This window comes from Grampus griseus (assembly GCF_964374135.1).
Source record: "Grampus griseus genome assembly, chromosome: 1".
NCBI lineage: Eukaryota > Metazoa > Chordata > Mammalia > Artiodactyla > Delphinidae > Grampus > Grampus griseus.
In genome coordinates this window covers 133,711,455-133,783,543 of record NC_139017.1, presented here as the reverse complement: position 1 = coordinate 133,783,543, position 72,089 = coordinate 133,711,455, and the positions used below count along the sequence as shown (strand labels likewise).

General features: G+C 45.3%; 1 protein-coding gene across 1 annotated transcript; it reads right to left on the bottom strand.

The window, feature by feature from the left end:
• Window positions 1–39,337: 39,337 nt before the first annotated feature.
• JUN (Jun proto-oncogene, AP-1 transcription factor subunit) lies at window positions 39,338–41,177 on the bottom strand. Its single transcript, XM_082647188.1, has one exon. It carries the CDS (start codon window positions 41,146–41,148, stop codon window positions 40,108–40,110), a length of 1,041 nt encoding a protein of 346 aa, XP_082503314.1. The 5' UTR covers window positions 41,149–41,177; the 3' UTR covers window positions 39,338–40,107.
• Between the last annotated feature and the right edge of the window lie 30,912 nt (window positions 41,178–72,089).

The following is a 72,089-nucleotide window of genomic DNA, read 5'->3' as shown; positions in this document are numbered from 1 at the left end:
TTCATGGTTTTTTAAAATTAAACTCATTGTAAACTAACGTGCACATTGTAGAAAAGTTGAAAAATACAGAAAATCATATATTACATATTACATATGTAAAATTATTTCTTGGCTGCTAAAAGTGTGAGTTTATGCCCCAGGGCAGAATTGATGTCATTCCAAACTAGCCCAGCTTCTTGGTTACCTTTTGGTCTGTTTTTATTTCACTGGGAATGTGGGCCAGTGCTTATTTTCACAGCCAAATTACTTAATGAGAAAACCCTCAGACTTTCCATTTATCACTTCCAAACGCCCACTTTTGTTGAGTCACTTGCCATTTGAACAATATAGGATAATTTTCAAATTAATTAAAACAAGACAACAATACACCCCATTTCTTACTCAAGTATCTCCAAGGGATTCTATTCTGACTTCATTAATCTTTGGACTTCCACTCTCAAACAGAGAAACGACATTAATCATGTCTCCCAGTGGGGTTGGGACAGAACCCAGAGAGCGGACGGTTTGTCAGTTATGCAGAAGTGCTGGGGTAATTGGGACTATATCCTGCTTGGAGTCTTTCTAATTTTTTTATTTTCCTTGCCAGACAATCAATCAGCCATATTTATATATTGAGTGGATACCTATTATGTGCTAGTTGTTTTACAAATACTTAGGGGAATGTGAAATACAAACTACTCTGGGACCTCGCCCCCATCCCCTTGGTGTCCAAGTAGCAAGGACTGACAGATATGTAAGGAAATAAGCACAGAGATCATATTGTGATGTTCATTAAGTGTAAAGCAGCTGCTGTTTTGTTCTCTGAACACAGTATAAAATCAAGTTTCTCACTGCTTGTACCTTTTCTCTGCTTCTGCAAATATATTTAGTATCTGCTCTGCACAAGGCATGTTCACATGTATCTTCCCTCTTAATGCTCATGACAGCTCAGCAAAGGAGGCATGCTCATTTTCATCCTATAGATGAGGGTGGGAGATCACCCAGCCTGTGAGCCCTCTCCTTTCTCTCTCTCCACGCTTTTCCCGGCTCTCCTTGTGTACAGCTGTGGCCTAGTCACCATGGTGTTCACGTGGCCCCTCTCTCTCTCTGAGCCCAGGTTTCTCCCTCTCCTGAACTTGAGAGTCATACCCGAGTCACCTTGGGCATCTCCACCTAGATGTCCCACAGGCATGTGAAACACAGTATGCCTTAGACCAAAGCCATCTCGTTTCCCTCCCCAAACCTATTCTGCCTCTTTCGCTTCTAATCCAAGTAAACATGCCATCCACGGACACTAGACTGAGAATCAGCCTGGATGCCTCCCTCTCCTGCACAGACCTCTCCCATTCCATCAGCCATCGTTTCTACTTCCTACATTTGTTTCAAAAGTATCCCCTTCTCTCCGTCTCCATGACTTCAATCCTGGTCCAACTCTCACCCCTTATCTGCTGCTTACTGTACCAGCCTGCCCCTTCTTCTCCAATATCCACTCTTCTCCAATCCATCTTCCATGCTGCGGCCAATGGGATTTTTTTGTAAATGCAAATATGATCATGGTCTTCACCTGGCTTCAATTATTCAATGGCTCCCTAATGCTCTGGGTACAAAAGCCAAACTTCTATCCATAATATAAAGGTCCCTCGGGATCTGGTTTCAGTCTACCTCCCACCTTCCTGCTTTTGCTCTGACTATTTTCTGACTGGAGAGTTTTTTCACTCTAGTCATCACCTACTGAACTCCTGCTCATCTGTCAAGATCCGGCTCAAATGCTATCTCCGCTACGGGAAGCCTTCCCTGAGCCCTAAGATGGAAAAATTCCTGGGATGGAGGAGAATGATATTAGGTATTTATTTCCCTGACACCTTCCCTGTTTGGTCAACCTGGTCTGGCTTTGACCCTTAACTGTCGGTCACTATTCCTTTCAAGGTTATCTTCTCTACACAATTCTTCCCTTCCAGGTCTCTGTAGCCAATTCCCTCCTCTATTCTTTTGGACCCGGGGTGGTACCAGCAACCAGGGTGGTAACAGCTGCTAGCCCTGGGTCCCTGCACAGCCCCTGTGAGTCTCCTACATTCCACCCACTCATTGTAAATAAAGGATCCCTTTGTAAATAAACTTCCTCGAATTATACTGTTCCGTTTCCTAGAGGGACCCTATCTCATCCACCAATATTTTACAAACAGAATCACATTTCCCTCTGTTACCATTTCAAAACTATATTATCTTTGTTTCTGTTTGATCATTCATTGGTCTTGGTTTGTAACACTTTTGCTTGAAGCTGGGGGGCAAAACAGCTTTTCTACTGTATTTGCCAAGAGAGAAAAAAACTGTAAAAATCCACTATTTTAATTTCCAGCATATAGATCTTATCACAAGAATCTTAACAAACCACTTATGTGCCTCTCTGTCTTCATTAGACTGTGAACCCCTTGAGGGCAGCAACTGGATTTTCTCCACCATTCTTCCCCGAAACACAGCACTGTGCCTGGGATATAGTAGAAACTCAGTAAATATTCAGTTAACGAATATAGCACTAGAAAGCACTTCATAAATATTCATAGAATAAATGAATGGGGAAAGAATTGGTACCCCACATTTCAAAGCCTTAGAGACTATAGTTGTTAACAGGTGAGTCTCTTTTTTTCCTTTTGTCCCCATGTCAGGATATTGGAGCATTATTTTGCCAGGCTTTGGAATTTCCTGAAAGGAGTTAAAAATATCTTTCCTACCCAAAGCACCTTTGGAACACATAAGTCAGAGAAAGCACCCTAACCAAGCTCTCACCCCCAAACTCCCCCTCCCCCTATCACACCCCTTCAGATGTGACAACTCTGTGGGAAACCAATTTGCTGTTAATCACAAGGGAGTTTTATTTACTCTGTTGAAAGAATTGAAAAGCAGTCATTTTTATTAGTGCCACAGCTGCTTCTTCCATCATGGAAGAAATACAATTATGCGTCTTCCTTTGGCTGAATGCAGACAGCTACAACCTCATTATTCATCCCGGTAGGAAGCAGGGCTTTATAATGAGCAGGGGAAAAAATACACTGACCCCTCATTTGTAAAGGGAACAAATCTTAGTTTCTGGAATGACATGGCCACTGCCAGCATAGCAAAAAAGGCTTTTTATTTTTTTTCGGTTACATAATAGGTTGTGATAGCTTTAAAGGCCTAGCTGAGGCAGTCCTTATGGTGTAGGGGAAAGAGTGTGGGCTTTGCTTCAGGCCAGCCTGGGTTCAAACCCTGGCTCTGCTTCTTATCAGTACTGGACAGAGGGCATTTTCTTATCTGAAATTGGAAATAGGAGTAGAACAGCTTCCCAGTGCGGTAGTAAGGATTAGAGATTAAATTCTTGTACGTGGTGTACAGCACCCATTGTGACATGGTCCGGCCCCCTGCCTACCTCTCCAGCAGCTACTCCCACCCTTCCTCCCCCCAAAGCTGGCATCTCTGCCGCAGCCATACTGAACTCTTCAAAACTCCCTAGAACTTGCCATACTTCCCCCTGCTTCCCTGACTGTGCACACGTGCCCCCTCTGCCTGAGTCACACGCCCTCACTTCCCTTGTTCATCCGGCAAACGTGTTTTCTTAATAGTGGCGGCTCCTCCGTGAAGCCTGCCTCTCCCTCCCTCCCCTGGACAGACAGAGCATCACCCTTCTTACCATCACCCTTTGCACACAGCTCACTATAGGATGTTGCCACACACTGAAATGGACGTGTCTGCTTATGCGTCCGTCCTAAGCATCAGTCTGTAAGCTCCTTAAAGAGCAAGAATTAAGAGCTCTGTCTTCTGTAGAGACAGCGCTGGGCAGAACTGATGGTCAATCAATGATTTACTGAATGAATGAATGAAGACTTAGGCAAAACACCTAGCTCCCTGCATGGTTGTGGCAGACACTGTGGATTGGTTAAAGTTATACCATTTTCAACCTTCCCCACTCACATGCTCCCACCATAGAGACCCCAGCTGTTAGGGAGTTTAGGAAAGCCCTGTCACCCAGTCTTGGCCAATGAGAAATTGAAGGAAGTCTCTTGGGGGTACGTGTGTTTCTTTTACGTGTCCTCAGGCATCCTAATTGGATCTTGACACAGGGTATTCAACTCTAAAGGCTGATTCCCCTTGACCCAGCCTCATGGGTTGACATAATGAGCAAAGTGTGGTCTTGGAAGTCAGACAAAAGAGGTTTTGAATTTAATCTCCATTACTGTGTGTCCCACAATCAACATGGTGCAGACTACTGACCTGGAAGGTGGATGGACTGGGTTCAAGTGCTTTTTAAAGTTGTTTGACCTTGGACAAAAAAACCCTCATCTTCCAGTGTCTTAGTTTCTTCGTCTGTAAAATCAGAATAGTAATAGTACCTACCTCATAGGGTTAAGGTTAATGAATATTCATAGGTTAATGAATATAAGGTACTTAGAAGAGAGTGTGACACACACCTAGGACTGTGTGACGTCAACACTGTTTTTATTAAGAATACTAGTTGTGTAACTTTAGGCAATTTTATGTGCTCTCTGAGATTTGATGTGCACATCTATACAATGGGAGTTAGAAGTGTCTGCTTGGCAGGTTGTGGCTAGGATGGTAATTCATGCACTTAGAGCACCAGAGGCGGCACATGGCATGAGGCCACAGCTGGGCAAAGAAAGAAGAAAGACTGTGCCGAACTCTGGACCTGGTGTGTCTGGGGATGTCTGGACCGATAGTGCCTCACCTTTACTCCCTGGTACCCTCCTCCCTTCCTACCGCCACGAAAGAGAGGTCCCTCCTGGGTGAGGCCAGTGGCTGCCCCTGAGCTCTGAACCCCTTCCCTCTTCTCAGGGACCTTGTGCTATTGATTCAGCCCCTGTCCCTTCAGCCTTTTCCTCTCCACTTACTCCTCTCCAAGAACATTTTAAATGGGCTCCTGTCTCTTTCACCTTAGAACAAACACCACTTCATTAAAAAAAAAAAAAAATCAGCTTTAATCCAACTCTCCCCCTAGTGCCATTCTTTTTCTTTCCATCTTTTCACAGTCAAACTCCTTACCGTATTTGTCTACACAACAAATCTGTCTCCTTCCTCACCTCCCACTCACTCCTCCTGATGGTGCAGCCTTTAAAAAGTAGGTTGAATATTTGGAGTCTAGAAGAAGCAAGGTGTAAAAGACACAAGGGCAGGCAGGTGTGGTTTCCAACCTGAAAAGGGGGCCTAGAGAGAAGGTCTAGAAAGAAGAGGAGGTGATAGAGACTCTGGTGACCTTGGCCACTGCTGACCTTCAGTGCCTGATATGCAATCCAGGCTCATGTGTTGGGCAAAACCCACAGTCCTCTAGGCTCATTACCCACACGCACGCAGCTCCCTCCCACATTACGAGCCCTTTCCTGGTAGCACCTAAGTTCTAATCAAGCCTAGTCCAGACAGCCCCAAGACTTCTGTGCCTTTCCAATTCATGTCCATTACTGTGTGTCCCACAATCAACGCGTTGCGGATTACTGACCTGGAAGTTGGATGGACTGGGTTCAAGTGCTTTTTAAAGTTGGTTGATCTTGGGCAAAAAAACCTCATCTTCCAGTGCAACTGCTGGGGCTTCACTGAATTCTAAGCAATGCCAAAAAGAGAATAGTAAGAAGGTAAAATTTATATGTGGATGTAAGTTTTAAGATCTTTCCCGTGTCTTTCCTTTCTCCTGTTTCAACATCATCCATAATCAACAGAGGCCAGGGGCATGTGCTGTCGACCTGACTCTGTTGTTGCCCACCTGGGAAATCACATAGGAGCATCTGAACTGCCTTGCCTGACAGACCCAGAAGATTGGAGCTAGCGTTTGTGAAGCAAACACATCAAAGCTCTGTCACATCCAAGAGCTCATTGGATTTTCTTAACGGATATATAAGTGAGGGGCCCTTGCCAGCCCCAATTTCAAAGAGACCAAGGTTCAGAGAGTATCAGGGTCAGTGGCATCTACCATTTGTAGGACTTGCCGTGGGCCAGGCCCTGACCTGGCTAAGCACTTTGAAGACATTATCTCACTTGGTCCTTGTGGCTGCAGCCTTATACATAGGCCTTATTGTCCCTTTTACACATAAAAAAGTTAGGATTTGGTAGACACAATGCTGACTCTGCTACTTCCTGATTAGATGGGTGACATTGGGTGACCTTCTTAAGCTCTGTGGGCTACAGTTTACCATCTAGAAAATATCAGGGCTAGATTGAATGGGCTGAAATCCATTCCAAATTGAACTCTCTTGGGCGTAATACTTGCCAGTCATCTCCTCCTAACTCCCAACTGTTAGTGTCAGCTCTGGATATTGGAGCAACATTAAAGAAGTTATTTCAGTTTTAGGAATGGAACTAAAGTGGGTGGAGGAAGAACTGTATGGTCTGTAACTGCCATTCTGTTCATTTTTCACTAGGTTGTTCTTGTGGGTTTCTTAGAACACTTTCCAGATTCTTCTAGATTTTAAAACCTAGGATGTTGGAATCAGACAGATGACCCAGATTCAGTATTGGTTCACAGCATTTGCTAGTTGTATGATCTTGAGAAGTTCACTGACATTTCTGAGCCTCTGTTCTCTCATCTGTAAGAGGAGGTGCTCCCAGGATTGTTGAGAAGATTAGCAGGAAGGAGGGCATGAAGCTGCTTGACACGTAGTAGGTGCTCAGTAAATGGTTGTGATGATTATTTACTTTATTATTTTGAATTTTATTTTATTTATTTTTTTATACAGCAGGTTCTTATTAGTCATCCATTTTATACACATCAGTGTATACATGTCAATCCCAATCTCCCAATTCATCCCCCAACCCCCCCACCCCCCACTGCTTTCCCCCCTTGGTGTCCATACGTTTGTTCTCTACATCTGTGTCTCAATTTCTGCCATGCAAATCAGTTCATCTGTACCATTTTTCTGGGTTCCACATATATGAGTTAATATACGGTATTTGTTTTTCTCTTTCTGACTTACTTCACTCTGTATGACAGTCTCTAGATCCATCCACGTCTCTACAAATGACCCAATTTTGTTCCTTTTTATGGCTGAGTAATATTCCATTGTATATATGTACCACAACTTCTTTATCCTTTCGTCTGTCAATGGGCATTTAGGTTGCTTCTATGTCCTGGCTCTTGTAAATAGTGCTGCAATGAACACTGAGGTGCATGTGCCCTTTTGAATTATGGTTTTCTCTGGGTATATGCCCAGTAATGGGATTGCTGGATCATATGGTAATTCTATTTTTAGTTTTTTAAGGAACCTCCATACTGTTCTCCATAGTGGCTGTATCAATTTACATTCCCGACAGCAGTGCAAGAGGGTTCCTTTTTCTCCACACCCTCTCCAGCATTTGTTGTTTGTACATTTTCTGATGATGCCCATTCTAACTGGTGTGAGGTGATACCTCATTGTACTTTTGATTTGCATTTCTCTAATAATTAGTGATGTTGAGCAGCTTTTCATGTGCTTCTTGGCCATCTGCATGTCTTCTTTGGAGAAATGTCTATTTAGGTCTTCTGCCCATTTGTGGACTGGGTTGTTTGTTTTTTTAATATTGAGCTGCATGAGCTGTTTATATATTTTGGAGATTAAACCTTTGTCCGTTGCTTTGTTTGCAAATATTTTCTCCCATTCTGAGGGTTGTCTATTTGTCTTGTTTGTAGTTTCCTTTGCTGTGCAAAAGCTTTTAAGTTTCATTAGGTCCCATTTGTTTATTTTTGTTTTTATTTCCATTACTCTAGGAGATGGATCAAAAAAGATCTCGCTGTGATTTATGCCAGAGCGTGTTCTTCCTACGTTTGCTTCTATAAGTTTTACAGTGTCCATTCTTACATTTAGGTCTCTAAACCATTTTGAGTTTATTTTTGTGTATGGTGTTAGGGAGTGTTGTAATTTCATTCTTTTACATGTAGCTGTTCAGTTTTCCCAGCACCACTTATTGAAGAGACTGTCTTTTCTCCATTGTATATCCTTGCCTACTTTGTCATTGATTAGCTGACCATAGGTGCATGGGTTTATCTCTGGGCTTTCTATCTTGTTCCATTGATCTATATTTCTATTTTTTGTGCCAGTACCATATTGTCTTGATTATGTAGCTTTGTAGTATAGTCTGAAGTCAGGGAGTCTGATTCCTCCAGCTCCATTTTTTTTTCCCTCAAGACCACTTTGGCTATTCAGGGTCTTTTGTGTCTCCATACAAATTTTAACATTTTTTGTTCTAGCTCTGTAAAAAATGCCATTGGTAATTTGATAGGGATTGCACTGAATCTGTAGATTGCTTTGGGTAGTATAGTCATTTTCACAATATTGATTCTTCCAATCCAAGAACATGGTATATCTCTCCATCTGTTGGTATCATCTTTAATTTCTTTCATCAGTGTCTTATAGTTTTCTGCATACAGGTCTTTTGTCTCCCTAGGTAGGTTTATTCCTAGGTATTTTATTCTTTTTGTTGCAATGATAAATGGGAGTGTTTCCTTAATTTCTGTTTCAGATTTTTCATCATCAATGTATAGGCATGCAAGAGATTTCTGTGCATTAATTTTGTATCCTGCAACTTTACCAAATTCATTGATTAGCTTTAGTAGTTTTCTGGTGACATCTTTAGGATTCTCTGTGTATAGTATCATGTCATCTGCAAAGAGTGAAAGTTTTACTTTTTCTTTTCCAATTTGTATTCCTTTTATTTCTTTTTCTTCTCTGATTGCCGTGGCTAGGACTTCGAAACTATTTTGAATAACAGTGGTGGGAGTGGACATCTTTGTCTTGTTCCTGATCTTAGAGGAAATGGTTTCAGTTTTTCACTATTGAGAATGATGTTTGCTGTGGGTTCGTTGTATATGGCCTATATTATGTTGAGGTAGGTTCCCTCTATGCCCACTTTCTGGAGAGTTTTTACCATAAATCGGTGTTGAATTTTGTCAAAAGCTTTTTCTGCATCTATTGAGATGATCATATAGTTTTTATTGTTCAATTTGTTAATATGGTACATCACATTGATTGATTTGCGTATATTGAAGAATCATTGCATCCCTGGGATAAATCCCATTTGATCATGGTGTATGATCCTTTTAATGTGTTGTTGGAGTCTGTTTGCTAGTGTTTGGTTGAGGATTTTTTTTTTTTTTTTTTTTTTTTGCGTTACATGGGCCTCTCACTGTTGTGGCCTCTCCCGTTGCGGAGCACAGGCTCTGGACGCGCAGGCTCAGCGGCCATGGCTCACCGGCCCAGCCGCTCTGCGGCATGTGGGATCTTCCCAGACCAGGGCATGAACCTGTGTCCCCTGCATCAGTAGGCGGACTCTCAACCACTGCACCACCAGGGAAGCCCTGGTTGAGGTTTTTTGCATCTATATTCATCAGTGATATTGGTCTGTAATTTTTTTGTGTGTGACACCTTTGTCTGGTTTTGGTATCAGGGTGATGGTGGCCTCAAAGAATGAGTTTGGGTGTATTCCTTCCTCAGCAATTTTTTGGAAGAGTTTTAGAAGGATGGGTGTTATCTCTTGTCTAACTGATAGAATTCACCTGAGACGTCATCTGATCTTGCATTTTTGTTTGTTGGAAGACTTTTAATCACAGTTTCAATTTCATTACTTGTGATTGATCTGTTCATATTTTCTATTTCATCCTGGTTCAGTCTTGGAAGGTTATACCTTTCTAAGCATTTGTCCATTTCTTCCAGGTTGTCCATTTTATCGGCATAGAGTTGCTTGTAGTAGTAGTCTTAGGATGCTTTGTATTTCTCTGGTGTCTGTTGTAACTTCTCCTTTTTCATTTCTAATTATATTGATCTGAGTCCTCTTCCTCTTTTTCTTGATGAGTCTGGCTAATGGTTTATCAATTTTGTTTATCTCCTCAAAGAACCAGCTTTTAGCTTTATTGATCTTTGCTATTGTTTTCTTTGTTTCTATTTCATTTATTTCTGCTCTGATCTTTATGATTTCTTTCCTTCTACTAACTTTGGGTTTTATTTGTTCTTCTTTCTCTAGTTCCTTTAGGTGTAAGGTTAGATTGTTTATTTGAGATGTTTGTTGTTTCCTGAGGTAGGATTGTATTGCTATAAACTTCCCTCTTAGAACTGCTTTTGCTTCATCCCATAGGTTTTGGATCATCATGTTTTCATTGTCATTTGTCTCTAGGTATTTTTTGATTTCCTCTTTGATTTCTTCAGTGATCTCTTGGTTATTTAGTAACATATTGTTTAGCCTCCATGTGTCTGTGGTTTTTACGTTTTTTTCCCTGTAATTGATTTCTAATCTCATAGCATTGTGGTTAGAATAGATGCTTGATATGATTTCAATTTTCTTAAACTTACTGAGGCTTGTTTTGTGAACCAGATGTGATCTATCCTGGAGAACGCTCTGTGCCCATTTGAGAAGAAACTGTGATATCTGCTGTTTTTGGATGGAATGTCCTATAAGTATCAATTAAATCTGTCTGGTCTACTGTGTCATTTAAAGCTTGTGTTTCCTTATTAATTTTCTGTTTGGATGATCTGTCCACTGGTGTAAGTGAGTTGTTAAAATCCCCCACTATTATTGTGTCACTGTCGATTTCCTCTTTTATAGCTGTTAGCTGTTGCCTTATGTATTGAGGTGCTCCAATGTTGGGTGCATATATATTTATAACTGTTATATCTTCTTCTTGGATTGATCCCTTGATATTATGTAGTGTCCTTCCTTGTCTCTTGTAACATTCTTTATTTTAAAGTCTATTTTATCTGATATGAGTATTGCTACTCCAGCTTTCTTTTGATTTCCATTTGCATGGAATATCTTTTTCCATCTCCTCACTTTCAGTCTGTATGTGTCCCTAGGTCTGAAGTGGGTCTCCTGTAGACAGCATATATATGGGTCTTGTTTTTGTATCCATTCAGCGATCCTGTGTCTTTTGGTTGGAGCATTTAATCCATTCACATTTAAGGTAATTATCGATATGTATGTTCCTATGACCATTTTCTTAATTGTTTTGGGTTTGTTTTTGTAGGTCCTTTTCTTCTATTGTGTTTCTCACTTAGAGAAGTTCCTTTAGCATTTGCTGTAGAGCTGGTTTGGTGGTGTTGAATTCTCTTAGCTTTTGCTTGTCTGTATAGCTTTTGATTTCTCCATCGAATCTGAATGAGATCCTTGCTGGGTAGAGTAATCTTGGTTGTAGGTTCTTCCCTTTCATCACTTTAAATATGTCATGCCACTCGCTTCTGGCTTGTAGAGTTTCTGCTGAGAAATCAGCTCTTAACCTTTTGGGAGTTCCCTTGTATGTTATTTGTCATTTTTCCCTTGATGCTTTCAATACATTTTCTTTGTCTTTAATTTTTGCCAATTTGATTACTGTGTGTCTTTGTGTGCTTCTCCTTTGGTTTATCTTGCCTGGGACTCTCTGTGTTTCCTGGACTTGGGTAGCTATTTCCTTTCCCATGTTAGGGAAGTTGTTGACTATAATCTCTTCAAATATTTTCTCAGGTCCTTCTCTCTCTTCTCCTTCTGGGACGCCTGTAATGTGAATATTGTTGCCTTTAATGTTGTCCCAGAGGTCTCTTAGGCTGTCTTCATTTCTTTTCATTCATTTTTCTTTATTCTGTTCTGCAGCAGTGAATTCCACCATTCTGTCTTCCGGGTCACTTATCCGTCCTTCTGCCTCAGTTATTCTGCTATTGATTTCTTCTAGTGTAGTTTTCATTTCAGTTATTGTATTGTTCATCTCTGTTTGTTTTTCTTTAATTCTTCTAGGTCTTTGTTAAACATTTCTTGCATCTTCTTGTTCTTTGCCTCCATTCTTTCTCCGAGGTCCTGGATCATCTTCACTTTCATTATTCTGAATTCTTTTTCTGGAAGGTTGCCTACCTCCACTTCATTTAGTTGTTTTTCTGGGGTTTTATCTTGTTGCTTCATCTGGTACATAACCCTCTGCCTTTTCATCTTGTCTATCTTTCTGTGAATGTGGTTTTTTTTCCACAGGCTGCAATACTGTAGTTCTTCTTGCTTCTGCTGTCTGCTCTCTGGTGGATGAGGCTTTCTCCAGATTGGGGCTTTTTAATGAAGGTTTTCTGATCTGCTAGTGTTGGAGAGTCTGCTGCAGAGGCGGGGGGTGGCTGTGTCTCACTGTAAGGACAAGGACACTGGCAGCAGAAGTTCTGGGAAGTACTCCTTGGCGTGAACCCTCCCAGAGTCCACCATTAGCCCCACTAAAGAGCCTGGGTAGGCTCCAGTGTTGGGTCACCTCAGGCCAAACAACCTGATTATTTGCTTTAAAAATGTTTAATCTGGTGCACAATCAAGTGACATGTGGAAGATGCCAGGAAATGCTTACAGGTTTCAAATTTGGGATCTGCACCATGCGCTGAGCGGGTGGTTTTGAGCAGGAGGCCTGGGGAGTGACAGCAGGGGAGGGAGTGATGCTGAAATGATAATATTAGAGTCCACAGAATAACTCCCAGCTGCCAGGTCACACAACTTGAGAACTGCTTCAGAGCTGTCAACTCTTCCATGCTGTTGCTAAGAGACTGGGCTGGGGGTTGGGGGAGGTACTCATGCCTCTAATTAAAGGGAGGGGAAAAAAACAAAGAGATGAGCTTTAGATTTTGGAAATGATTTTATGGACTCCTATTCACCGAATGCTAGAGACTTTGAAGATGGTCCACACGTTAAAGAAGTATGTGTTCAGTCCCGACTGTGTGCCAGGGATGGCTCTGGGCTCTGGAGAGACAGTGATGGACCAAGTACCCGACCTCATAAAGCTTCTATTGCATTCAGCCTTCTCCTTTACAGTCAGAGGACTGCTGGAGGTGCCGGGAGCTGAGTCACATGCCTAAGGTCTCAAGGCCACCTCCTGGGAGAGTTGTCCTTAGAATCTGGGCTTCCCAAATCCTAGATCACGACTTTTTCCATCTACTACATTTTACAAACGAGATTCATCTGCATCAGATTTTAATGTTAACTGAGAATTTAGCACTTCAGCTAGATAAATAAAGGTCCTCACTGGAGAGATTTCTGGAAACGAGTCCAAAAATTTAATGTTTATTTAATTTCAAGTGTCCCACTGAGAAATGTTGTATTTATTCTTAATTCCTGTCCTGCATTATTACACCCAGTTGAATGAGATTGGAGGTATGAATGGAGGTAGTAGGATAAAATGAGAGGGAAGATTTGGGCATCTCATAACTGCTGAAACTTAGCAAGACAGGGACGTCCAGAGGTCTGGGTCCAGAATCAGTTCCTGTCCCTTCCTACCTGTGACTTTCACCTTTCTGAGCCTCAGTTTCACCAGTTGTAAAAAGAAAGATTGGATTAGAATGGTCTCGAAATTCTTCTCCAGCTTTGAATTCTAAAATAAATCACCCAACAATGTCACTCAGCCCCAAAGGACCCAAGGTGTAATTCCAGAAGGCTGCTGTGTTCCAGGGATGGAGTCTTGAGCAGTAATCAGCCCTTCCTCTGCGCCCACGTCCTGCAGCATCAGTCCCATGTGCCTAGTGAGCAGCTGTTTCCGTGTCCATACCTGAGATATTTGTGCCCTCAGAGGACAAGGACTGTGTCCCATTCACTCGTGCATCTTTCCCCAGGACCCAGTGGCATACCAGGCAACGAGAGGCATTTCATACATGTTTTTAGAAGTGTCTTTAGTTGAAAAGAAGCAGATTTACAAAGGAATTTTGAACAAAAACTGTGGAAAAGGAGAAGCACTTCCAAAGGTTGCTGGGACATAAACTTGGACTCCAGACCTAGCTAGTAAGTGACAGGGCAGACTTTCAAACCCCAGGACTGCCTGACTTCTAAGCCTGTGTCCTCCCCCTTCCCCATCCTTGCACACATTCACTCACTTATTCAAAATGGTAGCTCAGTGTCATTTGAGGTTAAGTGTATAAGCTCGGGAGCCAGGCTCTCTGGGTTCAAATCTAAACTCCTCCACTTGATGCTGTGTCACTCTGAGCAAGTATATTCACCTTGTCATACCTCTATTTCTTCATCTGTAAAGCAGGGATAATAATGGTACCTCCCTCCAAGGACTGTTGAAGGAAAATATGTGAGATGATGCACATAAAACATGTAGCATAAAGGCTGGTATTTAATAAGTGGTTACTGAGTGCTAAATGCTATTGTTGCTGATTCTGTTGTTGTTGTTATTATGATTATTACTACCAGTAGTAGTAGTAGTACCTGCCACACACTGGGCCGGTAGTAGTAGTAATAGCAGTACTATTTGCCACGCACTGAACCAGTAGTAGTCGTCGGAGGAGGAGCAGAAGCAGCAGTAGTAGTAGCAGCAGCAGATTTGCCCTGCAGTGGGCCAGTAGTAGTAGCAGTAGCAGTAGCAGCAATAGCAGTAGTAGTAGTAGATTTGCCATGCACTGGGCTAGTAGTATTGATAGTAGTAGTAGCAGTAGTAGCAGCAGCAGCAGTAGTAGTAATAAGAGTAGTATTTGCCATGCACTGAGCTAGTAGTAGTAGTAGTAGTAGTAGCAGCAGCAGCAGCAGTAGTAGTAGCAGCAGCAGTAGTAGTAGCAGCAGCAGTAGTGGTAATAGTAGTAGTATTTGCCATGCACTGGGCTAATAGTAGCAGTAGCAGCTGCAGTAGCAGTGGCAGCAGCAGTAGTAGCAGCAGCAGCAGCAGCAGCAGCAGCAGTAGTATTTGCTCTGCACTACGAGCTGGGTGACAAGCAGACACAGACTTTTTTCCCATAGAATTCCCGGCCTATATTGCTCTAACTCATTAGAGATCAGAGATGGGCCTCTGACTCACAAACTAAAGTGATCAGATTGGTCTTGGTGAGAGTCACTTTGTACGGGAACCCAGCTGGAGGAAAAACCATCCAGATCTTCATGAATGCCAGTAGAAAAGGAGGGAGAGGCAGCAACACTGCCCAGCTATAAAGTGTTATGTGCTAAGGGGGCAATCTTTTATATAATGATAACATCTTCAGTCTATCTCCATCTCTATGAAGAAATCTGAGCTGATGGGGATTTTACAACAAAAATTAGATTTTTACAATAATCTAAGTTCAACCTCTCAACCATAAAATAAAACCATGTCAGTGGTAGAAGGAGTCTTTATTGATAAGTCCACCGTTTTACAAATGAATAACTAGAGGCTAGAGGTGACCACCCGGATGTTCCCTACCCCCCCCCAGTCTGGTTGCTGGTGGGTGGTGGCGTCAGATGGAGGTCCAGCTCCATCCTCCCCATGGGGCTCTGTGCATGACAGGATCCCCGAGAGCAGTTGTAGGTTACTTGTGACTTGCTCAAGGTCACACATTTGAAAAGCAACCATGTTGAGACATCTTCCTCTCTCCCTTTCTTTCTTTCATTCAACACTTCACAGGGATGTCTGGTTCCAAGCTGGGATGCTGTACACGGGTAGCTTTCAATACAAATCTATCAGAACAAAAGGAATTTTGAAGTAGCTAAGAGCATGGGAGACTGACAGACATGGGTTCCCATGCCACTGGACCACTGACTACTGATGTGATCTCTGAAGATCAGTTTGTGTAAAGTGGAGGGGACAACTCCTCCCTCCTAGGCTGTTTCTGTGTGGTCATTTGAAGGTTTTATGATTAACCTAAATTAGAGGCAGGATGGGAGTTTCTAACATACCGAGTCTCCCATTGTCCTGCCTGATCTGCTGTTCGGAGCAATGGGTTCTTTTCCTGCCTTATCTCTTTGGAAATGCCGTGCTTGGCCTAGATAACATATAGCCTTCTGTGTGTGCGGCATGAGTTTGCATTCTCCACCAGATCTGCGGTATGTGTTTTTCAACCTACTGAATAGACAGGCCCATTCATCACATGAATCAGTTTGTGCCAGTTTGTATTTTTGCCCTTAAGTGCTGCTGCAGCCCAAGCTAAGGCTGGGTCCTTGCGGTTCTCCAATTCATGATTGCTGTCTGCCAGCGTCATAAACCTTTCCTGGGGCTGGCATGAGTTTCAGCCAGCAGAGTCTGCACAGAGACACAGGGGAATGTCTTCCGGTGCGAATTGGCTGTCAGTCACGACACCACGATGCACTGGATGGAGAGCTGGCAGATGCCATCCGCAGATGCCCGTCAGAAACTCCGGCTGTTTTGCAGCCTGGAGAAAAGCTGGGAGTTATGGGGCCCTAGAGGCAGCACCTTTGCTTTCTGAAAAGGAAGCTATAGTGCTGTGGGCTCCATCACGTGTACAATGGCTGTGTCCAGACCCGAATGCCCCTCTCATTACTCACCAGAAATGAGTATGAACACTTCACACAGGAAGATGACTCGCTCCTCTGACAAGATGCAGAGAGCCATTCCAAGGAAATGATTTGCAGTGTTTAAATATTCTGTTTCTTAGTCTGCTTTTCCTCTGTTGAATCTGTTGCTAATTGATCTGGTTGTAGCATCCTTTGAACACCTTGGAGGATTTTTAATTGGTACTCACGCCAGTTATAAAACTTCAAGGGTAATTCCTGCTCCCTTGATGTTTCTGCAGCATTTGCTGTGGAGCGGATGGGTTTGTCATAGCAGTGGGAAATAACAAAATGAGCATGTTGCTTTTATAATTGGAGATGAACAAAAATAACAAAAAATAACAGCTCACAGTTGTCACAGGTCAGGCTTGAGTATGAGGCATTATGGAAGCCTAGCATGCCTGAACGAACAGAAGGATGAAATTGGGATAAGGCAGGGTAGGGGGTCAACCTAGGCCCCACTGAAGTCAGCTTAAGAGCAAGGCCACCTAGGAGACCCAACACAGTAGCCAAGGCAATGGGTTAGTTTGCCTATTCTCAAAGGTGGATGTGTCTGGAGTGGGAACTCCTGTTTGCATTCTCCAGAACCAGGTAGGAATTTGCCACCTTTGCGGAAGATCTGTCCACATGCAGGAAGTGTCCTACCAGCAAGGACAGACTCCGGAACCCAGCCCCCAAGGGAAAGGAGCTGAGAAAAGTCAGGCATGGTTCCTGGCCACCAACCAATGGGCTGGGACACCAGCAGGCTCTGGGCTCAGGGAAGAGGCACTTAGACAGAAGCTAGTCTTACAGGATTGGGGAAAGCAGCATGGCGTCATGGGGAGCACCTGACTTTGGACTTCTGGGACTATCATTTCGAATCTCAGTTTTGGTACCTACTAGACGTGTGATCCCGGGTGGGTCACTTCACTTCTTGGGGCATATCTGCAAAATCATTCCTACAGAGGCAGTGCAGTAACCAAGATCCTAGTCAGACAGACTTGGGTTCCAGGCCCTGATTCATCACTTATAAACCATAAGTACCTTAGCTTCTGTATTTACCTTCTGTAAGTCTCAGTCTCCCCATCTGTAGAAAGGGGCTAAGAGCATCTCCTCTTATCTCATAGATCTGGTGTGAGGATTAATTGAAACAATGCAGGTAAAACACTTAGCATTAGGCTCAGAACATAGAAAGCACTCCATGAGTCTTAGCTGTTACTTGGTCCTGGGATGTCGGGTCCTGGTTGGGTTGGCAGTGAAGGCACAGGAAATGGGGCTTTGTGGTATGTGTTTGGATGGTGGTGGCAGTTTAGGGGATACCCCTGGAGGTCACCATAGTTTTCCAGGCAGCCTGATCTTGGCGTCATGCACTAGATGAGGTGGTGCTTCATCCTGGCTAAGTTACCAGATTCCTGGTCTGAGAACATCTTCTAAGCCCTGCTTGATGGGCTGAGGGGACGTTGAGGTGACCTTTGCCAGATAGGCTTGCCTCAAGGACTGGGGTCTCCAAACCGGATGGGCAGGGCTGAGGCTGACAGATGTACAGCTCAGAGGGCGTTTTCCCAAACACGATCTCCTTTAATTTGATTCCTGTAGCTTGCATCCCCAACATTCTCCCTACTTGAAGAAACAGATGTCCTGCGAGGCTCCCCAGGTGGGAGTCAGTGCAGTGCAGGCTCTGAACCTGAGGCCAAGCCCCGCTCCCACCCTGCGGCCACAACACTGGGTGCCGGCCCCAACCTCAGTCATCGCAGAGGCCTGCTCTGTGCTCAGTACCGTAGGGGAGGCCAAAAGCATGGGCCCTGTTTCTGCCCTTACATGGGTGGTAATAATAATCCTGGGGATGTAACAACAGTTACTGTGTATTCAATACTCACTAAAGGTGTTAGGCGCTTTACATATGCGATCTTACCTTTTCCAAAGAAAAACCCTGTAAATAGGATTTATTGCATCCATTTTATAGACGAGGAAAGGAAGGTTTAGTGAGGTTTTCCAGGATACACACAGCTAGAGAAAGAGCTGGGATTTAAGTCCCTTATCAGTCCCCTTTTCATTCCTCATGCCATCTCACTTCCCTTCCTGCTATAGTTTATTATGCAGTCAGCATAAGCCTAATTATATGCAACAGACTATGAATCCTGCATGGTAGGAGCTAGGTATTCATTTCCTATCCCTCTCTCACTAAGCTACTGATGAAGCCCTTAGTGGTCAGAAGTGACTAATGGGATTGTTCCTGTTCTGGTTTGATTTGAATTTCTACCTAGATTATTACATAAAAACTCTAATGAACAGGGTGGACAATGGCATGAGCAGTGCCCTTTTCTAAATGCTACTGTGCTAGCATTAATTCTCACACTCTTTCTTCTCTCTTTTTGAATAGCTGTTCATGTTCTTTGCCAGTTTTTCTATTGAGTTATAAGAACACTTTATATATTAAGAAAATTAGTCTTATTTACTTGTTGTGTATGTTAGAAATATTTTTCTCCATGTTAGAAATATCTTTTCCTATTTTGTCAATGATCTATTGAATGCATATATAGTATTTTTTGGGGGGGCATAATATAGTTTTGTGTTATTAAGAAAGTGTTCTCACTCCAAGAGAAAAAATAAATTATTTATGTATGCAAATCTTACTGGTCTTTTACTTTATTTTCTATTCCCTTCCACTGATTTGTCATTTTAATCTCCCAATTCCAGACTGTTTTAGTATTTATAACTTTATAATTTATTTGAATATCTGGGAGTGTATATCTACTTTTGTTGTCCTTTTTCAGCTTTCTCCTCTCTTCTCACCCATATTTATCTTTTCTTTAAACAATTATTCATATGGTACACCCTTTTATAGAAAAATGAGAAATACAGATAAGTATAAAAATAAAATTTAAAAAAATGAATAATAATACCATCCAAAGTTTACTGATATTAATTTCTTGAGGTATCTCATTCCAATATTTTCCTATGTACAAACATACACACACACACATCTTCTTTTCTAAAAAAAATTCAGGGGCTTCCCTGGTGGCACAGTGGTTAAGAATCCACCTGCCAATGCAGGGGACATGGGTTCAGGCCCTGGTCTAGGAAGATCCCACAGGCTGCAGAGCAACTAAGCCCGTGCGCCACAACTACTCAGCCTGCTCTCCAGAGCCCTTGAGCCACAACTACTGAGCCTGCATGCCACGACTACTGAGGCCCGCGCACCTAGAGCCCATGTTCTGCAACAAGAGAAGCCACCGCAACGAGAAGCCTGTGCACCGCAAGGAGGAGTGGCCCCCGCTCGCCGCAATTGGTGAAAGCCCACACGCAGCAATGAAGACCCAAAGCAGCCAAAAATAAATTTAAAAAAAAACTGCTAAAAAAAGAAATAAAAAAATAAAAATAAAAAAATTCAGATCGTGCTATAGTAGCAAATGTATTATCTGAAATCTGTATAGCCATTGACTGATTAGTATGAGCATTGCCTAATATACTATGTTTTATTTAACCATTCCTCTATTGCTGAGCATGTGAGTTATTTCTAATTTTTCTCTCAAGCTATTCATGCTTATTTCTGTCTGGGTGTGAATGAATCCTTTGCACATTTCTCAAGCAAGTTGATAAACATCTGGTCTAAGATATTCTTTAGCACCTTGAAGTTGGTTTTGTGATGTCCATATCAGCTCATCAATATCTACTCAAAGACTCCTTCCTCCTTGAAAGTACCATTCAGACTGGGTGTAAAGGAAACACTCATCGCAGAGGAAGTTGGCACGGTGCTTAAGAGCATGAGCTTTGGAATCAGACAGAACCATGTGAATTTGGAGAAGTTGCCTAAACTCTGTTTCCTCATCTGTAAAATATGGACACCAATAGCTACTCAGAGGTTGACAGTGGGGATTAAATGAGATTATACTTGTAAAGTCCTTAGCATTATGCCCAGCACACGGTAAGATGTTCAACAAATGACATCCACACAAACATTGTGTCCCCTCCGACTACTTAGCCACAGCTGCCCTCCCTTGCCCTTTCTAATTTTGCTGCTTGGCAGTCTGGGGATGGAACCGCTGAGGACTGAGTCATATCTTTAGAAGACTTGTTGTGCAAGGTATGGTTCCAGAACTAGCGGCATTTGCATCATTTGAACATCTCAGAATCTGAAGAAATTAGGTCCCATCCAAGACCTATTCATCATAGTCTGTATTTTAAAAAGACTTGCATGCCCAGTAAAGTTTACGAAGATATTGGTCTAGGTATCCAGGGAGCTGGTGGTGGTTGTGTGTGCGTGGGGGGGTGCGGGTGGGGATGCAGGAGGATATGGCATCTCTAGTCTTGAATTCTCTAGTCTGGAATTTGCATTCTTTTGGTCTCAAACTCATCACTCAGTAGCAATGTGCTCTTCACAAAGCTCCGATAACCTTTACCACCATGATGTAGTGGAAGGCGCTCTGTCTTCAGATTTAGACAGAGCTGGGCTTCAATCCCAGCTTTGTTATCTGGAGGACTTATTAGCCAGGAAAACTTGAGACAGATCATTTCAACTTTCTGAGTCCAGTTTCTTCATCTGTAAAATGTGGGGTGATACACCTTTCTCGGGGTGTTATTCGAGATAAACCAGAGATAAAGTATTTAAGAAGACTGGCACATCGTCAGGGTATAAAAAGTATTTCAACTCCAAAGACCTGAATTTGGATCTCAGTTCCACAACCCACTTGACCAGTCACTTCCTCTTTCTGGACTTAAGTTTCATCACCTGTAAAATAGACATTTAGGTCAAATAACCCCTGAGGTTTCTCTCTGCTCTCAAACTTGTTAACTCTAATGCATATTTCTGTAAACGTTATTTGAATCCTAATGGTAGCTCATGGTTAGAAAAGGGACTACCACCATCCTGACAAATGATCTAAATTTGTCTAGATTAGACAAATGTTTAGATCTAAATGATCTAAATTTGAATTGGGAGACCTGAAAAAAGGATGGATTTTCTAGGTATTGATGTATGTTTTCGACTGGTACAAACAAGAGACTCAAGGAAAGTGTTGATGGCTATTAAATTGAATTTCCATATCATAAGGACATAAACATAGGCGATTATATGGTGGGTACTGAACTCTCCCAAAGTGGATTTTGAACCTCCGGAGTGTTTGGGGCACACATCTGATACTGAAAGTTCTCTGATTTGAATTAGAAAGCTGTCAAGACCACCTGAACTGAAGATGCTTGACTAGGGGAAGGGAAACAAAAACCTGACTTCTCACAATAGAATCTTAATAAATGATAGACAATTAATTAATTTAAAGTAATTGAAAGTATCCTAAGCAATTCTTTCCCCAAGCTTTTTTTTTTTTTTTTGCGGTACGTGGGCCTCTCACTGCTGTGGCCTCTCCCGTTGCGGAGCACAGACTCTGGACACGCAGGCTCAGGGCCGCTGCATGGACCCAGCCACTCCGTGGCATGTGGGATCCTCCCAGACCAGGGCACGAACCCGCATCCCCTGCATCGGCAGGCGGACTCTCAACCACCGCGCCACCAGGGAAGCCCCTCCCAAGCTTTTTTTAAAGAGATTATAAGATCAGGAAAGTCAGAATACACTCAAACTAACAGTCTGTACCCATGAGAGAGAGAGAGAGCTAATTCCAGCTTTTTTTTTTGTTTGTTTTTTGTTTTTTGTTTTTTGTTTTTTTGCGGTACGCTGGTCTCTCACTGCTGTGGCCTCTCCCGTTGCGGAGCACAGGCTCCGGACGCGCAGGCTCAGCGGTCACGGCCCACGGGCGCAGCCGCTCCGCGGCACGTGGGATCCTCCCGGACCGGGGCACGAACCCACGTCCCCCGCATCGGCAGGCAGACTCCCAACCACTGCACCACCAGGGAAGGCCCCAGCATTTTTTATAATCCATTTGTACATCCATTCATTGACCGAACTTGATTTGAGCACTACTATAGGTAGACAGTGTGCTAGGTGTTAGGGAATGGAGGGTCAGAGTAGAAATACGTTAGACAGTTACAATGTACTCTAAGAGATGAGACAGATACCCAAATAACTCTTATGGAGGATAAAAACTATCATCAGAGAGGGAATGATAAAATGCTTTGAATATATAGGGAACAGAGAGATTATTTCTGGAGACTGGTACACATTAGAAATGACTTCTTAGCAGATGTGACATCTAATCTGGGCCTGGAATGATTGGATTTTATCCATCAATTCAACAAATATTTGCTAGGAGCCAGTGAACCACAATACCTCACAGACGATGCCTTCAGAGTTGGCTAGTTAGGAGGGAGCTGTTTGTCAATTACTAATTTTCTATGATTTTCTCTTCTTCCTCTTCCTTTTATACCACCAGTTTGGGGGAAGTTAAACTTGCAAGTTTCTTGGGGGATTATCAAAACCGGTCATTGTTAAATGTTGGTTTCTCCAAGCCAGACAAATCTTCATTCATTCAACACATATTTATCGATATAAACTGTGTGCTAGGCACTACAGTGAGGAGTTAGAAATACAGTGATGAGCCCAGGCAGTCTGATTGTTATGTACCTTACAGCTGGCTGGAGAGAGAGACAGTGTCAGATGATCTCACAGATACATGTGCAGTTGTAACTGATGAGTGCAGAGAAGGGAAGAAGGCCTTTGTCGCTGAGAACTTATCATAAGGGGAGCTGATCAGGAGGGGTACCAGGGAAGGCCTCGCTGAGGCATAACTCTTGACCTTTGACACGTTTGAGATGTGAATAGGAGTTAACAGGGATGAGGGGGAAGGACCAATGCTCTAGATAGCAGGAATAGCATGTACCTGGGCTGTTCTCCACAGGAGCTGGAGAGGAGAGAGCTGAAAGGAAGATGATGCAGGATGAAGCTGGATCCGTAGGGAGGGGAGTGATGATGCAGGAGGCCCAGTCGAAGAATTCTGTCTTTATCTTAAGAGTCATGAGAAGCCACTGAAAATTTCAAGCATGAAAGGGGATGGTCATATTTATATTTTGAAAAGATTCTCTAATTTGCAAGCTCTCAGTGTTAAACTAGTTGAGTTTATATACCTTCTGGCTGTGACAGTGGGAATAAACAGAAGGCAGAAGAGTATAGATGAGGGGGAGGCCAGTTAGGAAGCTAGTGGTGCAGTTCAGAAGAAAGGTTATGTTCTTTTGACTAAGGTAGTGGCAGTGATGGAGAGATAAATTGGAGCTAAATCAATAGTATGGTGGATAGAACATGGGAGATGAAGGTGAGAAAAGGGTCAAGGATATCTCCTAGGTTCCTCTCTGGCATGCATAATTGTATGGATGGAATACCATTCACTGAAATGAATCAGCATTTGGCCTTGTCTCAGGGCTGCCACATACAGTTGTGTGAGTTGTGCACTGCACAGGGTATCTGGCTGAGTGGGGTAGGCAGGTGCTGAGAGTCAGTTCATGCTCTGCTCGCCAAGCCACGCATCCCAATTCAGGGCTATGTCTACCCAGGTTGGAGAAGCATGTTCTCATAATTTGCAAAACGGAGCCATTCCTTTGGCTAGATTAAAAATAGCTGACCTTTGAACTCAGCAAGGCAGGCATCCAGGCAAGCCTGGATGGGGTGCTATCAGTTGGCGGGGTGGTTAGACATGGTAAAGCCAGGAGCAGAGTACCTGGATGGTGGAGGCAGGGGCTAGGGAAGTTGAGGAGGAAATGAGAGGGTGCAAGGAATACTGAGCTCAGTTTATTTACCCTGCAGTGGCGGTTTCTGGCCTTTACTGGACCCCTAACCCACAGGGAGGGATCCTGCCTGTGGTTCACCCTTCCTGTTATTTTGATTCTCTTGTTGGATGCCTTTGATGAAGGTAGATATGAAAACCCAGATGATCAGAGAGCAGAAGCAGTTTAAGAACCATCTAGCTCCACTCATTATATAGGTAAGAATGCTAAAGCCCAGGGGAATGGGATGCTCTGTCCCATGTCCCCTTGCTGGGACTAGATCCTCAGTTTCCTTACTCACCACATCTTGCTGATCTTCCCTCTAACAAGAAGTAAACTGACTTTTTGCAGGCAGCAAGGCACACCTAAAAGAGCACAGATATAGAGTAGGGTCAGCCTAGATTTGGGGCCCCACTTGTTATTTCTTTGCTGTGTGATCTTGGCCAAGTTACTTAGCTCCCTGAACTTCGCTTTCTCTACCTGTAAGAAGGAGATAAAAACACTCACTTTGAAGTGGGGGCTGTGAGAATTAATGTAAAGCCTCTGGGACAGTATCTATTCACAAGCCATGATCCAGACACCATTCTCCACTTCTGGTGTCTTCTCTAGCCCTGTCTCCCCACCTACCCCTTCTCTGTTCCTGAGAGTTTGGCAGAGATCTGCAGAAAATGTATTTCTTTGTAAGGTCTTTGTACAGCACTACGTAAACTCAGCATATCAGATAAACACAATATTGAGAATGACTCTACATTTCCCTCTAACCTTGATTTGGGGGTTCAGATCCCTAAGGTGCAAATGACAATTAAACTCTGGCCCCCAAACCAGCCTTCTCCTTTCCCGCATGATAAATCTGCATGGCTTTCAGGAAGCTTCATGTGAAAATAACGCCTTGAAACCGGAAACAAAAGGAACTGGAGGCTTCTGCAGGAAGCATAATATACAAGCCAGTTTTGCAGAAGATGAAGGGTGGGAGCTCAAAAAAAAAAAAAAAAAAAAGCAATCACTGGGAGGGTTTTGTTTTTTCTTTCAAAGTGATTTGTGATGGTACATAGTTACTTTCATTTGTTTCCTGACTTTGAGAGGCTGACAAATAGCAGTCTCATTTTGAATATCTATAGTTACCCTTGAGGTTTTGTGCAGAGTGGGAAGGACTGTTTTGAACAATTTCTCATGGACAAGTGGAAGCTGTACTCTTGCTACAAATGATTCATCCAGGAGAAATGATATATAAACAAGACTGCCTGCTTGGAAAGCGGATGGGAGGGCGAGGTATTTCAGAAGGGCTTTTCACTCCCATGCCAGCTAACAATCAAAGCTCTTTTTTTTTTTTTAGAAATTTATCTTTCTTTCTTTCTTTCTTTTTGGTTGCGTTGGGTCTTTGCTGTGCGCGGGCTTTCTCTAGTTGCAGCGAGCGGGGGCTACTCTTCATTGTGGTGCGCAGGCTTCTCATTGCGGTGTCTTCTCTTGTTGTGGAGCACAGGCTTCAGTAGTTGTGGCACACGGTCTCAGTAATTGTGGCTCGTGGGCTCTAGAGCACAGGCTCAGTGGTTGTGGTGCTCAGTTGCTTAGTTGCTCCATGGCATGTGGGATCTTCCTGGACCAGGGATCGATCCTGTGTCTCCTGCACTGGCAGGTAGATGCCTAACCACTGTGCCACCAGGGAAATCCCAAAGCTAGCTCTTAAAATAGCAGAGGTGCTTTGAAATGGAGACTTCAGAAAGTTTTTTTAATCTTACATCTCATAGTTGATATCAAAGAAAGTATTTCTTAAATCTCTAAGACCAATTACTCTCTCGTGGTGATCATGTATCAATAGGTTGATTCAGTCTTAAACCTTGTCCTGTTAGTGTCAGGGAAAGAGCAAGGGCTCTGGAAGTTGATACACCTGAGTAGGATAAAACCAGCGAAACATCCGAGGTGCACAATTTAAGGAGGCATCTTACTCTCTGGGTCGTGCGAGTGCTGACTCTGCACTTGTATGACCCTGAGAGTAAGGTGCCTCCTTAAATTTGCCTGTGATATTTGCCTGCCCAGTATCCATTTGCCTTTCTGGTAGTCATACCCCAATTTTGCTTTGGGGAAGTACCAGGTCCTATTGCTTGTAGAGGTGGTGAAAACTATCAGCTGGGCAGCAGGTATGGAGGGGAAGAAATGTAACTCAAGCCAGGATCTCTCTATTCCAGGAATACATCCCTTGAGCAGAGAGAAAAAGCACTGAAACATGATTGGGAACCATTGACTCCGACAGAGGCATGGGTTTCAGAGGAAGTCCCTCAGACTCCAGAGCTAGCTGCCTACCCAATGTTCATTCTCTCATTCACAAAAGTTAAAGACTGCATTTCCTAGACTTCCTCGCAACTAGGAATGGCCAAAGAAATATGTATGGAAGTTGCTGGGTGAGCATCTGAGAAAGCTCTTTAAGGCTGGTAGGGTGCCTTTTATTGTCCTCATCTTTTCCTCCTTCATCTTGGCTGGCATGGGGACTTGACAGTTGGAGAGCAGCTTGTAACCATGAAGTGACTTTAGGATGGAAGCCATATGCAAACAATGGTGGAGCAGAAACAATGGAGCCTGTGCTTCTGAAGACTGAGAGCTGCCATACCACCTCTCTTCAGACTTCTTGTTCAAGGGAGGAAATATATGTGTAAAATTTTTAAAGCCACTGTTATTTGGCTGTTCTATTTTACTCAATAGGAGTGAATCCTGATTGATTTAATTATTTTAATGATTATCCCCTGAGTCAGACATGAATGGTGATCCCTTGCATAATTATCTATATGCTCCTCTACATTTCTCTTTCCCTTGTAGTTGGGTTGAGGCTATGTGTCTAATTTTGACCAATGGCCTCAGAGCAGGAATGACATATGTCACTTCTGTACTAAGGCACTTAAGTGTCAGTGTGCCCTCTCCAGCTCTCTCTTCCCTGCCAAAGTAACACTGGAAGCCACATGACGAGATGGGGTGGTAGTGTCACAAGATAGAAGGAAATGGGATCTCTGAGTCACTGGATGTAGAACTCCCATTAACCTGCCTTTGGTTGAGACTTTGGGTGAATGAGAAATTTACTTTTGTTTTGCAAAGTCAATGAGATTTCAGAGTTTATTCATTATCACAGCATAGGTTAACCTATCCTAACTAATACACCCCATTTTATAACTGAAAACATTGAGTCAGCAATAAGTAACTTGCCCTAATCAAAGCAGCTACTTAGTGACCAAGTCTATCTGACTTACAATAGCCACGCTCTGCTGTCTCCATCTCCTCCTTGATATTGGCCACCATGGGCATCCCTCACCCCGTTGGTTCCCTGTCATTTGCTTCCACCCAGGTTGTTCCTCCTGTCTCTCTGCATCTCTCTCTTTGGCCTGCATAAACTACAATGCCACATGTCCAAGTCTTAGGCTATGACATTAAATCATAGAATTATGTCTCATACTGTAATTCTGTCTTGGAATTTATTTTGAGCCTTGTCTGGTTGAGTTTGGCCAATACTGAAAATGGCTGCTCAGCATCTGGCTTTTATTGGGTCTTTGGCTAAAACAAAAAAAAAAATTCAAAATTAATTTTCATCACCGGGTTTATAGTATTTTCTGTTTTCTTTCCTGAGCACAGTGAAGAAAAAAAAAGTGAGATGTGGCTATAATACTGTATCTGAATCACTCAGCTTGGTGGGTTGGAACAACTTGCTCATAAGAAAAACTCGTGTATTCAACAGATGTTATGATGCAGGGGCCCTGATAGATTCTGGGAATGCAAGATGAATATTTTTACCACAGTCCTTGCTTTAAAGGGGTACCCAATATAATGACCTGTATATGTAAATAAGATGCAAAATAGTGTGATAAGCCCATAGAGAATCAGGGTGTATCAGAAAACGTGATGACACAAATGGGAAGGTTGTCTTTTGCACAGACCGATTCCCACATGAATGTGTTAGTGCCACGGTTGGAAGAGATCTTCCAGAGATTGCTGAATATTGAATGTTGTGCTAAGTGATTTTCACAAATCAACTCTCCACACCCCCTTCCCCACCATGCTTTACAAGTATTACATCTATTCCGAGGATGAGTAAACTGTCGTTCAGTGAAGGAAAGAGACTTGCCTAAGGTCACACATGTAGGATTTTAACTCATTTCTGTCCAACTCCAGAAATTCACATTTTCCCCAGTATACCAATCTGGTCCCTCTGGTAAAACAGATGGGTTTATTTCCACAACCTCCACTGTCGAATCCAATGAATTTCCTGAGCCAAGCCCTTGGCAGATCCATCGCAGCTTGGGCTTCTTGGAAATTCGGTGCTGGTCCTCAAGGGCTCCCTACCTGCTGAGCCTTATTCTTCATTCTGAAATAAGAGCTGCCCTGTAAACAGTATCTGGTGCTCGCTTCCTGGACTCCGGCTGGTGGGGCAAGAACAGTTCCAGCGCATATGCTTCCCTATTCTGTAAAAAATGTGTTTATACTTGGTTCCCCTGAAGGCAAACGACGCCCATACTTTTGTCCCGGCCGAATTTGTTGGCTGGGCTTTTTCTAATCCTTTACACCCTGAGAAGCAGGGAGCGCAGCGCGTGCCCTCTGGCGCCATCTACTGGCACTGTTCGAATCTGACGGCGGCCCCTGGAGAGGAGTTGTGATGTATTCAGTAATTAATTGAAGGAATCCTGCTACTTCATTAGCAGATTCTTTTTTTTCTACACGGACGAGAGAGTGACCAATTGGTAAAGAGAGTAGATATCAAAGACTTTAACTTACTTTAAAGAGCCCAGGATCTCCTCTCTCTCACTTCTCCCACCCCACCCGTTGTGACGTTCCTTCATCTTCAATTCTTTCTTCCTTTAAACATATTTATTTTCTTATTATATAGAGATCAGGGCATGGGGCACACAGCTGCACACCTGAGCAAACAGAGTGGTTGACTGGTTTGCTGGCGTAATGAAAATCATTGGTTTTGAGCTCATTACTCTGATTCCACAATGGGCACCAAATCCCATTTAAGACCTACCCAGGAACTCTTCAAAGTGACGCTGCTCCGGGTCTGTGCCTGGCGAGCATGCCACCTCTCTGAGTCTTTGCAAAGGAATAACCCACGTTTGGAGACCCAGGCCTGTCAGATCAAAACCAGGCCTGGCCTCCAGACCTTCAAACAAGTCACAACAGTGAACTTGACTCATCCATTTTCAAATTACAGCCTGTTCTCTTTACGAAATGGAGCAGAGCCTCTCGGATTGGGGCTGCCTGCTATATTTGATATATTAGGGAGAATCCTGACTCTTTCCAGGTTTCTGCTGGTCTGTTTTAAATCCAAATAGCTTGGCTCAGTGTGGTTTTTAGTTATTTTTTCATTTGAAATGGAATTCGAAACAGCAGGGGCATAAAGCCCAGATACAAATGGGAAAGAAAACATAAAAAGGTCCCTGGAGTTCCCCCTTCACCTTCCACATTAAGGAAAAGGAATACCATTGTAAACCGACTATCTGTCAAAATACCATGTGGGGAGGGTGATATTGCTGAGCTGCTGGAATTTTACAATATTTCTAATGCTTTTGGTTTTCTTTAGAGGCGTTTCGATGGAGGGATCAGGGGCACAACTTTGGAGCCAAATCCTGCTCTGCCTTTTACAGTCCTGGAGCCTTAGCCATTTTCTGTAAGCACACAGAGTCTCAGTTTCCTCACCTGGGAACAAGCCTGCGCTAGTTACCTGATAGGCTATTGCGAGCTTGAAACAAGGTAATACAGAAGGCATTTACCATGGGCCTGGGCACTTCACAAGAGCTTCATAAACAGCTAATAACATGATCAGTCTCTCGTAGCCAGGAATCGGAGCTTCTGCCTTTGGAATGAAGTGTTGACTTTCAGATAAAGCCTGGGTCCCCTTTGTTCACCATCATCTAGCCTCTCAGATTGTTTAAGACTTGGAGTTTGGGTGCTATATTCGGACATGCCGCATTAACCACACCCCTTCTAGAGCCACCTGTCCTGTGACCTCCTCCTCCCCCATCCTCTCCCCACAAGGGAATGGTACCTTCTAACCACACTGGTCTTCTCCTTACTTCTAACACACACTCTTGCCCAAGACAACAATGCTCTCCCCACCCACCCGTGTGCCTAATTCCTTCAGGTCTCAGTTTAAAGGTCACTTCCTGGGGAGGCCTCCTTGACTTCCCTGACTGAGGCCCGCCCCTGCTCATCCCTCCACTGAAGCCTCCGATCGTGGCTTCCCAGTCTATGCAGTGTCACTGCTGTCCATCTTCTCTGCAGCACTTTGCAAAGGGCTGGGCTGGATACAGTAATTGTGATAATCTGTTTAATAATTTGTCTGGTGTCTCTTCTCTTTACCTGACAATAAGTGGTCAGGAATTCTGTCCATTTTGTCTATAAATAGCTGATGATGAGTCCTAAATAGCTCCATCTGAGTCCTCCTTACCTTAGTCCCTGATGTCCCCTCTTCCTGGAAAACGATCACCCTATTTTTCTGTCAAACTCCCACTCCTCTCTTTTAAGATACAATTCCAAATCAGCCCCTCAGTGAAGCCATTGCTGAATTCCCTTAGGTGGGGTACTTGCTCCTAAAGTATACTGTATTTACCTCTGTCATGGCAATTATATATTGAATCCACCTGCTTTTGATAACAGGCTCCATGTTTTACACAGCTTCTCACCTCCAGCGCTTAGTAGGTGCCTGGATAGAGGAGGTGAATGGATTCAATAAACATGGGGTAAATGAATAGAGCCATGGCCTTCTGAGAGAGTGACAATCGTTCAATCCCATACCGCTCTCCTCAGGTGGAAAGATTTTAAGACTATTTATGCCAAGAACTGGTTACTATATTACCTCCCAGCCATGGCTTAAGCCACACAGTAGATACTCATCAACCTCTCGGTATTTTCTACTTGCAACACTGGATTTATCATTCACTTCTTATGCTTATAGTCAGTTCTAAGAATTTTCAGAGATCCTCCTCACATTCTGGTTCTGGGGTGTAAAGATCTTTGATTCGCTATAGGGAGGAAAAAGAATATTTCATTGTATATTGGATTCTCCTTTTTTAGGGTTCAGTCATGATGATAATTGATTTCAGTTTTTCTTTTCTACTTTTACTACTTCAACTATTGAATTGTGGAAATCCTGGTGTAGAAACTGATACTGATACAGTTCAATGAGCAGGTGAGTGGAGAAAAACACAGACCAGAAGTAGATATGCTTAGAGGGCTTCTTGATGTTTCAAAATCTTGCTTGGAGAATCTTCAACTCTCTATTTTAATTGGCCTGGGTCAAGTTTTTTACAGTGAACGTCACAACAGTGACTAAGACTAATGACTATTGTTTTTACAGAATATTTTTATATATGTTATATCATTGAATACATCCCCCCTGAGCATTTTCCATCCAAAGAAGCATGTTCTTGATGATTTGTATCTGGAGTTCCCAACTCGTTAGAAGAGATCAAATTGTGCATCACGAATGCCAACCTGGTTTTTGAAGTGGAGTAGATGTCCCTCTATCCTGGACTGAAAAAATTTGATAATAATAACAGCAGATAATAATCATCTGTTTGACCTCCAGCACCTACTCCTTCATAGGTCCTGATTGTCCTTTGAAAATCTTCTCCTCCTCACTTTCTTCCCTGGCCATGTAGTTTGATGAGACTCCCAAAACCTTGGTTTTAGAGGTGGACAATTGACCTACACCTCAGCCAATCTAGTATGTCCTGTGCCTGACTGGTTCAGGAATGGATATGAGGCGCAATCAGATCAATGAAACACCGTCCCGGGAGGATGTGAGGAACTACTATAGCCATCTTACTTATTCCTACAGACAGAGAATGGGAGCTGCTGGACACTATCAAAAGGAGACTGAGGATGAAGCTAACTCTTCCCACAGCAAGCTGAGTGATGGAGAGCAATCAAAGCCTCATGATACCATTTGAGCCCTGTATCCAGCCAGGTCTAGAGCTACCTCTACTTAAAGCTTTTCAATGATATACTCCAATAAAATGTCTTTTGACTTTAACGGAATTTTCTGTCACTTGCAACCATAGAATTCTAACTGATACATTTATAATTCGCCAGCACTAGGCTAAGCCCTTTTACGTAGGTTAGCCAATTTAATCCTTACGACAGCCCTATGGGAGTAGTTATTATCTGCATTTCATAGCTGATGAAATAAAGGCTTAGAGAAATTAACTATCTTCCCACTCACAGGTGGGAGATGTTAGAGTTGGAATTAGGATTCAGGTCTTAGCTTTGCACTGTTTCCTGGACACGGGAACATGGCTGGGGGGTACCATCTATCAGGCACCATCCACTTCTCACCCTCCCTTCCCAATACTCCTAACCTGGTCCTTCATTTTGCTGTCCTCCTTCTCTCTTCCCCTCCCCTCCCATACCTTGACTTTGAGACTCCAGGGAGATGAACATTAGCCCCTCCACCCAGCAAGCTCTGGGAGCCCAGGCTCAGCCCTTCCCCGGCTCATGGCAGGGGACTGGCTGAGATGACCCCCACATAGTCCTTCTGGCCACTTTGCTGTGAAGTCATGGCCCTTCCCTGGGTGTCAGTGATTGCTTCTTCCTTTCCTGGCCCAGAGCCATCTTCAGAGGCTCGCTTGACAGCACCCAGGGCAACACAGGCTGAGAGGCACCCTGCTTGGATAAGGCATTTTCCCGCTCGGGCATTCGTGTACAGCTGGCTCTGTTTGAAATCCTGTCCCTCTCTGACTTCACTTCCTGAATGTGCTGACAGGCCTTTGAGCCAAGCCAAACAGGTTCCCAACGCCCGTGCCTGCGGAGTATTCCCCTGCGAGTGCAGCTGGGGAAACAAAACTTTTCTCCAGCCCGCAGAGAGGACCTGCCAGCCCTTATATGACCAAGAAGCAGGTCCTGCGAGACGTCGTTGAATCTTAATGGGAAACGTTTTCATTTCAGCCGGGGTGGTGTGTGTGTGTGTGTGTATGCATTCACACTGGCTTGGGCGGGGAAGTGGAATTCCTGATCAGTTCCTCTTCAATTAACAAATCTACAGGGAAAAATGGCTAATTATTGCTTGCCTGCTCTATACAGGGTTTTACATATATGAACCTCTGACAACCCTCTGAGGTAGACATGGCTAGCCTCATTTTTACAAAGGAAGGAACTGATACACAGCGATACTCATGAACTTGATCCATGTCTCCCAGGTTTGAGCTGCAGAGCACAGATTGAACCCCTAGGTACCTGACTCCAAAATCCCTGTGCCTCCGCTAACTCCTAATACCTCAATTCTCTCTTCCAACTTGTAATATCTCGATTCTTCATGTGGTCAGAAGGGTAGCAAGGCTCTGGTGTCTTCTGAGTTCTGTGAAGTTCTACAAGTTAGTTTTATTCTCTGAATCTCAGTTTCCTCATACGCAAAATGGAATGATAGCAGTGTCTGTGGCAGGGAGGCTGTGAGGCTCCATTGAGATATAAATTCACGTGGCAGTACTACTCAAGGGCAGGGTCATATGTGAGCAAAGCTAGCTCTTCTGAGTCAAGAAAGACCTGGACTCAGCTCGGGCTTCCACCAGCCACTTATTCCATGAACTTGAACAAGATGGAAACCTCCATTTTCTCATGTATACAATAGAGCCCTAACATTTACCTTGTAATTCCCAGCAGAGTGCCTGCTACATAGTAGAAATGTAGTAAATGGCATATGTATTGAATATTATACAGGCTTTTGTTTATTATACTTGTGGCAGACACGGTTGTTTCCTGCTGGAGCAGTTAGCAAAGGCTAAATAATGCTACAGTAACAAAAAGCCCTCCTCTCTGTGTCTTAATACAACAAAGGTCTAATTTTTGCTTCTGTTAAATGTCTATTGTTGATGCTGGCGGTGAGGAGGGACTCTGATTTACATCACCGTCATTTAAGGACCAGGTTAATGGACATTCCATCTCTGTGCTTCCACAGTTACCACGGCTGGGAAAAGGAAACATGGTGAATTGCACACTCACTCTTAAGGCTCCCACCTGGATGTGAGAGATGTTACCACTGCTGGCATTTCATTGACTGACACAAGTCACAGTGCCTCTCACCCAACTTCCAGGTAGAAGACAGGGAAGTACTACCCTACCTTGTACAAGACGAGACCTGGAAACATTTGGTGGAGAGCACTGATGACTATCCTCCCACCCAAAAGCCACCCTCCATCTCACTTATTTTTTGCCACCAGAGCCTTGATTTTTATTTATTTTTAAATTGACTTTTGGTGTTCATTTTCTCATGTGCTTCGAAGAAGGTGATCCCAAGGGGGTGAATCATGACTGTAGGCCAATCATGGTGGTCCCATTCCCTGGCCAGGGATGAGTTTGGGTATAGGCATATGACCTGCTCTGGGCCAATGGGACCTGAAGGGAAGTCTACTCGGGTGGAAGTAGGGAGGTTCTAGGAGAGGTTTCTCTTGCTAATAAAAAAGAGAAAGATGGAAGTAAACACCCTTGCATTGCTAGTGATTATTGTGTTTACCTATGATGCCAGGAACTGCTAAAGCTATCTTGAGTCCACACAAGGGGCGTCTTTGACACACTGAGAATGGTGAAACAGATAGAAAGCCCATGATGATGTCGCTGAGCCACTATATTTGCCCTGGATCTTGTTTAAATTGTGTCTACTGTTACTGGCCCGTGTAAGCGTCCAAACTGGTGGAGTGGTCGATTATATAACAGCCCAGGTACCTGCTTATCTTTTTTCAAGATTTGCCATAAGGTGAGGGCATTCCTCCCTCCGAGCATGAATCTAGGATGAATCAAATACACCTTGGAAGAGATTTGCCATCAGCAGAAGCTGATGGACAGACAGTCCCATGGAGATCTGGGAAATGCCCAAATTTTGTCCAGGTATCTAGTGAAAACCTATAGCCTAAGAAGGCAGTAACTTAATGATCTGGTAACCCAATTTTTTGAAGGAATAATGAAGCAACCATCGAGCAATGTCTTTTAGTGGATGTACATGAAGGACGTTTGTGTAGCAAGAAACCGTCAGGGCTTCTCAGCACTAGTATTCTAGTCCCCCCAGAACTGAGCGGTTTGCAGCAGGGCAACGAGAGTTCATTAGACGTTGCTGTAGCATGGATGAAATATCCCAGGAGACTATCTGATTACCTTTGCTCAGATGCTGTGTACATCAAAGAACCTTCTGATGACTAATTCAGTTCCTCAGGGTCCTTGATGTAGAATCAAGGGGGTGCCCCAGGATCACCAGGGCATCAGGTTCCTAGAAAAATATAGGAGAAGAATATGGTTCTTGACGGCTGGGGACCTAACTGTGGTCCCACCAGTCACTGCATGAGGGGCCTCAACAAAAACTCTTAAAACTCACTGGGAGCCTCAGCTTCTGTTCCTGTGAAACACAGCTACTAATAATGACACACGCAGGGTAGTGGTGAAAATAAAATGCAATAGAAGAGATGAAATCATGTTGGAAAGGACAAGAGTATAAACTGGTGAGTACCAATCTCAGTGCTCATTCCTCTCCTCTTCGCTTACCCCACCCCAGGAAGGCAGGCCTTCCCTTAACTCCTAGGGTACCCCAGAGTTTTTCCAGGCTTTTCCTCATGCTGACCCTCGTTCTGGAATTCCCTACCTCATCTCTTCTGCTCTTGACCTGAAGAACTCTTAAGTCATCTAATCAGTCTCAGTTCAAGTATTTCTCCAGAAAGACCAGGATGACAATCAAACTCTTAGCATGGAACAGTTAGTACTTCACAACCCGACCCTTAAACTTTTCTGCTTCTTCTCCTTCACTTTTCTTCTCACACCTTCATTCCCAGCCTCTCCATGCAGCTTACAAGTCCCTCAACACACCATGTTTTCTGATGCCCTGTTCCTCTGCACACAAGTTCCTCCTCCAACCTTTTGCTCCTGCTGAGTTCCACTGGATCAGCTCAGACGTCATTTCACCCGTGAAGTCTTTCCTGATAAAGTCTCTTCCTCCTGCATCTGGCGCCTCTTTCTGCTTCATCTCCGTACTCTTCCCCACCAGACTGGGAGTTCCTGGCGAACAGGGATTGTGTCGTGTTCCTCACTGAAGCCCCACTCTTAGCAAGGGCCTCAGTGAGACTGGGCCAAGGGGAGTGCCCTTCTTTGGGACGTCAAAAGTCCAAAACCAAATAACTGGAGCCAGGGTCCAGAGTTAGGTAGGGATTGTTTCACTTTCTGGGGCCATCCCAGCTTCTAACCCTCTTCCCTTCTTCTTTAACATTCCACTTGACCCACGTAGAAGTAGGTGGTGGGGTAGGCAAGACTGAAAGGCATTGTCTTTTTCCTTGGTTCATTCAATGGGTATCTTCTCTAAGAATAAAAGAGCACGAGGAATAGATACATTGGCATGATCCTTGTCTCTGTCAAGCAAACACTGGGTACTAAGTTCAGGACCCCTGAAATACATTAACTTTACAAACAGGAAGTTCTCTCTGTCATTACCAATGAAATAGTGGTTTTTAATAAAGTCGCACGTAGAACTATTTTTTGTGCCTGCCTAACGATCACATATTATCCTTCCCTATCTCCACCTCCAAGCTTAATGTTTCACGCAGGCCCATTTTATATGAGAAGATGCCCGCTTAGTGGAGGAGGGAAGGGACGCTCTGTGTGGCTGGAAGAATGAATGTGCTAACAGTTTAATTCTTTTAAGAGCACTCATTGAGAACTAGGCTTTAGCACCTGGTGATTGGCCACGTTGGACTTTTCTGAGGGTCTTCAATCCATCTGGCGTTGTTCGTCTGGAAATGGATGAGGTATATTTCACTAGAAGAAGTTAAGACCTGGAATTATTTTGGAGCATTTCAGTTCAATTGTCTATTCAGTCAACACACATTTTATAAACGTCTCCTATGTAACCAGGCACTGTACTAGGAGTCTGGGTTCCACAGACGAGTAGGATAGGTTCTAGCCAAGAGACACAGAGGTTCACGATGATAATACTTTGATAAGTGCTATCACAGAAGTTTGGATAAAATGTTGTGGATGCGTAATTGGGAATATTCGTTCCACCTGAAGAGGGAGTTAGCAAGGAAGGCGTCACAGAGAAGGTGCCACTTTCACCAAACCTTGAAAAATGGGTAGGATTCAGCAATTGAGCCAGAAGGAAAGGTATCCCAGTCAGAGGGATGAGTACAAGCAGAAGCATGGAGGGGTGAAAAGGCATGAAATTCAGATTCACACAAAGATACGTTTCTCATAGTGAATGTGTAGCCATTCAGCTTAGAAATTATTAACCTTTTTCGAGTCATGGAACTTTTTGAGAACCAAATAGAGCTTAATGATCTCTCTCCCTAGGGGAGTGTGTGTTCATGTGGGCACACCCGTACACAAACACAATTTTGTAGGCATTTTCATTGAGTTCATGAATCCTCTGCCCCAATGGACACAAAGTGTTAAGAATCTCTGAAATATACATATGTAAGACAGATTAAAAGAGGATCAATGGTTTCATGTGCCACTAGCTTCATCTTCTCCAACCATTAGTGTTACCCAAACAATAACTCACTGAATGCCAAAATAACATTGACCTTTGAGGGTCTATAAGTATCTGATTTTCTGTCTCCAGAGTTTACAGGTTACTGCTGAAATTTCCTCTACCACAATTTTTTTTCTATCCCTTTTGTTACAATTTCAGAGATATACATTCAGAAGGATAGTTGAAACAAACAAGGGTAGGGATAGGCCTGAGTTTCAGGCTTTTTATTTTTTTTAAAGTCAGAGTCTAGGGGTTTTCCTAGTGGCGCAGTGGTTGAGAGTCCACCTGCCGATGCAGGGGACACGGGTTCGTGCCCCGGTCCGGGAGGATCCCACATGCCGCGGAGCGGCTGGGCCCGTGAGCCATGGCCGCTGAGCCTGCGCATCCGGAGCCTGTGCTCCGCAACGGGATAGGCCACAACAGTGAGAGGCCCGCGTACCGCAAAAAAAAAAAAAAAAAGTCAGAGTCTAAAGCAAACTGGGGAGTGTTGTGGCTTTTCTGTGCTGCACTGTTGTCTGGGCTTAGTCTACCTTTGCAGGTAATTAATTCCCCAGCCTGCTTATTTTTTCGACTTGGCTCTTGTTTAGCTTCCACAGAGCCCCACCCCAAAGTGCTTTATTGTCCCTCTTCTGACTATTTCTACAAATGGTCAAAATCAACTCACCTTCCGGGTTGCTGACATGGGCAAATTCACTGTTTGGAGAAGTGTATCTGCTCCCAGTAACCCTTTGTTAAATAAGTGTTGTTCCAATGGAGTGGACCTGATAGCTAACAAGTCAGTCCAATCCCTTCCACTCCTGGACACTCTCCCGAAGAGAAACTCTCTGTGTCTTTGGATTTACAGCCACAGGCAGGATATTAGCACTCCCAGACCTGTTGGGTACTAGAGCACTGCTAATGAGCAAACAGCCCTGCCTCAATTAGTGGTTTGGGGAAGTATTCCTGGATATCAAATTGCTTTTGCTGCTTGATAATCATACCGGCTCTTGGGATGAAAAGCAACCAAGCAAAAATTGTTCCCTTGTTGAGGGCTGCCTTGTTGATCTCTTAAGTTACATCTGTAGACAGAATTAAGTCTGCCATTTCTCCAGAGTGAAGCTTTGATTTATATACATAATCATTGTACTGGTGTTCATGTTTTCTCTTGTGTATTTTTTTATAGTATCTAGAGTACCATCTTTTGAGACCGATTCTATAATAATTATTTAAACAAGGCTGATTATTTTAGAGACAAATTAAGAAACTATAGAAGAATCCGAAATGATAAACTGCTATACTGGTAATTTGTCTAGGCATAGGGAGGGGGTGTGTGGAAAGCGAAAGAGAAGGAGAGAGACACAGACAGAGAGAGAGAGAGAGAGAGAGAGAAGGCGAATGAGGATGAATGAAGCTGGGAGAATGTTTCATCCAGACTGCAATTTCTGTGTTGACTTTTCATAAATTCTTTGCTTCTTAACTACCAAATAACTTCAGATGGCAGTAATGTTAACCCCAGCAACTGAAAAGCAATGCTTCAGAACAGAGCTTGGGAAGAAAAAAAGTAGTAAAGGGAAAGGAATTCAAGATCTGTTATTGGTATTTGAATACGTTTATTGTGACAAGAATGCTGTTATAAATATTCATATGCAAAGACCGTCTCTTTTATCTAGGAATTGTTAAAATAAAGATTCCAAATTGGAAGGATACATCTTTTGTAAAAATCTGCCACTGTTCCTGCTTTGAGAATAAGCATCTATTGTTAAAATTTCTACTAACATTATAAATGGTCACAGCACATGCCACTTGATATGATCCAAACTTTAAAACGTTTGACTTCCCAGGGAGCTGCCCCTCTCCACCACAACCTCCCTTCCCTCAGCCTCCTGAAATGCCACATTATCCTTTGTAAGCCACTCTGTATAGCTTGTTGGGGAGGAAAGAGTATAACTCGATGAGGGAATCAGCTACAGTTATCTCTTAACTCCAGTAGGTAACAGATTTCACTGCTTGATAGTAAGAAGCACTGATAGTGATTTTAATGGACACTCTTAACTCTTTCAGCTCCACCTGGCAAAGTAATCTACAGGTAATGCAGAACAGAGGTTGGGGGAGGGGTCACTTTTTCAATATTTTATTGTATTTTCTTAAATATCCTTTCTGGAATTTTCAGAAACAAAACATAAAAAAATTATATACTTTATTACAAATGGTAAACTCAGAGTGCTCCAAATCTCTTATTTACAAACAACGCTGGGCAGGACACCCAAACAAACAAACATGAAATAATTTACAAAGGCGTGAAGCTGTTTATTGACAGTAATCAGCTTTCAACAAATTAAAAAATATATACATGTACATACACAGTTATGGAAGGCAGTCCAGAAGGAGTTCATCTGCAGACTGGGCCTCGCTCTCGCAAACCTCCCTCCCGCCTCCCCCCCCCCACCCCCTTTGTGTTCTTAAGGAGCACTACAGAAGCAATCTACAGTCTCTATTGGAGTTTGCGACCCCTCCCTCCCCCCTTTAATACTGAATGAGATCGAATGTTAGGTCCATGCAGTTCTTGGTCAATGTTAAAGAAAAGTCTAACGTTCTGTTTGCGCGGGGACAGCCCGACCGTAAAGCGGGGCAGCCCGCGGGCGGCCGCTCCCTGGCTCCCTGCCAAAGGGAGGGCGCGCCAAGTCCTTCTCTCTCGTGCACACTGGGGGCGCCGTCAGGACGCAACCCAGTCCAACTTGGAAACCCTTGGCCTTAGTTCTCGGACACTTCTTTTTTCTCTCTTTCTCCCTCTCTCGCAACTTGTCAAGTTCTCAAGTCTGTCCCTCTCTGGGTTATTTGTTCTCCGTTGCCCCTCAGCCCCCGACAGTCTCGCCTCAAAACGTTTGCAACTGCTGCGTTAGCATGAGTTGGCACCCACTGTTAACGTGGTTCATGACTTTCTGCTTAAGCTGGGCCACCTGTTCCCTGAGCATGTTGGCCGTGGACGCCAGCTCCGAGTTCTGCGCTTTCAAGGTTTTCACTTTTTCTTCCAGCCGGGCGATCCTCTCCAGCTTCCTTTTCCGGCACTTGGAAGCAGCGATGCGGTTCCTCATGCGCTTCCTCTCCGCCTTGATCCGCTCCTGGGACTCCATGTCGATGGGGGACAGGGGCGGCGTTTCCCCGGGCATCTCGGGGACCGTCTGCGGCTCCTCCTTCAGGGCCTGCAGCCGCGGGTGCTGCACGGGGATCTGCTGGGGCAGGTGGTGCGGCGGCGGCGGCGGCGGCGGCGGCGGCGGCGGCTGCTGCTGCTGAGGCTGCGCGGGAAAGGCCAGGCCGGCCGCGCCGTAGGAGGGCGCCCCACCGCCGCCGCCGCCACCGCTCAGCGCGCCCGGGTTGAAGTTGCTGAGGTTGGCGTAGACCGGCGGCTCGCTGTGCAGGCTGGCGCCGAAGCCGCCGCCGCCGCCGCCGCCACCGCCGCCGCCCGCCACCGAGGCCACGGCCGGGGCCACCAGGCCCGCCCCGCTGACCGGCTGCGCCGCCGACGTGACGCTGGGCAGCGTGTTCTGGCTGTGCAGTTCGGCCAGGGCGCGCACGAAGCCCTCGGCGAAGCCCTCCTGCTCGTCCGTCACGTTCTTGGGACACAGGAACTGGGTGGGGGTCGGCGTGGTGGTGATGTGCCCGTTGCTGGACTGGATTATCAGGCGCTCCAGCTCGGGCGACGCCAGCTTGAGCAGCCCCACGTCGGGCGAGGTGAGGAGGTCGGAGTTCTTGGCCCGGAGGTGCGGCTTCAGGCTGCCCACGGGGTCGGCCAGGTTCAGGGTCATGCTCTGCTTCAGGATCTTGGGGTTACTGTAGCCGTAGGCGCCGCTCTCGGACTGGAGGAACGAGGCGTTGAGGGCATCGTCGTAGAAGGTCGTTTCCATCTTTGCAGTCATAGAACAGTCTGTCACTTCACGTGGGGTTAGTTTGGGCTGCGCGCAGAAGTTTCGGGGCCGTAACAGCGCGCTGGCAAGCGGGGGACACCCGCGCCTCCCCGGGCCTTGAGCAAGGAAAGTTTCTGGAAGAGCGCGCGCCCCCGCCGGCTGGCCTCCCCCGGCGCCCTCCTCACCGGCTCGCTCCGGGGGATCGCAGGGTTAAGACGCCGCCCGCACTCTTACTTGTCCGCTCGCGCGCGCCGCCCGGCTTTGAAAAGTCGCGGTCACTCCCGGAGCTCTCTCGGGCCCAGAGGTTCCTCGGAGCCCGCGGACGAACTCGCTTCCCGGCGGCAGCAGGTAGCGCGGACCCCGCGGTGGCCGGCCGGCGGCGGGTCTCCGCCGCCCCGACTCCGAAGACTGTCCCCTCCTCCGCTGCGAGGGGGAGGGGGCGCCCGGCAGCCGCGGCTCGCGCTCGCCCAAGTTCAGCAACGGGTTCGAGCGAAGCGGAGCGCACGTCCTCCTGTCTCTGCCGCCTCCTTTTCTCTACCGCCGCCGCGGCAGCTTCCTTTGCAAAGGAAAGCTTTGCAAAAGTTCGCTCCGGGACCCGGCGGCCACTTGTCTCCTGTCCTCCTGGCTGGGAAACTTCTTGCCGCTGCAGCCGTTCTCCTGACTTCCCCGGGCGGACAGTGGCCGCTCTCCACGCTGTCAGCAGCGCTAGCGCAGCTGGGCTCTCTCCGCCTGGGGGCGGCTGGAGAAGGGGCTCTCCCGGCGCTCCCCAGAACACCAGCCCGGGAACCACAAGCACTAGCTCCGGGCCGTTGGAGAGAAAATGGAAAAGGAAATAAGATTTGCAGTCCTTCCCAGCTGACTGTGCCTGTCTGCCTGCCTGCGGCCGCGTACCTCCACTCCCGCCTCACAGCTTCAGCCACACTCAGTGCAACTCTGAGCCCTTATCCAGCCCGAGCTCAACACTTATCTGCTACCAGTCAACCCCTAAAAATAGCCCATGATGTCACCCCAAGGCCTTCCCATTGGCTCGCGTCGCTCTCAGGAGGGCGGGCCCACCCGTCGCCATGGAGACCCCACCCTAGAAGATTCTTCTCTGGACCCGCGGAGGCTCACGGGATGAGGTAATGCTCTGTTGCCCTCCTACAGTTGGGCCCTTCTTTCTCCTCCTCCCCCCCGCCTCCCCCTCCACGCGACTTGAGCCCCTGTCTTCCTTCTCCCCTCCCCGGCGCGTCTTTCCCGGCCCGCCCGGTGCATTGTGGGCTGACGTCTTGGAGTTTGACTGCCTAGTGACGGTGGCTGCCGCGAGACGGGCGGACTCGGGCGCTCGCAGCCTCTGAAGGAAGCGGGCTGAAGTTCAGGGCTCGGGGCGGGAAGGCAGGGGATGCGGGACCCAGAAGGCGGGGGAACCGGGCCAGGTGTCTGGGGCTGAGGGCGCGGGGCGGGTGGTATTTCCCCACTTCAGGGCTCGATGTCATTTCGCCGCCGCGAGGGGCGGGCCGGCAGAGCGCCCGGGTCCCGGTCCCCCCCCCGCACTTCCGGGGGGGCGGGAGCACCGCCCTTAAGGTGGCTCTGTTAAGTCTCCTGTGGGGACGAGTGAAAGTGGGTTTTTAAGTTTAGGGGCGGTTCTTGCGAGTCGGCCCCCCACGTTGAGAACGCTCTGAAGTTTGTCTCCTGATAAAGTTCAAGAGCGACTGTCCGGCTGCACCTGGAAGCCGAGTGATTTGCATTGCTTGAAACCTGGTGTTCAGCTAAGTCCCCGCCGCACCCCACCTCACCCTCCTGACCGTGGGAGAAAGGGTGTGGGGGTTCACAGCTTTGCCTCGGAGAGGAGGTTTCTTACAGGAGGTGGAATTAGCGGGCAGCTCGGTGTCTAGTTGGGAACGAGCGTTTAGGGAATCCGAAACTCGGGGAACCCGGTGATCGCCTACTCCCCGCCCCCGCACAAGATGCATAGACACACCACACATCCCACGTACACACGAACACACACACACACACACACACACACACACACACACACACACACACACACACACACACACACACACACACACACCACTCCTCCCGTCCTGATTTGCTTCCGGGAAAACTAGTCCGAGAGCAGCAGACACTTGCCAAAAGTCACACAGCGAGTCAGGAGTAGAATCAAGATTTAAAATTTCTCCGCTCCCGGCCGGCCGGTGGGCCCATATCCTGTGTAGCCTCTAGGAAGCGCTAGACCCATGTAAGTGGTTCCTTTTCTGTGGTTGTTATTTTATTCTCCCCCAACCCCTCACCCCTTAGGGACAAAAGTGTATGGTGGGAAGAATAGCGAAGTCGGGAATCGTGGGTTCTCTCGTGGCCAGCGCTGCCATGTTGTGAAGTGAGCAAATCAGAGAACTTCTTTGAGCTTCAGTTCCCTCATCTGCAGGTGGGGCTGGTGAGACCCACCTTACTGGGCTGAGTTAGCATAGAGTCATCGCCTCCAGGGCTAGGAGGTGGTCTCCATCAGCCCCCTTCTCTGCCCTTCTTCGGAGTTTCCCAGAGCGTCGATGGAATGCCAGGATGTAAGAGTGTGACTTGGCAGGACCAGGTGGACTGATGCTGCGAGGAGCAGTTAGGGCAGGAGGGTGAGGGAGGAAAGGGTCAGAAGTCGGTTCCTTCCAGGGTTTTCTCCAGGACTGGGGCTTGAAGTTGGACCTGCAGCAGCTTATGTTCCTAGGTTCTAATTCTGGCTTTTCAGCTTCTGAGCTTGGGGGAATTCAGCCTTGGGTTCATAGCCCAGAGCTTTAAGGTATTTGTGGCTTTGAGAGTTCAGATCCAACAGCCCGGCAGCAGCTGGTGTCAGGGAAATCTTGACAGCTTTCCTTTACTCCAGCACTTGCCTCTCATTGCCTTGTGCAGCAGGGGAAAACAGTAGCTACTGGGAGCCAGGCACTGAACTGGGTGGGGGTAAGGGTACAGTGATGACACGAGCCGGTTACTTTCCTCAAGGAGGGAACATTCTGCTCTATATTGTTGCCCTGAATCGTTTTCTTCTGTAATCAGGGAGCTGGTGTTTTTAAAATAATTTTAATGATAACAGTAATAAGATTGAATGTCATGTATTAAACACCTACCATCAGCCCGGCATTCACCAGAGCAATTTATATAGTTTTCCCTACAACTGTCTTGGGCTACATATAGTATTATCTGGATTTAGTATATGAGGAACTAGGCCCAGAGAGGTTAAGTATCCTGCTTAGGTCACACAGGCAACTGGAAGTAGACTTCAGGTGTGTGTTACATTCCCTTTTTATATCTTCTCTGCTGAGGGAGACTCTTGTAAAGTATTGGTTGTCTGCAGAGGAAACGGCCCTTGGATGGTGGGATGGAAGAAATTGTCTTGCCCGATTCTCTGTAGCTCCTTTCAAAGCCTCCTTTCAGAGCTCCTGTATTTAGAAACTTCAAAACTTAGGACTTTACATAAATATATATCTTTTGCCTAAGTGTTCTGTGTGTTCCACTCTGCTTTATGTGGTTTAGTAGGCTGATTTTCTCCTTATGTTGAGAAATAGCATATTTCATCCAAAAAATAACAGATCTTTTCATGTTAACGCCCTTGCTTGGAAGCCTTCATTGGCTTCCCCTCACAACCAGGAGAGGGTTCGGATGCCTTTGCGGGGGAGAGGGCGCCTTTCACAACCTAGCTCCTGCTGTCCAGCCCCATCCTTCACTCCTAGTATCAGGAAAGGCTGGGCTATGCTGCCTTAACAAACAGCACTACCATTTCAGTGGCTTAACGCAGGGAAGTTTATTTCTTGCTCATGCCATGTCCCCGCTGTGGGTCTGCAGGGGAGTTCCATTCCCCACGGATTTGGGCTGAAGAAGGCTTCATCTTGTTGCATGCTTCTCCTTACGGTCTCGGCTGGGTAGAGGGAAGGCGGCAACTCATTCAGTGGCTCTCAGAGCATCCACCTGGAAGTGACACACTGTCCTCCCGTTCATGCATCCTTGGCCAGAGCAAGTTACGTGGCCATGCCTAACTTTAAAGCTCTGTAATCCTGCCAAGTGTCTCAAAGGGAGAGAGCCAGGAATATTTGGGAAACAACACTAATGACTCGAACAGTCTCCCTTTCTGTTCACCAAATGTTTGGCTTACTGTCCTCCCACAGGCAGAATTCCACTCTCTTCTCAAGGGGGATGACCCTAAAGACCCACCTAGTCACGGTATATCAAGCTCATTTTCCAGGGAGCGGGTGATGCGCAGTAGACTCTCTATCAGCTCCAGATGTGACTCTTCATCCAAAGGCAAGATATCTGCCCGGCATACTCTCAGTATGTAGCAGTGGGACAGAGATGGGATAACTGCAATGGACACACTGATCGGAAAGTGGAGGAATGGGACCCCACAGTGGACATTAATCCAGAGCAGACATGTGGGGGACACCCCTACCCAACACCTTGATTAGATGTGGATTCTGCTCCCTAAGTGTAGCTGCCCTAGCCATTGTTTTCTGTGACCCCTGGCCTTGACCTCTGAGAGAGTCTTCCTTCTGTACATCTAAAGCAGGCATAGGTAATAGGTTTTCAAACCAGCCTTTAAAAATAGGGGTGGTGTTGGGGGAACAGAGTGATATTAAGTCTCAAATACAGTCTCCTTTAATCCAGGCTGATGTTCTTTTGTCAGTACAACTCTTCCCAAAATGTAGGTTTCTTATCTGTTTGATTCCAGGCGTTCCATGTGTCAACAGCCACAGGCAATTATTTTCTAGACATGCCTCCATTGTTTGCCATGTTTCTTTGCTTTCTTGCTCTCCTGCCTGCTAATATCTCTCTCATTCATCTCATTTTCATATTCTCTCTGTCTCTCTCTGTTTCTTTGTCTTGCTGTCTCTCTATCTCTCTCCTGACTTGGCTTTGAGTGCTTTGCGCTTATTGGGCTTAGGTGGGAGAGTCATACTTTTCCTCCCATTTCCTCCCTTTTCCCTTTTCTCTAATTGAAAGCATATGCTCGGTAACATCTTAATTTATCCAGAGGTTTTAACAATAGGTTTGAGGCCATACCTTTGACTTGAGCCATACTTCAGGGCTGATTTTAACTAGCCGTTTCTTGCTGAAAATCTTCCTTAATTTTACTAGTTGAGATTGAGAAACAATAGCCTCCTCTATCCCTCCATTACTCTGAATTTATAGATTGTCCCTAGTCTCTTTCATTCCTGCTTGCAAACTGGCCAAATCTTCTCTGAGCTCATCTCTTTTTTTTTAATATAAATTTATTTATTTTATTTATTTTTGGCTGTGTTGGGTCTTCATTGCTGGGTGCCGGCTTTCTCTAGTTGTGGAGAGCGGGGGCTACTCTTCGTTGTGGTGCATGGGCTTCTCATTGCTGTAGCTTCTCTTGTTGCAGAGCATGGGCTCTAGGCACGCGGGCTTCAGTAGTTGTGGCACACGGGCTCAGTAGTTGTGGCTCACGAGCTCTAGAGCACAGGCTCAGTAGTTGTGGCGCACGGGCTTAGTTACTCCGCGGCATGTGGGATCTTCCCAGAACAGGGCTCGAACCCGTGTCCCCTGCATTGGCAGGCGGATTCTCAACCACTGTGCCACCAGGGAAGCCCTCATCTCGTTTTTGTAATAAGTTTCTAAATGCATCCAACAGCCATCAACACATGCTACTAATATTTTGTTTTACAATCTCTTGCCTTAGTTCATTAGGTTCATGATATGTCTTCTAAATTATCACAGTGATATGTTCACCAAATAGATCACCATCCTTTAACCTTCTGATAACAGTGTTCTTAGTTACTGCCCTCTAAACAAATGTTTACTTTGATTATTGTTGTTATTACATTACCCCGTGTCTAGGTGCCAGTTTTTATATCCGTCAGGATAGGCTAGGTTTGCCACCAGAACAATCCTAATATCTCAGTGGCTTAACAAAAAACCTTTACTTCTTGCTTATACTACATGTTCAAGGTCAGAGGGGCTTTTCTCAATATGCTCACTCAAAGACAGAGTCTGAAGAAGGTTTCATCTTGAAATATGTGTGCTTCTGCAATCATCACAATCACCTTGACTGGGAAAAGAAAGCATGGTGAATTCATACTGGCTTTTTTAAAAAAAATAAATTATTTTATTTTATTTTATTTGTTTTGGCTGCATTGTGTCTTTTTTTTTTTTTTTTTGTGGTACGCGGGCCTCTCACTGTTGCGGCCTCTCCTGTTGTGAAGCACAGGCGCTGGACGCGCAGGCTCAGCGGCCATGGCTCATGGGCCCAGCCACTCCACGGCATGTGGGATCTTCCCGGACCAGAGCATGAACCCGTGTCCCCTGCATCGGCAGGCGGACTCTCAACCACTGTGCCCCCAGGGAAGCCCTGCATTGTGTCTTTGTTGCTGCACATGGGCTTTTCTCTGGTTGCGGTGAGTGGGGTCCAATCTTTGTTGTGGTACGTGGGCTTCTCATCGTGGTGGCTTCTCTTGTTGTGGAGCATGGGTTCTAGGCACGTGGGCTTCAGTAGTTATGGCGCACGGGCTCAGTAGTTGTGGCGCACAGGCTTAGCTGCTCTGCGGCATGTGGGATCTTCCCGGACCAGGGCTCGAACCCGTGTCCCCTGCATTGGCAGGCAGATTCTTAACCACTGTGCCACCAGGGAAGCCCCCGAATTGGCTTTAAAAGCTTCCTCCATGAAATGACATGTTACTTATGTTTACATAGTATTGATCAAAAACTAGTCATATGACCACGTCTTACTTAAAAGGTTCAGGAAAGTGCAGTCCTACTATGCACTTGGAAGTTAAGAGCTGGAAATGCACACTGCTGTATAGGCCAGGTTATGCTCTGGTAGCGATCCAAAAATCTTACTGAATGACAACCATGGAATTATTTCTCACTCATGCTTCATGCCCATTACGGGTTGCTTGTGTCTCTGCTTCAGACACATCGTCTTTGCTCTGGGACCTTTTCTGAAGCATTGCTGATTGCTATGGCAGACAGCAAAGAACATGGTGCTTAAAGCTTCTACTGAAAGCAGTTCACGTGGCCAAGCCTGTTGTGAGGGGGAGCGGCAGCAAGTATTTGCAAATAGTAATACAGTTTACCACACCCTACACTACACATTCCTCCCATTCCTATGAGTCTCAGCTACCCTAAACATTTTCCATACCTCTGACATTTTCCTGGTTTTCCATTTATTTTCATCCTTAATCAAAATGCCACCTGGCTAACTCCTACTCACCCTTCAAGACCCTACTCAAATAATTGCTCCTTCTGAAGCTTGCTGTTACCCCATCTCTCACCCTCAAGTAGTTATTATCTTCTTTGGCTCCCATCACACTGGGTACAGACCCGAAGCTGAGAATGTACATCACGTGTTCTTGTAAATGTCTTCTTACACCCTGACTCCAAATCCAGGAATTGTGTCTTACTCATTTTTATATTTCCAATGCTTAATGCAGTGCCTGGTACATGGAAGGATAGAAGGTACTCAAATAAATGCTTATTGATGAGTTTCTTAAAAATAGTCTTTTCTATAGCAGAATTAAAGAGGGTGTTTTAATAGTCAAATAGCAACAGTAACTTGTTTTAATACATAAAACTTCTAACAAATTCCCCGGCTGAACCTTCCCTAAGCATATCATGTTGGACTTGGGATAAAACCCAAATTCTTTACTTTGCCTATAAGATCTCACATGACCTGGGTTATCCTACCTCACCAGCCTGAAATTACTAGTACTTCTCTCCTCACTATTCTGCAGCCACACTGGCTATGGTTGTATCAGTCAGGATAGCCTAGGTTATGTTCCAGTAAAAAAGCAACTCCAGATCTCAGTGTCTTAAGACAAAAAAGTTTTATTTCTCGCTTCTGCTCCATGTCCATCAAAAGTTGTCAGGCAGTCTGATCACTTTGGCTTCCCCTGGGATCCAGTCTGATGGAGTACGCACTTTCAGGAGCATTACAGACCTCATGGTAAAGGGAAAGGGAGCTTTGAAGGGCTCTAGCCAGGCAATTAGGCACATTTGCGGGAAAATGTCACATGTCACTTCTTACAATTCATTGGCTAAAACTAGTCTAATGGCCCCACCCAGCCACAAGTTGACCAGGAAATGCCATCCTATTTGTCTGGAAGGCAGAGAGATGCAAATCTTTGGCGACCAGTCCTAATGACTCCCACACTGGACTTCTTCAGTTCCTCAAACAAGACAGACTGTTTCTTGCCTAAGAACCCTTATATGAGCCCTCCTACCTCTTGCCTGTTCCTTGGTCAATTTTTATTTCTTTAGAGGTTAGCTTAAATGACACTTAAAGAGGCTTTCTTTTATATTAGACCCCTGTACCCACCCCCATCTAAATTAGGTTCCTCTCTTATGCCTTTTCATAAGTCTCTGTGTTTTTTCTTTATAGCAGTTGGGATTTCAGGAGGGTGATAAATCACATCCTCTTTCGTTCCCTTCTGAGTTCAGAACCAGCTGAAAGTTAGATACAGGAATCAGATGAATGTGGATTGCATGCCCACTTGATAGCTGATATAGGCTAGATTGGAGGGCGTGGCAGACATGAGGCCACAATGGGTTTCCTCATGTTTCACCCTGTATTATACTTACCCACGGGTCCCTGGCAAAGGCGGGCAGTGTTTGCATCCTGTAGACAAATTCATTCTGAGAAGAGAGAACAGATGGCTGAGATGGGCCCGCTTTTGTATACACCATCCCCCTTACGGTGATGTCTTTTCAGCACTCAGAACATCTGCAAAACTTAAGGGATCATAAAGTAACAAGGGCCCTTTAGAAGCCACCTTCCAAGTTCTGCCCTTTTCCCAATGTAGGATTCCCTTTGACAGCATCTTCACTACTTAAGTGCTTCTAGCGATTCCTCAGAGCTGGGGAGTGATGTCTACTGAATGCTGCCGATAGGACCTCACTGGGAATATTATGGACGTGAAACTGTGGGAAGCAATTTTGATCAGTCAGAGAGATCTCAGAGAAGGTCAGCCGAATGGTGAGAAGCCAGAAACTATGACCCGTGGAGAAGAATTGAAGGAACTGGGAATATTTACCCAAGGGGAAAAATAAAGGACCGTGAGACCATGTAGAGAAGTCTCCAAATAGTTGTGCAGCTATCACATGGGGGAGTTCACTTATTTTGCAGGTTTTGAGGTCAGAGCAAGGGTAATGACTAGAAGTTAGAGAGGAAAACTCAGCTATCTTTAAGGAAGAACTTTCTGAAGTTATAGTTATTTATCAATGTGATAATTGCCTTAAAAGTAGAATGGAAATTCATCCATTCAATACATATTTACCACTTACAATGTGCCAGCCACTATACTGGGTTAGTTTATGACAATTCCTAATGAGCCCGTAGTAACTTGCAGTATTCAAGTTATCCTTTGTTTTCAAAGTTCATAAAAACCTTTTAAAATATTCTCTTTTAGAATTTTTCTGGGAGTGGTCACCAATATTAGTGGCTTTTTTTTCTCAATTCTAGAACTGACATTTTTTTTTCCTCTCAAAATTTGAAAACCTAAGATGATATTTTCTCATGTCCAATGTTAGTTAGGTGAACATTCTTCGATCAAAACAATTGTTGGGAATCCCCTGGCAGTCCAGTGGTTAGTGCTTTCACTGCAGAGGGCCCGGGTTCAATCCCTGGTCAGGGAACTAAGGGCCCGCAAGCTGCACAGCATGGCCAAAAAAAAAAAAAAAAAAGTGTTTTTAGTGTCCATAAGTCAAAATTACCTGTACTTGGGATCACTTAAGACTAGATACTCCCTTACCATTTGGGGCAGAAGAACTACAAAGTGTTCCCCAAACTCCTTTTCTTTTCCTCCTGAGCATACTGCTTAACTACATTTTCCGGCCTCCTTTGTAATTAGGTGTGGCCACGTGGCTGAGTTTTAACCAGTGCAAAGGGGGTTAATGTGATGTGTGCCACTTACAGGTCTGGCTCATAAAACCCTCTCTCGCCATCTTCAGGGACATAGAGAAGGGCAGAGCCACAGGTGGAAGGAGCCTGGATCTTTGAATGACCACGTGGAAGATTAATTGCCCACTGGCCAGGATTATTTGCACTGGATTTTGCCTGAATGAGAAATCAACTTTACTGTTGAAACACCAAGATTTTGGAGTATATATGTTAAAGCTGCTAGTGTCTTCTTCTTCCAACTGGTGCTGCAAGATGCCCTGGAAGAGAGAAGAAATATGGAACTGAAGTTAGGGATTTTGTTCTGCCCTTTCCTGTTAGAAGAGACTTAGTGGAGCAGGCAGAAGTGAAAGACGTAGCGCTTAATTACACACTGATGCTTCCTTGTGCTCATGTTTTCTTCCCAACTAATTTATAAACTTCATGAGACATGTTGCAATGTCTTACATCCTCTTTTATATTTAATCTTTGGGTGGATATTTATAGAGAAATGCCAGGTGCTTTGAGGATTTCAGGAGAAATATAGGTAGCACATATTGTTAAACGTTATTCATTTACTCAACAATTTTTGAGAATTCACTATAAGGCAGCCACTGGGAAGCATTGGTGAACAAAAGCTATGGTACCTGCCCACAAGTTGGGGTATAGCAAGGAAAATAGAGATAAAGGGGCAAGACTAGTCGAGCATGATAATGCTGTGAGAAAGAAGGACAGGGTGTTCTGGACGCACGTGGAAGGGACATCTGACAAGGGTGGCAGTCAGAGAATTGTCCTCTATTAAGGTGATGAATAAATTGAGACCCCCAAGGATGAGTAGGAGTAGCCAAAAGAAGAGGAGACTGGAGAGAGAGTGCTCTAGGAATAGGGAATTCATGTACAAGGGCTTGGATGTGGGGCTTGAATATGGGGTGTGTTTGGAGGAACCAGAAGGTAAGCTGGAAAGGAAGAATGGAGAGGATGAGCATGAGAAGAGGAACTTATATAATATATAAGTATGAGGCATACACTTAATAAATGCATACAGAAAGCCTTTTACTATACGTGTATGAATTTACCTAGGAGGAAATATGGCTGATTAATCATCAAGATGTCAACAGTTGTGATATTTGGGTAATTTCTTTTTTCCTCCTTATGCTTCTCTGTTTGTTTTAAAACTTTCTACAGTAAACATGTATTGCACTTGGAATTAAAAAAATCAAAGTGTATTTTCTTCTTAGTTGTGATTGTACCTGCTGGGCCTCATCGGATCTTCAGAACAGTCATCTGAGCAAACTGAGGTCCAGAGCTGATACACAGTGATGTTAGAATTAGCTTTCCTCTGGTTCCATTCAGCCTACTTCCTCTCCATGGTGCCTGCCTCCCCTGCAGTATCTAAGTACTGATGATGGCTTTTCCTGGAACTACTGACTTTAGCGCCATGTCGCGAGTTCGTGTGTATGTTGTTTGCAACTTGGAGAAACTGGGTCCAAGTCCTCATGATCCTGCCCTCCTAAGAGGCTTTCCACACGCAAAAGATGGTCCTCCACCTCCTGGTCTGCATCCTTAGACCTCTGTTTTCTGTGATGCTCTCCTGTCCTTTGCCTAGTTAGGGAGGAAATTGTTTCTCATTATTCTGTCAACCCACATCTTGATTGACTAGTGTGTTAGTGCTTGGCCAAACCGGTGACAACGAACGCCCAGACATTTGAAAGTCTTGAAACACTGTATTAACATTCTCTCAGTTATGTTGCAGCGACAAACCACCTCCCAAATCTCAGAGGCTTAAAACGACATGAGTTTAATTCATGCGCATGTTACATTTCCATCCCGATTTAGGGCTTAGCTCTTTACGCTGAGACTCTGGGTGAAGAAGTGACCCCCATCTGAGATATTGCTGGTGTGCGTCACAGCGAAGAGAGAGAGGTGACACCAGGGGATAGTTCTTCAAGCTTTGCCCGCAGTCATTTCTACTCACCTTTGATTGACCAGAGTGTGTCACGGGCTGACAGGGAGGGGCAGCCAATGTTTTGACAGATTACCTTCTCAGCTCTCGGAATCTCTGCTTCTGTATCTATAAAATGGAAATAGGTATAAAACATTATGGGATATTCAAACCATGGAATGTCATGTGGCCATTTTAAAAAAATGAGTTAATTGCCCTTAAAAAAGTGTGTTGACCTGAGAAAAGCCCATGGTATAGCGTTAGGTGAAGAACGCAATTCGCCCAGTGAATTGTATAGCTTGGTTTCATGTTTGCATAAATTTAGAAAACCTATATCTGAGCATATTTGTTTGCATGAGGATATTAATAAAAACAGCTAATGTTTAAGGAATGCTTACATCATATGCTGATTCTGTGCTAAGTGCTTTTTACGTGCATTTGCTCATTTAATCCTTGAAAAACCCAGAGAAAGGAGTAGAAAGTTATATTGAATAGTTATTATCAGCTATCTTACTTGGGGGTAGGATTAGAGAGATTTGATTTACTTTTAAAAGTAAATGATTTCTGTACATTTTTACTGATCACAGTAGGTGGATTAATCAGCTTTTGTGGTAAAAGAAACCACAGTAACATCTGAGTGCTGTGCAATGCTCAGTCATTTATTTTCTGCTTATGGGTCTGCAGTCAGCTGAGGTGGCATGGCCTTTCAAGGCCCTGCTTGGTCTTCTTTCCTCCCCACTGCATCTGCCTCCCCTGCAGTTTTCTAAGTAGTGATGATGGCTTTTCTTGGAACTGTGTATAGAAGTGCTGTGTTGTGTGTGCTCAGGTGCAACCTGGAGAAATAGGGCCGAGGGTCAAATTCAGGTCTGCTCCATGTGCCTCATTCTAGAACCCACCCTGGAGAAGCAGAATCTGCCAGGGCTCTGTTCTTTTCATGGCAGAGGTGGGGACAAAGGGAAACATGGGAAGCTTCTGAAGGCCTGGGCTTGGAACTGCTCTGTTGTCATTTTGGCCCACATTCTATTAGCTGAAGCAAGTCACATGGCCAAGTCCAATATCAGTGGAGCTGGGAAGTGATAGAGGTTTAGAAGGAGGGAGTGAATAGTCACTGTATAGTAATCTACAGTCAGCATTTATTGCTTTCTTAGTTAAAAAAAAGTAAATCACAATAAAGTGAGAAAAAGAATATTTACCAGTGATAGTTTAACTTGTGTTCAATAGATTACAAAGTCACTTTATGCATTTTTCAGAAATATAAACTCCATATCTACAGTTATAATGAGCACAGTGATAATAACATGGACATTTAAGTAACCAAAGTATTCATTGCCTAGTAGGGCAGGTAGGCATTTACACCAGCTTGGCTTATGCTGCTTGTGGTGTAACATTCTGAGCATAATTCAGAGACTGTTTAATGGCCCTATGTATATATCACTACTACTTGTGTGGCCATCTGCAATCCAAGGAACTTAAATCATGGAATCACAGACTCTCAAGCCTGGAAGGCTCCAGTGCCTGTGGTAGGCAAGAGCCTCTTAAGTTATATGGACAGCTGCTTTTGCCAATTATAGTCATTCTTGATTGGGTGTGTCTCACATTGCTGGAAAATAGTTATGGAAATCAAAATTCTTTCATTTAGCCCACGGGGACAGTGAGATCCCCAGCTGTCATTTACCTGAGTGGCCAAGATAGGATGGAGACCTAATTGTCTCTAGTAGGCCCAGGGCCTCTTGCTTTGTTTCTCTGCAAAACATGAACATTCAAGCATATGGATCATTTGGGAATATTCACTAGGACCTGAAGCTTCCATTACTCTCTTTAAAAAGTATATTAAGCCTCCTTCTTTTACTGTTTCCTCTCTCTTGAGAGAACGCAAGTACTGCTTAGACCAACTAACTCTGAGTCATGCAAAGAAACAGTATTGGCACAGACTCTGAAATGAAGAGGAGCACATTAAATTCCCTAAAACACTGGCCAGGGAATCATGCGTATTTTAATTTCCTTTCTATTCTAGGTAATTTAGAAATATCTGCTGATATAGCTTATGGGAATCAATTGCATAAAGCAAATGTTTTACTAAGGACTTTGTTAAGATTATGAATTGTATTTCTCAAGTTTCAGTCATTTATCCATCACTTTTTCCATTTTGCTGTCCACTTACTTCTCTCAAATCAACTTACTATTTTTCTTTCGATAGATTCACTTTTTTAAAACTTAAAGGTACTTTTATAGGAGATGATATATTACCAGTGTAAATGGATGAGAAGTATTACTTGCCATAAACACTGATACAACTGTAAAAAAAAATACATAATCGTTAAAATAGATAACTTGTCTCTTATTCTACATGTGGTAGGTGTTTTTCCACTGATATTGTGGAAAGGTATGGGCTCTGGAATCAGGAAGACGTGGGTTCAAATAAGAACTCATTTTCTTCCCAATAGTGTGACCTTGGGCAATTTTCTTTCTTTTTTTTTTAACATCTTTGTTGGATTATAATTGCTTTACAATGTTGTGTTAATTTCTGCTCTATAACAAAGTGAATCAGCTATATGTATACATATATCCCCATATCTCCTCCCTCTTGTGTCTCCCTGCCACCCTCCCTATCCCACCCCTCTAGGCGGTCACAAAGCACTGAGCTGATCTCCCTGTGCCATGCGGCTGCTTCCCAGTAGCTAGCTATTTTACATTTGGTAGTGTATATATGTCAATGCTACTCTCTCACTTCGTCCCAGCTTACCCTTCCCCCTCCCCTTGTCCTCAAGTCCATTCTCTACGTCTGCATCTTTATTCCTGTCCTGTTGGGCAATTTTCTTAATTGTTGAACATCAGTTTCTTATCCATAAAATGGAACAGCATTTTAATCCATAAAATGGAATAACTTAGTGATTGATTGCCTACCAGGTGCTAGGTAATGTGCTAAGTGTGTGGGTACAATGAAAACTGGGTAAATGGACTTGGAGTCGAAGACTTTCATTTAGCCCATGGGGACAGATAAGATAAGACTATCTTATCTCCTTTTGGGTAAGTCATTTAACGTCTCTGAGCTTCAGTTTCCTCATCTGAAAATGAGTGTGATGGTTGCCATTTATGCCTACTTCCAAGAACTTCTGGAAGGAATGACATCATTACTAATGGGAAAGCCTTTGGTACACGGATACAGGCATTTCTGCTGTAATGTGACATGTACATTCCTGAAACACTCTGTGTTCTGCAGAGTTGTACATTCAAAATAACATGACTGGGCTTCCCTGGTGGCGCAGTTGTTGAGAGTCCACCTGCCGATGCAGGGGACACGGGTTCGTGCCCCGGTCCGGGAAGATCCCACATGCCGCGGAGCGGCTGGGCCCCTGAGCCATGGCTGCTGAGCCTGCGCATCCGGAGCCTGTGCTCCGCAACGGGAGAGGCCACAACAGTGAGAGGCCCGCGTACCGAAAAAATAAATAAATAAATAAAAAATAACATGACTTTCTGCAAAAATAGGGTTAAGGCAGGCCACTGAAAACCTGTACAATATTGTAACCATACTGCTAAGATAAAACTCTAAATATCCTAATAAAAGTAATAGAGCTAAAAAGATCTGTTAAACTTTGACTAAATAAATACACCCACACCCACACACACATACTACAGCAAATGTAGGGTTTTACCTTAAAACTGGCAAAGGCAGCTTGACGGAAGGCATGAGGAAGGCAAGGCTGCTGAAGCTATGGGGGCGAGGGCAAACGCTCAAAGATGGGACCGCACCACGCCATAAGCTCTTTCAAGGAGTATGTAGGCAAACAGCCCAGCAAGAGGATGGAGGGTGAAAGGGCATTCTGTCCAGTACCCAGAGTACTGGATGCCTCTGAGGCAACCACTTTCCACTCTGTTAGTGTAGTTTGTGCTCAGCCACTGCTCCTCGGTGGGACACAATGTTAATATCCTGGGAAAAATCAGTGTGGAATAAAGCAACTTGCATGTTATATTGCTCATTCCTCTAGTTATCAGCCTTACCTTGTCTTCCAGTAACACAGGTCACAGTATCATGTATTGTGGAGCAGTCCACATATGCAGATAGGGGGAGGTGCAGTTCTCAACCAGGAGCCCATGCCCCGGTCCCAGGCTCCGTGAGCAAAACAAGTAAAGACTCCCAGAGGTAGAATTCATTCAGAGACGTGAGTCTCCTCTCCGTGCCCCCTTCCCTCTCTTCTCAGTCTGACCAGTCTAATTTCTTCTCCTTTCCTTGGTTTCAGGCTTCCTCTTCCCTCACTAGCCTGTGAGCTCCTTGAGAGAGGGCTCTGTCTTATTCATTGATGTGCTCTGAAGACCAGCACAGGGGCCCTGGAACAGAATAGCTGCATTACAGTTGAGCCTCCTTTTGTAGGTAAGGAAGAGCCCCAAACTCACTGAAGGGTCCCGGGGCTCATCGGAGCGCATCGGAAACACTGGGCACCTTGAGATGAGGATGGAAGCACTGCCCGCTCCCCCCCCCCCACTTCAAGGACAGGGACGGTGTCTCATTCAGCTCTACGTCCAGCATCCCTTGTTGCTCCCAAGTTGAGGCAGGGACTCCTCAGTGGGTCCCAGCCCTGCTTTAGCTGCGAGGCCACGACAGGGCTAGCAGCACATCCTTCTCCTCAGCCCTCCTGCCTTCCTTCCTTTCAACAAATATTTATCAGGCCCCTATCCCATACCAGGCACCATACAAGGTCCTGAGGATGAAGTTGGGCGAGAAAGACGTGTGGAATCTGCCCTCACGGCGCTTCTGTGTGGCCTAGAGGTTAAGTGCTTAACTTCTGGAGCCACGTTCCCTGGATCTGTTATCTGGCTCTGTCCTTTTCCCACTATATGAACGTGGCCAAATTCCTCTCCAAATCTGTTTCCTTACCTGTAAAATAAGGCTCATAATAGAACCTAATTCAGGGGCTTTTTATGAATATTAAATGAATTGACATATAAAGGACTTAGAATAGTACCTGACCCAGTAAGTGCCCAATAAATATTAACTGTAATTAGTAGTATTACAGTTGCTGTCTATAGATGATAAACACATGAATATAAAATCATGATAAGCTATCAGTATTATGAATGAAATTCCAGGAATAACCTGGAACTCTGTGGTTCTAACTCTGTAGCTAGTAGACTATGCAAACGTTATCTGACAGGGGAGTCGGGAGGTGGTTGGGCCTGGGGACCTGAAAGATCTCTGTACACTTCTGGTTTGAAAGAAGATGAACAGTGGGAAACTTCTTAAAGAGGGTGATCTGAAAGGGCCTCTCTGAAGAGGGGCTGCAATATAAAGGATATAAACACTGACTCTTGCAGGAGGAGGTTGGCATGGGAGGGGTGTTCCAGGCAGAGGAAAGAGCCCTCACTGGTGCTCAGGTGATCAGGTGTTGAGGACCTTCCCCTACCGGTTCTGCACCTGGCCAATCTTGTTAAAAGACCCTTTGTTCCCAGTTGCTCAGTTTCAGTGTCTACTGTATGGGGAGCCCTCAGTGGTGGCTTTCAAGCACTGGGGTCTGAACACTGGTACCACCCATATCCTGAGGATTCTAGGACTCCATGTCCTTTCAGGCTGTTACTGTGACTCCCTCTACACTGCCATGTTGGCTGGGCCGTTGTTTTATTTCTTAGGTTACACTTGAGCAGATTAAAGAAAGGAGAAATAATGAGCATGCACTTCTATGTGCCATGGTCTAAATTCATTACCGATGCCCAAGTTTTAATCAGGATACGTTGCCAACCACATAGTTTGGGCAACCTTGGTTACGTCATCTCATTTCCTCTTCCTTCACCAATACTCACTCAACAGATACCAGCTGAGCAAGAAGTATGTGCTAGTGTGACGTATGTGCTAGGGTTACTTGGGGCCTCAGCTTCTCCACCGATAGCGTGAAGGCTTGGGCCACATCACTGGTTTTCAGCTGCAGTGTTCACTCCCAATCTCCATTTCATTAAATGGAACCATTCTCTCTGGTATACTGACAAGCTTTCTCAAGTAGGGGAGAAAACAGTGGATTGACAATGAGCAGCTGAAGAGTTTTATTACTATAACCCAGAACTTAATTTTTCTCTGCCTAGATTGTTAGGCTCTGTGAGCCTCACTTGTCACAAGAAATCCATGGAAGGGGTTGTGAACTGCTGAACTAGCTGTTCGCTGAGGTCCTCTCTAGCTCTGACATTCTCTGAATCCTGTAATTATTTTTCTTTTCTCTTTGTTTCCTTTCATTTAACACCATTTCATATGCATGTTTCCAAGAATCCACGGGGGTTCTCTCCCTTGTCAGCCTCAGGGATTCAGCTTCAGTTTTGCTTAGTACTTGCCCTATTGATCCCCCCTTCTTGATTCACTCTCCTTTACAGACCTTTTCAGAGCCTTCATTTCAATGAATCTTAACTGTGTGTGTGTATCTCCCCACACTCAAGGTCTTTATTCCTGGCACCAGCAGGCACTTAGCAACTGTTGGATGAATTAGTGAATTCTTAATGATTATCAAGAACCTCAATATATGCATCCATACACGTAATAACCTTTGGATCATTTGACTTCTTTTCTGAGGGTGTCAATTCGGACGGAATTGCTAGATCCAAAGTTATAAGCTGGTTTCCTGATTTTATTACCAACTTCCAGATTGCTGTGACGTTTGTTGTGTGTAAGCAGTAGTATTGCTGATAACACTTGTGGTAATTATTTATAACATTATCTTAAATAATTAATCAAATCAGAGTACTTCCTCTCTCTCCCCCCCACCCTTTTTTCTGGGTATCAGTATCCTTTGTATCCCAAACTCCAGTGGTTTCCCTAAAGCCACTTGGATCAGTGCTACATGCTCTGAATTTAGCCAGAGAAAAAGAAATGAGTTGCTCCAGCTCTAGGTACCAGCAATGTGTCTTCTTGGAACCCTGCACCCTTTTGCCAATGCAGCATCAGCCTGGCTTGGGGTTTTCTGCGATATTGATGATGGTGGTGGTGGTGATGATGATAATGATGGTAAATATAACTCTAACAACCCTATGAAAATATCATTAACCCCATTTTATAGATAAGGGAAACTAAGGCTCAGAGAGGTGGCATGGCTTGCCCTCAGTCACACAGCTAGGAATTAGTAAAGACAGGATTTACGTCTGTTTCTGAGTAAAGCTGGTCTCTTTCCACAAAACTACACTACACTGCTCCACAAGTGGACCTACAGGGCCAGGAGCCTTGTGGGAACAGCAGGTCTGTCAAGTTCTACAGGGCTGAGCTATTTATTGCTGCAGGGGACACTCATCACTATGCTAATTACATTAATTGCTGCCCACTCTGCGGCTAGGTGGGTGGTTTAACAACACCTAGCAACGTGGTAATGATGCCTGCGCCTGCCTTTCTGCGTGAAAACATCTAACTTTTTTTTGTTTTTTAAACTCCTTCCTGTGGTGGCCAAAGAGAGTAATTATAGGTTCTACTGGTTGGAAGTTAGTGACTTTCTACCTTATAGGGAAAAGGTCAAGACACTGAACTTTGACACTTCATCAGCATCAACTGTGTGCTTGACACTTTAAGGGATCTTTCATAATCCTCATGACAGCTTAGAGGTGGGTATTATATTATCCTTATTTTGTTTCTAAGGGAACCCAGTCACCTGCTTGAGGTCACATAGCTGGATATTGGTTTAGAACTCTGCACTGTCGGAGGACAAATTTAGCCTCCACACGTTTCCCTACACTATAGCACCTCTCAACAGGAGACTTTTTGCTTCTGATGCTTGGAATTGAATTACACACCAGCAGGGCTGAGTCTGTATTTCAAACAGAGAGGAAGCAAGGCATTGGGAATCAGTGTTTTGCAGAGTCCTCCATTGCTAGGGGATGAATATTTGACATTTCAACCTTCCAACTCCCATCTCTTCCCCGAGCTTCTCAAGGAAATGTTAACAGAATTTTCCAGTTGACTTTTTTTTTGTTTTTTGCGGTACGCGGGCCTCTCACTGTTGTGGCCTCTCCCGTTGCGGAGCACAGGCTCCGGACGCGCAGGCTCAGCGGCCATGGCTCACGGGCCCAGCCGCTTCGCGGCATGTGGGATCTTCCCGGACCGGGGCACGAACCCGTGTCCCCTACATCGGCAGGCGGACTCTCAACCACCGCGCCACCAGGAAAGCCCTCAGTTGACTTTTTAAGAAGTAATTTGAAGACTACATCCATGTACTTCTTGTGAATGGACAAGGTGATTTTGGCAATTCATCATAATTGGCTGAATGACTTAACTTCCCCAGAGACCCAGATAACAGAGGCTAATTTAGGAAGTAGTTGACTTTGGAATGTTATATATGCATGCACTTTATGGGTGTGTCCATATTATATGTCAATAAATGTATTGTGTGTATGTGCGTGTGTGCGTGTGTGTGTGTGTGTGTGTGTGTGTGTGTGTGTGTGTGTTCAGGAAATCTTGAGGTACTGGTGGATTTAGATGATTTGGTTCCTTTATTAGCTACCATCTAGCTGTAGATGAGGTTTAAAAATATATTTTACTAATATTCAAAACAATTACATTATATAATGATACAGAGTAGTAGTTAAGATATCTGGAGCTAGACCAGAGTTTGAATCCTGCCTCTGCCACTTAACAGCTGTTGTGACTTAGGCAAGTCACTTAACCTCTCTGGGCATTAGTTTTCCCATTTCTAAAAATCGGGGTTAAAACAGTTCTGACCTCAGGGAGGTTTTTGAGGGCAGGGACTATGTCTGTACACTTCTCTGCACCCAGCCAGAATGAGGTTTGGAAAGAGCAGGCTTTGGACTTACATACCCTCAGCTTTGGTTCTAGCACTCCCATATTGGCTGTGTGGCCTTGGAGAAATTACTTAACTTTTCTGGGCCTCAGATTCCCCATCTATGAAATAGAGGCTCATTATTCCTACCTCAAACGATTGTCACGTGATGAGGCGGGACCTATGAAGACCTGGTACCTAGGACAGCGCGTTGGAGGTATCCATTTCCCTTTTTTTCATCCTGGAGGCTGATGGCATTCAAGGATGCATGACTAAGTTCTTGATTGATTTGTGAAATACATTCTTTTCTCTCACACTCCATCTTTATTTTCTCCTTCCCACCCTTTTTCTTTATTTCCCTCCCTTCCCTATCCGTCCCCTTTCTTTTTCTTTTTTGGTCAGCCTCCACCTACTGTGACTCAGACCCTCTGTCCAGGGTCACCTGGTCCCTGGATTGTCGCAGCAGCTCTCTCCCTGGCATCCTCCATCCTCCCCTCCATCTGGCGCTCTGTGTTTTATTCTTCACACAGGGTGTCCTTCCATCAACCTGACCCAGACCTTGCTACTCCTCTGTGCCACTCCTTCCAGGATTCTCATCACACACAGAGCAGTCTGTGGCCCTCACCATGGCCCGCAAGGCTCTGTGTGAACTGTCTTCTGGCTAACTCTCCAACCCGGCTTCCTAGCGCCCTCTCTCTAACTCTGCTCCAGCCTCAGAGGCTTCCTGACTGTCATTGGAACTTTCCAAGCACGTTCCAGCTTTGCGTCCTTTATACGTGCAGTTCCCTCTCCCTCCAAATATCTGTAGAGTTCATTCTCACTTCCTCAGGCCTCTGCCCACATGTCACCTTATCAGAAAGGCCTTCCTTGATGACCTTACATAAAATAACACCCCCAATCACTCTCAATCCTCCATTTCATTTTTCTTCTCAATGACAGATTCTATATTATTCCTTTCCTTTTGATTGCCTCTCTCCCCACAATGGAAGCTAAGCTCTATGAGAGCAGACTTTGTTTTGTTTTGTGCTGCATCCCCAGAGCCTGGCACATAGTAGGTGCTCAATTAATACTTGCTGACTACATGAATGTGTGTTGCCTCTGTATGAAATGGCAGGAAAGAGCCTCCGTAGACATTCCAGCCCTGATGGCTCACTGACCAGTATTTATTTTACACAAGCCAAAGTGGTGAGCAGTGAATAGGAGAATCAGGTGGTCTTTTGGGGCCCACCCCCTTCATATATGTGCCTTGAAGACCAACGCTGTTTCATCTGTGGCAGTGACATGCCTGCTTTTACACTGCTTCGTGCCATAGTTGCAATGTTGTCTGGAATTCCCATGGCAGTTTTGCAATATGATGAATTTTGCTCACATAGATAGGTATCGGTCACAGATAAAGATCACTCATGGTTTATATTTAGTACCACCACAACAAAGTGAAAGTTGGAGGTGTGCTACCTAATTATTCCCAGACTATGAAAGCAAAAACACAAAGTCTGCTAGCACTGAATCACTCTTTCCCACCTGGCTTCTCCCTACCTTCACCCCTCCTTTCCTGATTCTGTTCCTGTCGTAAAGTATGGTAGCTTAGTAAAGGGCAGAGTCACACTGGGCATCCAGGGTTCCAGTCCCAACACCACCACTTATTCACTGTGAGATCTCAAGCAGGTTAACTCACCTCCCTAACCCTCAGTGTCCTCCTCTGTAAAATGGGCCTTGATAACACGTACTCAATACTATGTGTTGAATGAAAGATGGCAAAATGCAACACCGGGGTAGAGTGGTAGCCCGCAGTAGTGCTAGCACCTTCCATGCCTACTGATTTACAGGACTGTGATCTTCTATTTCTTATTTTTATTGTTTTTAAATTTATGACGGTGATGTTTTGATATCGTTTCTTTGGCTTTGGCCAACCTTTAGGATAGACAACCCAGCTAAAACTGGAGACAAGGCCTTTCTGAATCGGTACTTCATAAGGCTTTCATGGAGGTCCCACTGTTTGCATGGTGGGGTAGAAGATTCTGGGGCAGGCAGGTGGGTGGGTGGGATATCAAGGCACAGAAGCACAGTTTTGCTCCTCTTAGTTTGATAGGGCTGCTGTAACAAATGCCACAAGCTTGCTGGCTTCAAACAACAGAAATTTCTTCTCGCACAATTCTAGAGGTCAAAAAGTCCAAGCTCAAGGTGTCAGCAGGGCCACACTCCCTCTGAAGGCTCTAAGGGAGGATCCGTTCTTTACCTCTTCCAGCTTCCTGTGACTCCTGATAACACTTGGCTTTCGGCAGCATCTCTCCAATCTCTGCCTCCATCTTCGCCTGGCCTTCCCCTCTGGGTATCTGTGTGTCTCAAATCTCCCTCTCCTTTCTGTTATCATCCACTAGTCATTGGATTTAGGGCTGACCCTAAATCCAGAATGATCTCATCTCGAGACGCTCAACTTAGTTCTATCTGCAAAAACCCTATTTCCTATAGGGTCATATTCCCAAATCCTCAGGGTTGGACATATCTTTTGGGGGTGGGACACAGTTCGACCTACTACGGTGCCCTCCGGGAATTTCAGTTAGGCAGAGGGACACAATACACACACCTGAGCAACCAGTCTCAAGTAAAGAGTGAAACAACCCCTCCTGGATGGTGGGTAGGAGGTGTGATTCATTCATTCTTTGATCCAGAAACATTGCTGAATGCTTGCTGAGCTGCATGCAGGGAAGCAGAAACGCTAAGGCATTCACACAGACTGATGGGGGTAGGAGGGGGTGGAAGGGCGTGGTATAGGGAGAGAGTAACGGGCATTTCCAGCTCAGTGTGGTAGGGCTTGGAGGAGGTGGGTGCTGAAGCTTTGGGGGCTTAGCAGAAAGTTTGGGTTACAGCTCCGGAGGGGTGGTGGTCAGAGAAGTCTCCCCAGAGGGGGAAGGATGAGGGAGTAGGAGCCAGCCACACCCAAAGTGGGAGGAGTTCTAGGAAGAAGGAAAGAAAGCCCAACCTCTGTGGGTCCTCCACAAAGTAGGGTGTGGTGGGCTAGAGAGGCAGGCAAGGGGTCAGATTGTATAGGGTGCTGTGAGCCATCCAGAGAGAAGTGGAGAGCTAGGCATGACCAGATCTCCTATTAAAAATAAAAAGTAGAGAAAGCCTGTAGTGAAAAGTGATTTTCCAGTAGATCTAAAAATTGTATTTATTATGTTGTGTGTGTGTGTGTGTGTGTGTGTGTGTGTTTAAAAAGAAGTATAACATATACACCGAAAAGTGCACAAGTTATAAGAGTGCAGCTTGATGCATAAGTGAATAGCCCTGTGTGTACACCACTTAGGTTGTTGGATTGTCAGAGCAGAGGCAGAATAGAGTTCAACGTGGGCCAATGACTCACAATTACTCTTGTTTGTCCTGTGGAGAAATGACCCCCATGACAGGAAGTTGCTGGGATCTGGAATAGGAAGACTTAGTTTTGAGCCCCATATCTAGTATTTCTCTGCTGTGTGATCTCAGGCAAATGGCTATACTTCCCTTATCCTCAGTTTTACCATCTGTAGAATGGACTAACAGTATCTACCTCAACAAGATGGTGTGAAGGTGAAACAGGACAAAGGTGTGGAAAGCTCTCTGCATTATGCGAAAAAAAAGTGCTTGCGTGATTCTCAAATTTGAATCTGTCTCAGAACTGGATTTCTTCACTTTACCTTCTTCCTTCTCCACCTGACAGCGTTTCAGATAAACGAGGAGGGGAGGAGGAGAGTTACTCTTTTTGCAGCACTTTTTGTTTGTCTGTTTCCCATTCCAGAATACCTATTCCAGATCTGGACTGTCACTCCTGTACCCTTCTTTATTCCCACCTTCCTGCTTACTATTGTCCTTCTCACCCAACCAGGCTCAAAGAGGCAGAGGGAAGAGAGTAGGGAGTTTGGGCCATGGAAAGCGGTTTGAGGGTGAAGGTAAATCCGATGCTCCTTTCCCAGCCTTTGCTGAGGATGTACTGTCCCGAGCTCTGCACAGGGCATTTGGGATCGTGGGTGGGAGGTGGGGAGACACAGAAGGGAAACATAGTATTCACACTCAGAGAAGGTATTTGTTGAGGCAAAATGGAAACAGGTCCGTAAGACAGCAGAGTCAGCTAAGGTCAAGGTCTTGCTGTCAAGAGGCAAAAAGCCCCTAAGGAGTTGAGAAACAGAAGAGACCATTAGGTAAAAGACCATAAAGAAGGTGGGCACTAGACTCTCCCTCTCTCTTCCCTTTTCAGATTCTTGGCATTTCTGCCACAGATACCTTTAAGCATCTATTGCATATCAGACCATTCTTTTATATACATTGTCTTATATGATCCTTGCAATAAGACCAAAAGCTGAGTATTCTAATTACCATGTTTCGGATGAGGGGGACGGAGATGCCCAGGGACGTGCTCCGGATCATACCACTATTAAAAGAAGGAAAGAGCTTTGAACCCCCATTCATCCAGCTCCAAAGTTCCTGCTCTTTCCAGTCTGCTCTGCCGTTTCCCTGAATGCACGTGGAAGGGCGCCACACGTTTTATCGGGCTGCATCGCATTGCGTGCATATTTAGTATTTGTGTGCACGTGTCAACAGGCATGTCAACGTGCCTGCTGCGTGAGTCGTAACAATTGTGTTTTGAGTGTCTAACTGCATTATTTTGCTGGCAAAGCCTGGCTCAAGGAGAAGAGAAAAGGAAGCACACAAGCCCACTGCATGGGAGGCCAGACACGCAGTGAGGGCTGGTCCTTAAACCAATGGGAAGTGGCTCTGGGTAGCCCCAGTAGAACTTCACTTTGTTGGAGGGCCCCTGGGTTTTTCCATGACTGTTCTATTTCCAAAGCACAATTCATTTCCCATTCTTTTTTCTTAGAGAAGGAACTAATATTTGTTTAGTACCCATTATGTGCCAGGCATAGTGCTGGGCACTTTACATCTGTGATATCACTTAACTCCCACAAACCCTGCCAAGGGGCCACCATTAGTGCCCCTGTGCAGCCCAGGAGACGGATTCAGGAAGCTGCGGCCATTTGTCCAAGATCACTCAACTGGGGTGGAGCAGAACAGGGGCTCCTGTCTGGTGCTGTCCAAACAACAGGCTACACTGGTGTTTTACAGTTATTGGTGGGACATTTTATTTTTCAATAAAGTTTTAAATGATCTCGAATTCATGAACCAGTATGCTGGCATACTCACTCTGCTCCTGTTCTTTTAGAGAAAGAAGGGCTTTATCTTTTCATTCCTGAGTAACTGGGCTGTTTTGTCCCAGAGATAAGAATCTTCACGCCAGGTCACTTGAGTGTGATGTCTAGAGGGTATAACAATGGCCATCCTTGCTCATTTGACACTTCTTCTTTTTTTTTTTCCTAAGGCACTGGCCTCCTTTCAAGACCTTCCCCACCATCACCATAGTTATGTGGTTGCTGAGGTAGCATCAGCCATGACTGGGAAGGCAGGACCTGTGGCCTGGACGAGCCTGTGGTCAGAGAGAGTTGGTGTGCTCAGGGGTCCAAAGGGACCTCAGATTTGTGACTATGGGCTCTAATAGTCTCCCAAAGTCCCCTGGTCCCCACTCACCATGCCCCCCATAGAAAGTAGAAGATGTCCTCAGTGTCACTTGCGAACATTTGACTTCTGAGACAAGCATTTGGGCCACCAGCCCCCTTTAAGAGTAGATGACAATTTGAAAACCTGAATGGTCTTAATTTTTTGCACTGGGCACACAGATTGACCAAAGCTTCCAGAAGCAAGATGAATAATAAAGATGAAAGTTCTTGAAACCCTAGGGGCTGTCTTTTCAAAGCTCTTTTAAAGCTCATAAAAGCAGTGAGCAGTGGGTAGAAGGAATGGGGGAGAATGAGCTCTGAGCACGGGCTGTGATGGGGAAAGCCCAGGATTCTGGCTGTGTGACCTTGGGGATACTCCACTCACCTCTCTGAGCCCCACTTTTCTCCTCTGCCATTTGCCCTTCCCTGCTGTCTGCTCCAGGTGGCTGCTGTGAGAATTAGAGAAGAATATGTTTATGGTTTGGGAGTAGGGTCTCAGTACAGAGAAGACGCTGAGGCAAGAGTCAGGAGGCCTGATTTGTCCTTTAGGTCTGCCCTGGACTCTGTATCTCCTTTCTCTGGGTCTCCTTTTCTGAAGAATGAGGGGTTTAGAGTAAGTTTTACTTCCTCTGTGGTCTCTATTGATCTAACATGCCATGATTCCTATCTCTAAGTGGAGGATTAACTTTTAAGAGATGAATGGAGCTTTTAATATTCAGCTATTCAGTTGTTCAACAAACATTTATTAAAGGACAACCGTGTGTCAGGCACAGTGCTAGGTGATGGGTATAGAGTGACAGAAGAGTTGCAGCCCGGCCCGTCATGCAGCTTCTTGTCTAGTATGAGATAGTTTGGGGGAGCTTCCTCATCTCAGATAGTTGAAGAAGTGCTGGGGCTCCAAGGGGAACACTGTTAGCTGAAAGAGCAATGTAACAGTAGCAATAGATGGGCAAATATTCATTGAACAAATAAATCAATGCAAGCACCTTAGGGAAGCTCTTGGGGTGACCCTAGAGTTGAGGAGCAATTCCTAGGAGTCAGGAAAGGTTGTGGGTGCTCCAGCCAAGGGTGTGTATAATTACTAAATAGTTTTTTTGTCGAGACACCTGAGAACGGGAGGATCTGTCCCTACCTGCCCAGTTCCCAAGGGAGCCATTTACTGGGAACAAGGCACAATGACAGCTTCCCATGCCCTGGCTTTTCCCCAGAGTTGGAACCAATGCAGATGCTGGAATCCAAGGGAGAAGAGAAGAGTGGCCAGAGAAAAAGGCCAGTGTTAGGATGACATTTGGGTCAAGCCCAGAGGATCCCTCGAAGTTATAGCGTCTCATGTGTATCCTGTTGAGAGAGAACTCGGGCCCAGTTGGTGCCTAAGGCCACAGGAGAGCTGGCTCTAGAGCCGTGGTCAGGAGGCTGTCTGGGGAAGTGGAAAGAACCTGGGCTTAGGAGTCGGAGCCTGACTTGGGTTTGAAGGCTGTGGAACATTGGGAAAATCACTTAACCTCTCTGAACCGGCTTCCTCGTCTGCTAAGTAGACATCACAATGTTGGTTGGCTTCTCTAAGATGTTATGAGATGTAATCTGTCTCAGGCACCTAAAATCAGTAGCTGTGACTAACTATAGACTTGGTGGTTGGTATTCATATACATTCCATTATCAGGACCCAGGATCTCTTTCTGTGCAATATGGAAAAGACAGTGCTAGAAACAACTTCAATGAGACAACTTAGAAGGAGGTTGTATTATCTTCAGTATAAGTAAAATAGTGAAACAAGATGGGATTCAGAGGGATTTAGCTCTAGCATAACTCACCCACTAGCCAGATGTCTGACCTGATAGGTATTTTTGCCCTCTTTGAGACTTGGTTTTCTCCTCTGTTAAATGGAGAAAATCTTCATGCTCAACCTTTTCTCATCCATCCATTAAATATTTATTGAATGCCTGTTATGAGCCACACCATGCTAGGTGCTGAGGAATAGGACACAGTCCCTGACCCTAAGGAGCTCACCATCTAGGGGGACAGCCTGTTAAACAGATACTTACAGATACTTACAATAGAGTGTGGTCAGGCTTAGCCCTGTCTGAGTGGACAAGGAAGGCTTCCTGGAGGAGGTGACATCTAAAGCTGAGAGCTGAAGGATGAATAGTATTTAACCACATAAAAGTAGGAAAGGAAGTGACGAGTTGGGAAGGGCATTCCAGGAAGAAGAAACTGCATATACAAAGGCAAGGGCACAGCAGATATGATAATGTGGCTAGCTGAGTCTGCCTTTCCTCAGTGTGGACTCTGTAAAGGCAGTGGGAGACCACTGAGAGATTTTAAGCAAGAGAGTTGGAGTAACATCATCACATTTGCACTTTAGAAAGAACACTCAGGCTGAATGTGCATGTGTCAAGTTTTATTATGGACACATAATTATTATTGGGATAAATTGATTCTTTCCTCTTCTTTTCCGTAACCACATAAGATGGCTCACAGAAGATGAAATAACCCTCATGAGCATGCCCTGGTGTAGGGTCTGGCACACAATAGGTGTCCAATTATCATATATTCCCCCCTTTTAAAAAAATAGTCCCTGAAAGCACAATCCCCGGCATGCAGTGCGGGTTGGGGCAAGAGCGCTGAGGGTGTGGCTGCCTGCATTTTCTGGCTGGTGTTCAGGCAGAGCTGACAGGATCTAGGTCAAAGGAAGTTCCCCAGACAGTTCAGTCTTAACCAGTCATCTGGGGTTTCAGGGAGGGCAGGTGAAGGTCAGAATATCTCCCCTATTTCAGGAGGCCTCTCCTCCTCACGGTCCTGGTCTTGAAAACTTACCAGGCATGAGCCAACCTGTTAATTTGTCCAAATCAGCTTCCTCATCTGTAAAATGGGTATGAAGTTACTTGTGCTGCCACACTGGGGGTGGGGGTGGGGGTGGGGGTGGTTGTCGTGCGGACTGGAAGAAGTGTGTGAACCACAAACAACAAAGTAACACGATAGATTTCACTAATACCTACTGTGGGCCAGCCTTGTTCTATGACGCTGGTATTATCCTTATCCCTATTTTACAGATAAAGAAGGCAGAGTTCAGAGAAATTATGCAAATCATTCAGGGGCACAGAGTAAGTGGCTGTAGCCAGAGCCCTGATGTTTTAAACACTACACCATGATACCGTAAACTGCTGTCCCTGGAGAACCACCAACTGCTCCTTGAGCTCTCAGCATGATGCAGGTACTCCAGAAATGAGTGCAGAAAGATGGAGGAAAGAAGGACAAGGGCAACGTTCGAAGCCTGAGAAAGTTTTTCCTAATGCTTCCTGACCCCACCTCTAACCAACTCAGGGTCTTCTCCCAGATGTACTCCAGGAAATGGTTCCTTTCCGGGCATTAAAATGACCTGTTGCCTGTCTGACTCATTAGGCTGGGACTGGTGAGGGCAGGCTCTGTGTCTGGGTCATGGTGGTCTCCCTAGGGCCTAGCAGAGTGCCTGACACTTGATAAATATGTGTGAATAAATTCTGTCCTTTGCCTGGATTTTCTGTCCAAGCTTTCCTCTTGACCAAGAGGTCTAAAGCAAAGGAGCTGGGGCTTCTGGGAAAGTCCCCTAGGGTCATTGGGCGCATACTGATGGAGGGCCAGTGACAGATCAATGTGCCACCCCCAGGCCAAGGCTGACACTGGACTCCCACAACCCCCCACTGCTGGATGGACCCAGAGGGCTGGGGGACTCATCCCATTCTGCTCACCTTCTCCTTGGGACCTGATGCTGGCCGGCCGTGAGCAGAACAAGGGGCCTGCATGTCGCACGAGGCACCCTAAGGGTTTGTTGGGTAGACCTCTGTGTGCAAGACACTGTACGTGCCCGGTGTCTTGATCTGGGTTCACCTGACTGATGGCTCGTCCACAAGTCGCCTGAGAACGAGAACAGTCCTCAGGCACATTGAGCAACCGGCTTCCCTTCCTTGCCGCCAGCCCCGACCCACCACGTCAGGAGCTGGGCCAGGCAAAGTGAAGAAACCTGTTCTGGGCCTCCGCCGGGTGGGCACGGGAGGGGCCCTGCCGGGAAAGGGGCGGCTGGGCCAGTTTCCATTGCTCCCGGACCGGATGCAGCCGCGTGACTAGGGCGGAGGCCGGAGAAATGCGCGCCCTGGGCGCACCTGTGTGTCCTCCAGGGCGACGTTGGCTTTGGCAATAAGACTAGAGGCTCTAGGTCAGCGGTCACCGGGCCTGCGACTTCTGGCTGCTAAATCAGGCGAGCGGGCGCGGCAGCAGCGAATCAGCTGATAGGTAGAACTGGAAGAGGCTTTGGACATCCTGCAGGTAGGGGAAGGAAAATGAGGGAAGAGGCGGCGCCCAGAAACAATTGCTGGGTCGTCACGCCACTGTCCTGACGTTGTAACCGCGCATTTTGCGCTATACCCCTGCGCCTTCCCGGGCAGCACGGTGGGATGGAAAGAACCAGCGACAGAGCTGTATTTGAATCCAACTGTCCCATCTACCGGCTTTTGTGTTCTGGGGCAACTGACTACTCCTGCCTACCTGAGCCAGATTTAGCCAGATGAAAAATGGGGATTCCCTCCCTCAAGCGTAGTGTGAGGAGTCAATGAAATCACATAGGAACATTGCCTGGCACATGAGTAGGTGCCCAGGAAGCGGGGTTCCCTTTCCCTTCTTCGTTTCAGACCCAGATCTCACTCCCAGCCCGGAAGTCGCGCCCCACAGGCGACCATAGGACGGTGGGGTCTGGGTGGCAGGTGCCCTGGCTTGGTAATAACTCGAGAAATATTTGAACCTCTTTGCCAAACTATCAGATAGGATGGGGTGTGTGGGAGGATTCCGAAGGCCGCCTTTGGGTCGTGTTTCTGTGATCTTGGAGGGCATTTCAGTGCATTCTTTGATTCACGTTATTTATTTATTCA

Coding starts and splice junctions, on each gene's coding strand:
- JUN (XM_082647188.1), bottom strand. CDS start 41,148: ATGACTGCAAAGATGGAAACGACCTTCTACGACGATGCCCTCAACGCC.